Below are 72,089 nucleotides of genomic sequence, written 5' to 3' on the forward strand. Positions count from 1 at the left end.
TTACCCTTAAATAAACTATTAATTAATTTTTAAATATTATAGTTTTTTTTTTAACCCTTAAATTACTCTAATATCTATATGTTTAAAAAAAATTTAACTATTAATTTAAAATTAATTTATTTTATAATTAATTTTAATATATATTTATAATATATGTGTATGACAAGGTTCGTTTAACTTATATTTTAATTAAAATATAACTAACTATTTATATATTACTCTATTTTTTATAGCTTTTATAACTAACTAATATTTATATATAATAACTTTGATAACTAACTATTTTAAATTAATTTATTTTATAATTTACTTGTATATATTTATAATTATAAAATGGTCCTTTATTTAATTCGATAAAGTTTATACCCTTTATCAAGATTCAAACTAGCCATTTCCCGGTCAAATCCAGCCGTTCTCAATATAGTCGTTACCTGGTCCAGAAATATAGCCGTTGGATATTCTGCCTTATCTATTTAATATGCAAAGCGAGATCTGTTCATTCAACTTGTCTTGACGATGAACCACACTGGTTGGTTTGAAACGGGTCAACAAAAGCATCTCAATGTGATTTTTGCCGAAGAATCTTCTCAAAGTTGTAGATTGTAGAACAAATTGAAGTAGGAGCCTCCTGCGGGTAGAAACCTGTAGAAAATAGATGTAAGTGGAAGTGTGAGCTTCCATCAAGTTGTAGCTTGCAAAATAAGAAAAAGGTTGGAGTCTCCAAAAGCTAATGAAATAGAGGAAGTATAAGTTTGTCTTTGCATAACAACAACAACAAACTCTTGGTTTTCTCCATTATGGGTTTTCACTTATATCTGGTATCCATAAGCGTTGATTTTGTGTGAACATATTAAATCTACATTTCACATAACAAAAACCTATTCTAAAATATACATGCCTATTCACATAAGTCCATACGTGTTGGTTTTGTGTGAACATATTAAATCTACATTTCACATAACAAAAACCTATTATAAAATAGACATGCCTATTCACATAATTATATAGTAATTTTTTTTTAAATGTTACATGTCAAAGAAACATAGAATGAATTACCCATCATGTAATATCGATAGTATTATTTTTACATGCCATGTGTGAAAGCCATATAAGTAGTGAAAACATTACATATCTTCTTCCTCTAAAAAGTAAATATTTTAGTTTTAAATGTTACATGTTAAGAGGAAGATAGAATGAATTACAAATCATGTAGTATCCATAATTTTGTTTTTATATACCATGTGTCATATATTAAATAGTGAAATTTAGTTTTTTTTTTATTAGTACTTTTTAATTTGTTAATATAAATATTATTTTATTAACATTTCATACTATATTGTAAAATACTTTTATAAGAAGAGTTCCGGCGTAAATCACACGTAGAAAACCTTTGTCGACGCGTTTCAAACCAGCTAGTGTGGTTCATCATTAGGACAAGTTGAGGAGTCAGATCATAGCTGCAAAATAAATAGGGAGAGCAGATCTTCCAATGGCTAGGTTGACCATCAACGGTTATATAACGACTAGATTTAATAAATCAAAGGTAATAACTTCTAATAATAGAATAATATTCTAATTTTAGTGAATAATAACTCATTATAATATATTATATATTAGAATGTTATATTTTAAATATTTTCCTTGGCCTATTAAATAAAATTAGTTTAATTCATTTTTTAATTTATTTAATCAAATAGATACGTAAAGGGATTTTATTCTTATTTTTATTATATAATAGAATGTTATAACATTAATTTATTTAAATATTGAATTACTTAATCCTATTTTAATTTAATCCATTGAAACAAAACAAAAACAAGGGGGATGTTGTAAAATACTTCTTAAATACCACAATAAATAAAATTAATAAAAATAAAAAATAATTAATAATTATTTAAAATATTATAATTTGTTAAGAAAGAAAGTACACCGTAATCCCAGTGTAGGAAGAGATAGGTAGGCCTAAATATTTGTAAAATTGAACATTTATCATTAAAAAATAAATAATATAATAGGGCACTAATTAAAAATGTAATAATTAACGTATGTGTCCATTTTTAATTAAGGAAAAATAATTGTAGGGAAGGTGAACCCACTAACGAACCGGCCGTTCCGGCTGGATAGTTTGTGAAAACGACTTTAGACAGTAATCGCTAACAAAATCTGACCTCATATATTCGAAGGAGCTGTTTTTTAAAGCGAACTTTCCTCTTATTATGAGAGTGGGGTACAGAAGCTGTCAGAATTCTAATAGATTTGGATCTTTGTTCATGAGCTAAGTCGAATTAAAATGGGGTTAAATCTCCGTTCCTCGAAAACTTGAATCACGATGAAACTACGTTTAAATCATTTCTGCGAATTTGTTATCAAGTAAAAGAGGAGAGAGTTAGTTTTTCTAGTATACATATTTTTTTTTTTCATGGTTTTTAATTAGGATTTTTTTGTCTTGATTGTTGAATATTTAGAAATCAGATCTATATAAATATTGTCAATTATTTAATAGTGTCCATGTTTATTTGATTATCAAATATTTGAGGAATCAACAATCAAGATAAACTCAAAAATTTAATCACATAATTTTGATACTTTCTTGTGGTCTATACCTTTTTCTTTCTTATTTTTATGTTCATTTTCATTTTCATTTTCATTTTGGGTATTTGTGGATGAGAGTTTTAACATATTTTGAAATTTCTTTGTAAATAAAAAGAAATGTTATTGCAAATTTTTTACCCACTATTTTAAATCTAAATACTTGTTTAAATTATGGTGGGCAGCTATCACATTGCATTCTTGCGTAAAAAATGGTTAGCAACTATCCATATGACATTATGTTGTGCAAAGTTATTACACTTGCAGAATATTATTATTATTATTATTATTTTAAATAACGATCATGAATATATATATATATATATATATATATATATATACATATATATACATATATATATACATATATATATACATATATATACATATATATACATATATGACCATATATATGACCGAAATTAAAAAAAAAACAACAACAACATAATATTTCTTGGACAACATAGTGTTGTACTTTATTTGATTGTTGAATAATATAAAAATAATTATAAATCAAAATTGTTAAATGGTACTCCAAGTTTTTTAATATTGAGATAACAAGGAAGCATTTCACTTTTCACTTAAAAAATTTATAATGCAATTAAACTAGTCTAGATCCATCTTAACTCTAGATCTACCAAGAAAATTTAATTTTGATAAGAAGAATCAATTTTCTCAAGATGCAACCTCCTTTTTTACTAAAACGAGATTTCGATAAGAAGAATCAATTTTCTCAATATGCAACCTCCTTTTTTACTAAAACGAGATTTGATCTCTCCACATTTGGTAGATACAGAGTTAAGAATCATAAGTTTATTGTTATTTAATTATTTGTAGAGATATGCAATTTAATAACATAAAAAAAGAATATTAACAAAACAAAATAATAAATAAAAAAATTGCAATATCCATTGTAAATTGATATTTAATTAGTTAGAATAGTAAAGTGTTTTATAGTTAACTGAGGGGAAATCTTGTTTCATAATAATAATAATAATAATAGCTATGTGTATAACATTTAAAATAATTAAACCAATCTAGATTCATTTTCAACTCGAGGAGACAAATTTTGTTAATGTGTAAATTTCTCAATACTTAATTGCTCTTAGAGGTGCATTGTAGAGGGTAGTATGACATTGTCATTCCTTCAGTGCATTTTAAAATGAAAATAAAATATTCTCTAAATAAAAAGAAATAGACAATATAAAAAAGCAATATGGATATTTCTTAAGTTTTATTTAAAAGTTGTGCTCAATAATTGTTGATATTTCAATCCAATATAAAAGAAATGTGGCAAAAACGTTTTACTCTCAATCATATATAAAATAACATAATTTTATATAAGATTTAAAGAGAGATAAAGTAATTAAATGTAAAAATATTCACTTTGGAATGGGGGTATAGGTATAATTCTTATAATTTTAAAAATATTTAATTACATGATTTAAGTAAATTATTTGAATATCCATATTACTTAATATCATTTTCATGTGAAAATTAAAAAAATAATATTTTGATATTAACCATAATAAAATATTTCAATGTTCAAAAACAAGTAAGTGAGAAAAAAAAATCAAGTACTTTATAAAAAAGAGAAATGTAATTCATTCAATTAAGTGGCATTTATTTCCAATGTGTGTCATAAATAAAATATTCCAATGAAAATCTATCTTAAATTATTTCCATATCAAATATATATACTATATATGGTTTATATATAGCAATTGAAATAAAAAATTATGGTTAAAACAATTCTAGTATCAATATTATACATTTTGGTCTTCTTCATGTATAGTTAATTTTGTTTAAAATTTAACAAAGATTTAAACTATATAGTCTACAATCTAAATACCTAATATAATTTTTAAGGCATTGATTCCATTTATGCATTCAGAAATGTAATATATATATATATATATATATATATATATATATATATATATATATATATATATCTTAACCACAAATTTAGAAGCACTCCTGGAGATAGTTGCCAACATTTTCAAACTTTGCATTCTAAAAAAAGCTTGCACTTCAAAATACTTGATTCCTCTTAGCACTTACTAAATTCATGGTTAACATGGTTATGTGATTATATAGAATTAAATAATTAAAATATTTACACATTAAAAAAATTCATTCCTCTCCAAACATAAAACCCCATTTAAAATGAATCTATACTTATTAGTTTATAAAGTAATTTGAGGCAATTTTATCTTAATTTTTTTTTATTGAAATTAAAAAATTATCGCCTAGAGGCTCTCTCTCCCCACTCACACATACAACCTAGGCAGATCTATAACTCCTTCCATTGTTAATATGGAATCGATATATAGTTATATATGGAATCGATATAGATCTATAACTCCTTCCATTGTTAATATGGAATCGAGATTTAGTTATATATGGAATCGATATATAGTTATATGTAGAGAAAGTGATTGAAAGAAAATAAAATAAAATTAATAAATAAGTTTTAAAAATATATTTAAAATAAACTAATATAATTAGAAATTAAATATTTGAATTAACTAAACATAAATCAAAAGATTAAATTTTTTAATATTTAGTTTTTTATTATTATTATTATATCATTTAATTTCATTTCACATGTTTATATCAATCGGCATGTTTAAAGGAATCGCATCATATTAGCCTATTAGCAGAGTCTAACCTCTTGAACGTCGATGAGAAGTGACCTCGTGACCTCCCATTAGCAAGGCATTTTAGTGACGGGAACTCGACCAATTGAGTTAACCCTAGAGGAGATAAAAATGTTAGATATCTATTGCATTTTAAACATGGAAGGAATTACATATATCTATCATACCTTGAATTACAAAGAACTTATTAATCGAATAGGACTTTAGATAAAAAGACAGAAAAATATAGCTACTTTGGAGATAAATCTCATACTTTGGTTTGTGTATAGTATTAATAATATTCTAGAATATTTTATGGAGATTAAATCCATACCATCTGTTATGAATGAATTACACATAATGTAGTATCAATAATATTATATTTTTACATGCCATGTCATGTGTCAAATCCATGTAAAGAAGTGAAGGACGTACAAATCTTTCTCATACTATTTTTTTTAGTTCAATTACTTTTTATCTCTATATAAATTTTGACATGAAATTAAGATGGAAATTGGTGTTTTATTTATAGGTGACATTTATTTTTTATTAGCATTTTTTAATTTGTTAATGTAACTATTATTTTATTATTTTTAAATGTAACTTTACATGACAACATCTTCTTCATAGGCTTGTAGACACAACAATAAATAAGACACAACAATAAATATATGCTTAGCTAATATTTTAAATATTTTAATAATAATAATAATAATAATAATTCTTATTTAACTTAAACTTATAATTTATTTATATTTTATGATTTTGTTTTTAATTTTGATAATATCAGATATATCAAGAAAAAAGTCTCTTCATGCTTATTATGAATGGATGGGAATTGAAAAATCTTATGCTTATTATGAATTGATGAGAAATTATCAACCATTTAATTATAACAATAATAAACTCTGATTTAAGATATATCTATATATATTTATTTTTTTAATTTTTAATTATGCTCATAGATGTGTATGATTTCCCACCCCCATGGATAAAACCTTAGATTCAACTACTGTCAAGTAAAAGCCTCCATCCCTTCACATGTTTTTTCGAAAACACCTGCATCTTTCACATGTTTTTCCATAGTCATATTGATGGAAGGCTGGATAAAATCTTATATTGAACTCCCGTCAAATAAAAGCCTCCATCCCTTCACATGTTTTTCCGGAGTCATACTGCTGGAGGGCTGGATAAAATCTTAGATTGAACTCCAGCCAGTATTAATGCAATTTGAGGGTTATCTAAAGATGGAAGACCGAGGGAAAATTAAGGCTGCGAAAGACTCATGCAGATGTGAGGAATTTTGTAAATAAATCAAGACAAATTTGAGCTACCTGAGGTTTAAAGCTATCTGTCTCGTTTTAGGCCAAAATTGTGAATAAAATAAACACTCAGAATTATAAAATTTAGGTGCTTCTTTGTTTTATCACCTCATTAAATGCATGGTATAATTTTTTTTGGTTTAGAGCAGGCTCAAGGTGGAGTGTAATGCTTGCAATGGTGTCTAGGAATTATCTAAGGTACTTGGGCTCGTGTATGGTTATATATGAAATTAGGGCTTGTAGTAACAATGCTTAAAATGTGGCGTTTCTTAATACGAAGGGCTCATAATTAATATTTGCAATTAATATAATCTTTCCTTGTCATACTCTAGTGTTATTGTATATTCTATAATTTTTTTTTAGTGTGTAGAGATATGGAAATGAGTTGTCATTGGTTTGCAAGTAAATATTAGTAAGTTTTTGAAAGTGGGTTTATTGGTGTTTGTGTAATTTTCTTTATGCTTACTATGAACTTCACAAGTTATTTATATAGAGAGAGAAATCAATGTAGATCTATCATTCACCAAGAGAAATTAAAATTAAATATTTGAAGGAGAAAATCATTTTAGATTGTAAAACATGAGGGAATTGTTGTATATTGAAGGTATTGATCCTTCTTAGTATGTGATAAATATATAGCTAACATGGATATGTCATCGGTTTTTATAGTACACTAAGATACATACCACATGTCAACTCCATGATATGAAAAACATTGAGATGTTTCCCTCAATATCCACAATATCAATCAACTTTGGATCTATTAGGCACCAATAAGGATCAAATCCATCTATGTATAATATTATCGTCAAGGTTTTCACTCTATTTTTTTTCCTAAAGGATTTGATTCCTCACTATGCATGAAATATCCAAAGGGTTTGTGCTAGTTCTTCATATATATATATATATATTATATAAAAAAACTAATGATGGTCTCTAATAACATGTTAGTGGAAATACATACATGTGAAAACAACAATGTGATAACTTCGAGAGATGATTCAAGGTACGTATACAATGAATTTAAATAGGATGTAAAAATATGAAATGAAAAACTTGAATTAGCTTTATGAATATATAGTTTGTATAAATAAAAAATGTGCATGAATATGTGAAATTTAAGTTTCCTTAATAGTGACATGTTATTTTTATGGAAAATATATGCAGATGTTATGGATAGTGTTATCTCTAAGTACCTAAATGAGGGAAGTATTTAAGCAATTTTAGGGTTATCTAAAGATTGGAGATTGGGGAAAATGAACGCTGCACAAGACGCTCATGTAATTGTGAGGAATTCTATAAAGAAATCAAGACAAACTTGAGCTACATGATATTTAAATCTCTCTCATTTAGGTAAAAATTGAGAAAATTGAGAATAAAACACTAACATTAAAAACTATAAAATTTAGGTGCTTTTGTGTTTTATCACCTCATTAAATTCATGTCATAATTTTTTAGTTTAGAGTAGGCCTAAGGTGGTTTGTAATGGTTGCAATGGTGTATAGGAATTCTCTGTGGTACTTGGACTCATGTATAGTTTTATAGGAATTTAAGGCTTGTCCTGACCATGCTTAAAATGCAGTGTTTCTTAATGTTTATAGGGTCATAATCAATATTTGCAATTACTAAAATTTCTCTGTCATGCTCTAGTATTATTGTATCTCCAAAAAATTATCTTTTGTATTGTATAGAGAGATAAGAAGATGTGTTTTCAAAGATATAATTTCTTTATAAGTAAATATTGGTAAGTTTTTGAAAATGGGCCTATCATTTGTTATCAACCATTAAAATTATATGGTAATGAGGGATCTATGTAATTTTTCTCTATGCTTAACATGGCCTTGATAAGTGATGTATAATTCCCTCCATGATACACACACACACACACACACACACACACACACACACACACACACACGTTGGTTCTTATAGTACACACTCACATAGATGACACATGTCAACTCCATGTTGATCATACAGGGAATTAAACATCTCCCACATTGGCAAACCATTGAAATATATTACTCAATATCCATCATCACTCTAGATCTATCATGCACCAACAAGGATCAAATCCCTCTATGTGTAATCTTTTCCTCAAGATTTTCACTCTCACAATTGGTTTTGGCCTTGAAGGATTTGATCCATCTGTACACATGAAACAACTAGAGTTAAGATGGATTTGAGCTAGTTTTTCATTCATTCATATATATATATATATATATATATATAGAGAGAGAGAGAGAGAGAGAGAGAGAGAGGGTTTCTTTGTAGCAGGATTTCAATAGAATGTGTAGAAAGTAAGGAAAAGGCATGGCATATTCACCTTATCAAAATGAAGCAGTTTCAAGATGGAGATCTAGTGCTAATGTATGACAACATATTTTTGGCACACCATGGCAAATTCTGGATGAACTAATTGGGTCCCAATATTGTTCGTTATGTCATTGAGGAAAGGGTAGTTCAATTTGAAGTTGAAAGGAGATCCCCTCGATGGACTCGTAAATGGGAGTAATTTGAAGGTGTACAAAGAGAGCTGCTCCTCGACCCAATGATGAAATGTATATAGAGTAAAAAGAAAAGCTTTATGTTATAATGTTTTTTTTTGTTGTAGGTAGAAGTCACATAGTAAAAACCACAAGGAAGTAGTGTGATAGACTAGGCAAAGACAACCTTTCCTATCACATTAAAGAGTTGGTACACCATGAGCCTAGACATTGCACAGTAAGGAGAGCCCACAGTTGAATAAGTGCATGACATTTAATAGGACTAGTAGAATGGAATACTACTGGAAAATGGTAACAATAATGGAGAATGGAAAATTTTAGAAGATGGCATCCTCAAAAGCATGTGCCACCCATGCAGATTGGACATTATGGCGCTCGATAACAAAAAGGGTAATAAAAGTTAATTAAAGAAAATCTGCTCCAAATTCATGGCTTTATCAAAAAGGATACTCACATGACATCCAACCTGGGAAAAAGCATAAATGGCATTCCCACTCAATGCTCCATAGAATTTTAAGTTCAACTAAGTTATTGCAGGGCATGGCTATGATCACCCATTAGTTAATGTAGCTAGAGATGAACGATAAGCATGAATGTTGTTAGTAAATTTTTTTTTTTTTTTCATTTCAGTTTCATGTTTCACATTTTTCAAGTGTTAAGAGTAGAGAGCCAAGGAAGCACAAAGAGCCAAGTGTATTCCAAAGTACAGTTCATGAATTACAAAGCCCATTTCATGATTTCAAACCTTTTTTACAATGGCATATTCGTTAGTTACCAAGAAATTGAGAAATAAGGCTACTAGTAGCACACCTTTTCCGCTAATTGTGACTAAGTGAAAGGTTTCCATTTTGAAGGAGCTAAAGTATAAATTCGTGATAGCTTTGATTCCATGGGGGGTCATTAAGGAAGGGGAAATGTTGGGCTTGGTGGATAAGTTGAAATATAATGACAATGATGTGAGGGAACTTAAGAAATTCTTGGAATTTTCACATTAATTCTATGTGTCGAGGGTTGAAAACTTGAGGAAACTAGTGGTGGTCGAGGTACAATAAAGGGTAGTCATGTTGGAGAAATATGGAGTTTTGAACTTTCTCAACATCTTGCACTTTGTCCAGAGAATCTAGGTGAATACTTAGGTAAAAATATTATTAAATGGTGTGCATGGAGGATTTATATGGGTCAATGAGCCCATATAAATTAATAAAATGTTGCTTTATAGGATTATAAGGCTCCCAACAAATGACCATGATCCTCTGCCACTTTTTAACAAGAAGAATGAAAAAATCGTGGCTAAAGAAAAGGAGGAGAAATTTAAGGTAGGGCATGGGAAGCTTGGGCTTGATATTACTAGTATTGAGCAAGGTGGTGTGTGGTTTTCCACCAAACTGATGACCTACAAACTACTATGAAAATGCCTAAAAGACCAGTGTGAAACAAGTGTGCCCGCCACTACTACAAAGTGTGTGGAATACTTGAAGATGAAATGGGAAACCTTCCTACTAAACCAATTCATGAAAAAATACCTTGATGCATAAGATAAGATCATGGAATTCCATTATCCCAGGAAATTAATTCTCATCACACTCACTGCGTGGAAACTCATAAAATATGTCGTTCTACTTGATGTAGACAAGATTGACTTCATCATAGCCATGTTTGGTAGTTTATGGTTTACAACTGATCAAAAGAGGAAACAATATAATAATGTGATCTTTTATATATGGAAAGAAGCTATCACTCATGTCATTATGAATGTATCATGAATACCAAAACAGATAGTCATAGCTTATAACCTAGTGCCGTGCTTCCAGACCAACCCACACTCTATGTATATCTAGGTCAAGGTTGATCCTCATGGAACATGTTTACAATGTAGATACATAATCTAGAAAGATATTGTGTAACAACTCATCAATGAATGGTCAGCAGAATGGATAATCTTAGTATTGGATGTCTCTGTGTTGAGCAAAATTATTCCAGACACACAGGTATATATCAAGGATGTTGATTATGAGATGAAGATAGATCCAGACATACCAATGGCCATCCAAGTGGGAAGAATGTGCCCAAATAGAAACTTAGTTAGAACCCCTACTGAAAAAACTAGAGAAATAATGTCCTATCACACCATCGTTAGATCCAGAGCAGGAAGAGATAGTGTCGAAGAAAGAAAATTGGCCCATGCTAGGCCAACTGACAAGAACACAAAATAAAATGAAAGAAACCAATACGGTTGGACCCAATCTATTAGAGCATGATTTGGAGAGGTTGGCCACTCAATTGAATGAGGTGATCGAACAATGGATTGTGGCCATTTTCACCATTATTGGAAAGGAATCCTAAGAGTAGATGGAATAGTAGGACCACATGTAGTAGTAGTTAGAGAAACAACAAATGATGATAGAAGCCTCATTGACGGTCACAACTCTTGTGCCAATCATTCTTAATCTAGTGACAGTCTCAAAGGTGACTAGTATGCTTCCCACACTAGAGAATCAATCAGAACCATCGCAACCCTCTATGCCATCCTTAGAGCCTTACACATTATCCTTTCCATTTGTCATAGTTCACTTTCAAGATACTAAAGTTCAACAATGGGTACAAGTTTTACCAAATGTAGATTTGGTTATCTCACAACTACCCATGTTTATTCTTAATTCTTCATAGTATTCTATTGCATAAGAAATATAGGTTAGAGCACAATCAACAGTAGCAGACCTAGTCCAATCGAATATGGAACTCCAAGCATTGTAGGAGGCACAAAGATAGATAGAGGAGGCCAAACATCAAGCAGAAGCCAGATAAGAGACACTTCAATGAGCTATCAAAGTTGTATACAATAAAATGCTTAGGGTACCCATGGAGGTGGATGTTCCACTAGAAGAAAAATTATTAGAAATAGAGCAATTTATTGATGGCCTGGAGGAAAAGGTGGAATAATTACTATTGTAGATCAATATTTCTAGCCTTCCAAAATAGATTGAAAGAAGATACAAAGAGTGTACTATGGCCAAGTCTCTAAAAAATTCCTGAAAAATTGAAAAGGAATGCATGCAACTTTATGAGGAAAGAATTGGGCTATGACATAGACTATTGGACAATGTCGAGCTTTAGCATCTTAGTGCTAAGATTCGATTTCTTGAACAGTGTAATGAAATCATTCACAATAGTATACTCTCCTTGCCTATATCACATCACCACACCACAATGATGGAAATTACAACATTGGGTTGGAAAAGCAATCAGTGGAGGGTGTAGCACTAGTAGTTGGCACAAAATGTTGAACAATTATAGGATGAGGCCATGTAGGTCACTAGTGATATGGTTTTTGCGCAAAGTAAAACACATAAACTTATAGCTAAAAATGAGCCATTCTTCCATGTTTCCCAAGTGCAAAAATAAATAATTGCAGGCATGCTCACAATAGTAATCAAGGTAGACACCACTGCACACTAGGCCAAGGAAACATTTGAGAAATTTGTGGCCAATATTTCTTAAGTCCTCCCTTCCCTTGTTACACAATAGAAACAAAGTGGCTTAGGGAAGAGCCACTAATAGTGTTAGGGGAATTTAGGGCAAAAGAAGAGATAAGGGCCAAATTTTTGGCATTTTGACTAAGTGTGGGAGTATTGTGTAGGAAGGGATGGACTGATGCTTAACATAGTTCACAAAGGCTCCAAAGGCCGATGCCTGACATACTTCACAAAGGTTAGACCAATGCTTGACATACTTCACAAAGGTTCCAAAGACTAATGCTTGACCGATATGTGCCACAAAGACTACACAAGAACTATTTTATTATTTTGCTGACAGTATTTTCCAGTTACACGAGGTGGTTAAACATGGACTAAGGTGTAAGTCTCGGCAAGGGACGGAGTGGAATAAAGTTGAGATTAGAATAAGTTAGCTAGATGAGCTAGCAGAAGATTCCTTGAGTTGGATCTGGATGGCCTCTTCTATAAAAAGGAAACTTATTGTTGATCAAGGGTTCCGAAGTCCCTGCCTAATTTCTATTCTTGGTTTTGTTGTGCTTTATTTACTTTGTTATGCTTTATTTTGTATTGTCAATGATATTTGATCTTCTTGTTAGTGCTTTATTGATGAATACCATGGAGATGAATGTAAAGGGTTTCTATTACAATGTAAGTCTGTACATATTGTGTGCATTGTATCTTATGGAATTGGCTAGTTTCATATTATGATGATATGAGTTTTGAGTTTAGTTGTCACACTCCTGAATTTATGTACAAATTTCTTTTAGTAGTCAGGTGTTTTGGCCTTAGATATTTGTTTTTATGTGTAATTCTATGTTACGGTGGTGAATATCATTGATGCAATTTGAGTCTATATAAAATTTTCTATTATTGTAGCTACATTAGTTGATGTATATAACTATGTCTATGTAGAAAGAATGAACCTAGTTTTTGTTGTTTCCTATCGAAGTTATATTGTGCATATGTGCTAAAGGGATATTGAAGAATGATTTTCTCATATAAAACATGTAATATAAGCAACCAATATTATAGTTATAGTCCATGGAAATTGTTATGTGTGTGGTAAATGTGGGGTTATATGTCTGAATAACGGGGTTTTCTGTGAGAATTAGTAGTTGTGATAGCTTTGGTTGGGTTTTTGTGAACTAGAAAAACCTCCTATGCCCCTGTCTCCCTACATAACCTACACAAGGTTCTACAATCCCATTACATACCTCGAGTGAGACCACATTTTCGTATAGACATTAACAATATGCATATTCATGGGGGTTTGTCAGAAAAATATTGAACCTTAGGTCATTCCCTCTATGAAGAACCAAAAGGATCAAACCATCCACATATAGAACTAGAGTTAATAAATTAGAGCCCTATCTCTGAGTGTAAACTGTAGGATCATAATGATAATGGTTGATCCCAAAAACAAGCCTAAAAGTATCTATCTTCTCATAAGATGCTATAGGCGCTTGTTTAAGACAAGACAAGGAATACTGAGGCTTATAAAAAAGTGAAGGATCTTGCAAAAAACTATGGGGCTACTCCATGTAAATCTCCTCATGTAGATCTACATGCAGAAAGGAACTCTCTACATCCATTGGTAAACTGATCATGGTCAGGAGGTAGATAGAGAAACCACAATAATTATAGAATCTATGTTATCAATGAGGTAAAATTCTTGGCATAATCAATCCTTTCAACCTGTGAATTTACCTTGTCCATAGTACATGTCTCATCTTTTTCAACAAAGTCATTCACATCTTATTTGAGTTGGTATACCAAGTTGCAATGGACCAATTTATGTCACTTTCGAAGAGGAACAAGGTCCCAAGTATGATCCTCCATCAAATAATATTACTCATTCGTCATGGAAAATTCCCGCTCAGGTATTCCAATAGCATTAGAAAACTATTTTGTATGTTCTAAGATGTCATTTCCCAAAATGGAGATTCCTTTTGACTGTGGTGGATTTCAGGCTAGATAACTGAATTCAGTTGATTCATACTCAAGGGTTCATCTAGAACATGAGGCTCCTAATTTGATTTCTCATGTTATGATGGTGCTATTGGAAGATTTTCTTCTAGTTAAGGATATTCAACAAAATTTTATTCTTCTTTGAGATCTACAAAAGCATCACAATGATTAGAACGATTATCAATAGTTAAAGGTGAGGAAGAAGAGGAATAAGGATCCTGTATAGTTGTTCTCATCAAAATTAACATCTATTTGGAACAAAATTTCCTTAGAGGTAGGATAAAAAAGTTGATATGCCTTCATGTCCTCACCATAACCAAAAAATATTAGTTGTTGACTCTTCTTTTCCATGGATTTTTTCTTTTCATTTGAAATTAATGCCTAAGCAGGACTTTCAAATACCCTGAAAGAAGAGCCATCAGGCTTCTCATGTGTCTAAGCTTCCACTATATTCATATGTTGAATTTTCTTATGAGGCATCCTACTTTGAATGTAATCAACACAATTAAATGCTTTGGCTTAGAAGATAGGTGACATTAGAGAAATTTTGAGGTAAAAATTAGGCCTCAAAACAAAAATTTACAAAAAAAATCAACTTTATAAGAACTAATAGGATTCAATATGATGATTTCAACCATGTGGGATGATTCACCATTTTTCGAGTAAAAAGGTAAAAACAAAAAAAAAAAAAAAACAAAAAAACAAAAAACAAAATTTTCAACTTGCATTTTCAACTTATCTCTCTATGATTTTACTTAAATTTTGATTGGGAGCACTCGTTGGATGTGGAATTTAATTTTTCATCCAAGGAGTACCCATATTGTATACTTTTGATGGACCCTATTACATGAAAAAATGTGATTACAATCATATTTTTTTCATGTAGTGGGGTCCATCGAAATTATGCATTATGGGTACACGTTGGATGAAAAATTAAATTATGCATCCAACAAGTGATTCCACTCAAAATTTTAGTAAACTCATAGGGAGATAAGTTTAAAAAGTAGTTTTTTATTTTGTCCCTCCAAAACTTGATCAGGTAATCTAATCTTATTTTCTTATTTCCATTATTATTTCATAATATTCCTTTTGATGTCCTTTTTAAAACTCAAAATTTCTCTAATGCAACTTCTTGGACTTAAGCATTCAATTTCTCATCTCTTTGACTGTTTGGTTCTTCCTTTCAACAAAACCATTTTGTTGAGGATTGTATGGAATAGAGTGTTGATGAATAATCCCATGTTCTCTATAGAAATATTGGAATCCCCTATTTACATATTCCACCCCATTATTAGTGTGTATCTTCTTTATGGATCATGATGATTGTTTCTCAAAAAATTATGTAAAGGTCTTGAAGGCTACAAAGACTTCACTCTTGTACTTTAGGAAGTACACCTAAGAGTGTTCTAGGAAATTATCAATAAACGTTAGTACATACTTGGCCCCTCCAAAAGGAGTTGAAAGAGTCATTAAACCACTATGTACCAACTCAAGAGGAATTGTTTCCCTTAAATATTTCCCTTTAGGAAAGGGATCTTTGTGTTGTTTTCCAAGAGTGTAACCTACACACATCCCATTAGTAAAAGAAACTTTTGGAAGACCTGAAACCAAATTTTGAGTGAACATATGTTGAAAATATTTATAATTTATATGGCCAAATCTTTCATGTCATTGCCTACACGAGGAATCACCATGAGCTATAAAAGAAGAAGTTAAGTATGTTTGAAATCTGACAACCTTATATAATCTCGATGCATGACCAACATGTCCAATAGAAAAACAACTATTGGATCATGTAGTTCTCTAACAACTACCTAATTTGGAGAAAAATCCATCATTTTCCAATCACTATAATTACAAATATAATAAATGGATAATACATTTACAGAGATCTTAGGTGCTAGGAGCACATTTTTAATTCACACATTGGTTAAATGCATAGTACCTGGCCCTAAAATTTCATGTTGAGTAGGGTCACTTGACGCAATTTGCGAAATGCTACTGTGGGATGTAAAAGGAAGAAAATATTGACAAGGATTCATATCATGTGATGCCCCTGACTCAAGTATCAAGTGATCTATAGATATACCCAGGGCAGATCCATAAATCATATCCTTTTTCTATTGAGATATTTTTCTTCTTCGTCACATCATTTAAGACTTGAAACTTTTCCCAATATTTTTCTTCAACATGCCCAGATTTGCCACAAAAGGTACATGTTTCATCTATTTTTGTCTTCTTCTTTTTATGTTTCTTCTTTGTCGTGGAGAAGGATTCATCGTTCTTAGAAGTTGGAGGTGGAGAATTAGTATTTTGTTGAGGCTTAAAGGGAGGCTCATAGGTTCGAGAAAAATTATTCTTTTTCTGAGACCAAAATTTATGCTAACCTTTGGAGTTATGAGCCACAAATTCTTGATAAATTTCACTTGTACTAATAAATTATGTCCTCTTCAATATAAAACTATTGAGCAGGGTTTCGATGTAGATTCGTTGAAAAAACACCATTATCTATATATTTGGAAGTGAATAACCACTATGTCTGAATATTTTTGTTGAATAATTGAAATGATTTTATGTTGAGGAGAGTAGTTATTAAGTTGAAATTCACAATTTCTTATTGAGTGTTGATCAATTTTATTAATAAGACTTCAAAAATTGAATCTTACTATCTAATATTCCCCCTTATAAGGTGCAAGGTAAGATTTTTTTCAGTAGTTCATGTTTGGAAAGGATCCAAGTTGGGGCTATGGATTCTTTAGGTGGTGGTTTTTTTTGGACCATTAACCATCTTCCATGGAAATTAGTGGTTTAAGGTTTACCAATAACTAGACTTCTTTAAATAATGCATTAGTGTAAATTTCATCCTAAAAGTTCCCATAAAATTTTCATGAAATCTTCATGTCATGATATGTAAACCAATCAAAATCCTTTAAATTTAAAAAAATGTACATGTAAATATTTTTGAAACAAAAGAAGAGAAACTACTTTTTAAAATGTATTTTTTGCTTATCTCATTATACGTTTACTCAAATTTCAAGTGTAGACATTCCTTGGATGCATAATTAAATTCGACATCCAACGAGTACCCATTATGCATACTTTTGAGAAGAGTCACGTTGATAAAAATTGAAGATAAATTAAAGAAGCATGTTGAACACGTTTTTTTAATTTATCTTAAATTTTTATCGTTGTGGGTCGTCTCATAAGTATGCATAATGGGTACTCGTTGGATCTCGAAATTAATTTCACATCCAACAAGTGTCTACACTTAAAATTTGAGTTTACCTATAAGGAGATAAGTGAAAAATACAATTAAAAAATATACTATTTTTCTTTTTTTCCAAAATTAAAAGCTCTTATTTTATTATTTAACTATTATTTTATTATTTTGCCTTAGGAGGCCACTTTTAGGCTGAAATTTCCTCTAAAGTGGTGGTTTTTGAATGAGCATTAACCAATCTTCTTTGAATAAGGTGGTGGTTTTGGATGGCCACTAAACATATTGATTTCAACAATTTACTTCCCCCATTAAAGGTGTAGGAGAGTTTATTTTATCATTGTGCTCCCCCCTTAAAGGTGTATGAGATTTTCTTCTATCATTGTGTTCCCACCCTTTAGGTGTGGAGAATACCATCTCTGAATTTTGTGCCTTTACCTCTATTTTGACTAGGTAGTATGACTCGTGTAGTTTCTTCACTTCTTGATTCCAACTCCAAGAATTTATCCATCCATGTTGAATTAATTTCTTAGATTTCTTCTTCTTTTGACATCTTTCTGAAAGGTAAGTTTTCTTTCCACAATGAAGACAAGGATGGAGTTCAAAACATTAACTCTCCATGTGACCATTTCTCTAACAATGTTGGCATTTTTATCAATACTATTACCCTCATCAAAAAAGCCCACAAACACAAAGCGAATTAATTTGAAGAATTCTAGAATAACAAAGTTGTATTCCTTTGTGTATCTCAATCCATGCCAATTTCTATTGAATGAGATTTGTTCCCAGGCTCTAACAACCATCTTGCAAATAGAATTTTCTTATTCTATCTTCTTCATAATTTCTTCTGCTACTATTGTTACTCTTATTTTGTGTTGCATTCATTGACTCCATCAAGTCATTTATACTACATTAAGCATCAATCATATGTATTATAGCAAAAGTTGCATCAACTTTTGTTATTAGGTCATTTATATCTCATTTTGCATCAAACTTTTGAATAAAGTCCTTTGTATCACATGTTACATCGTTCTGCTTTATTAACTCTTTTGTGCTACAATTTGCATCAATTGTCTCGATGAATTCATTTGTATCACAAGATGTCGCTAGCCTTTTGTATGATATATTCTATATAAAAATTTACATTTATCTTCACTATAGATGTTGCATCAATCCAAACTTTCTTCTCTATTTATTTGGTTTGAAGTGCATCAAACAATTCCTCCTTCATAATGATTTCTCTTTGAATATTTTGTAGATGCTAGTGTCTTAGCCATTTAATCAATTATGGTTTGGCTTCACTATAATTTCCACTCAAGTAATTTTATTTTATTGTTCAATTCATGGTTTCACTCTTACAAATATTTAATCTCCTTAAAGAAATTTAGTAGGTGCTTTCATCCTTTAACAATTCTCCTGATGTTGCCTTGTACTCGCTCATTTGATTTTAATGTCACCTTAGGGTGTCGGGTACTACCAAGAATACACCCTAAAGTTCAATTATAATGATGAACTTTTAATGACTCGTTTGATTTCCTTAGCCCATTTTATTCAATTTTAGGGTGGTATCAATGATTACTTTCACAACTTTGAAAGTGTTTGATACTTTACTCTCTCTACATTTGAATGATTTATCCTTCAATTTTTACAATCATGTGAGCACTTTAATGCTTCAAAATACTAGAGGAACAAACAATTTTCTCTCTGATGCTTTTAATTACAAGTTGTAATCTACCATTTTCCTTCTTTCTGGTAACCCTTTAGATATTTGAACTTGGAATATTAAACAATGGCTTAAAGAAGAAAAATAAGCATCATAAATATGATGGCACTGAAGCATATGGAATCCCTTTGACCCCCCTATTCAACTTTCTATCTAGACCAAGATATTAAACATTACAAAAATAGCTCATTGCGTTATTTTAATTTATCTTGATACAACTTCCTATTAAGTATACTTAAGAACAATTTTCTTTTGAATAGCAAGCATAGGACAAAGGAGAATATAATCCCATTTTATTTCGATAATATCCCATGAAAATACTTAAACTAGGGTTATTATGATTTGTTGTGAATAATGTGTAAAATTGAATGTGATTGAAGAGGTAAAGGACCTTTTAAATTGATTTAAAAAATCACCTTAGACCTCTATTCCAATGGTATGGAGAGTGGGTGAATTGGATGAGGACTTGGGATTTTAAAATGTCCTCAAAGCCAACGACCTATATGTTGCATGGAATACACATGGACTACCAAAAAAAATATTATAACTTCAATCCCAATCCATTGAAGCCACATATACTCCAAATAAATCATATGGTTGGGCTTGTGATAGAACAAGCAAGAGTTTTTTTTAAAAGAGAATTTCCCATCTTGCATTTCTCTTATCTTTGCTAACAAAACATTATCCTTTCAAGTGCCTTTCTGATGTGTTCTTCGGTAATGTTTTAGTCCCTACCAATGACATTCAACATTTTAGTTGGACAAGAAAGCCTTCAAGTAAACACTCAGGGTAGAGAGAGAATTAATGACATAGACAAAATTTTAAAAGGGAAGAGGAGACTTGAATCATGGTTGTAGCCACCATCATCTCAATTTTGTGGAAATATCTTTTGAGCTACATGACTAGATCTGGATGTTGTTGACCAGTAAAAAAAACCTTGATCGATAGTTTTTCTTTCTAGATTTGCTACAAGGATTAGACTAAGTCTCATTTCTATAATTTGTGCTTCAAAATTTTCAAAGATCAAGCAGAGATCATGCCTTCCATTCCATTTGCATCCTCTCAGAAATAATGATCAGAGTGTTGCAAATATCTATTGGTATGTGGACCCTTAGGTGTAGTGAAAATCCTTGTGACCATGTCATTCATTATTGCATATCCGATGTGATTTCACTCCTCCTAATGGTACGAGATTGATCACTCGCAGGAGCCAATTTGATTAGAATAGATATTTTTCTCAGTTCTAATTTTCATCTCTAGCTTATTGAATGTCACATATGCTAAGTGCTTACTATTTCATTGAGGCCACTCAAAAACCCTCTAGGAAATAAATGATGCTCTAGGTTATAACCAATGAGTGAAATAACTAGTGATGTAGATCGGTGACGGTTAGGTTTTTTCTGATGATATTTGGATGTAGATTATATGAACATCAAGGAAGATGAACAACTAGATATAAAGTACAATAGGAGCTCAATCTAGGAGGAAAATATTCACTCAAATAAAAGGGTCCATAAATTCAGTGAAGAAGCGGGTCTTATCTAAGAACAATAGCACTAAATTGCTCAATAAGTTGGCAATGGCACATTCAACATCAGCGTTGATTCTTGAGAAATCGCTAAAAACGTGGGTTTGAAGTAGTATATTGAATAGATTCTTGTCGGAGGATCTAATGAATTACATCAAATTAAAGGATCCAAATGGATCTTGCATGGGGAATAAACCAAAGAACTTGAACATTGAGGAAAATCAATGCTACAAATTCTAGAAAAAATGATATTCATCTAAATTTTAATATTTTACCTAGTTTGTGCCCAACACTAAACCATTTCCATTAAAACCCATGATTTTGAATCATTATCACAACATTCTTCAACAGTGCAAGTACGCAAATCTAGTTGATTATTGGTGTAGTTCTATGGGCACATGGCATTGTTGCATACAATGGTGTGCACATGTTTTGGCTAACAAAGCCTTTTGGTTCTCCTATGAATTGATCTTACAATTTAGGAGTTTATTGCATTTAATGCGAGTGCAAGCAAGACAAATCAAAATTTATGAAGATTGATGGGAAAGACAACCAATATTGGAAGATTTTATGGATCATTATCTTTGTGTAGATATTTAGTGGACTTATTTCTATTAGCTTTCCAAATATTGGTGTATCATATATCAATCCACCTACTCATTGTCTTGAATCCACGTACTCATTGTCTTCCACTCCTTGGTGATCTTGTTGTAACACGTCCTCCCACACTTACTCACTTTCATAAGCCTTCCAGGGTAAACATGAGCTGAGGGATACTATGACATGACTCAACCTCCTAAGTATAGTTAAAGAAGTGGAATCAACAAACTGGAACCTTATTGACCTTCCTTAGGAGCTACATGACACCCACGAGTTGAATAACCACTATTAGTGCCCGAACCATGAGCAGAAATGACGTTTTAGTGACCTAGGCTCCCAACCTCATGTATGACAAGGCATCCATGTGGTTGAGGGCCTCCAATCACATGAATAAGCATACTAGGTAGTGGTTGTGACCTAAAATGTCTAGTTCAGAGGGTGCATTCCTTGATTCTGAGCCTAAATTCCAAGTTAGCCTCTAGACCACTACCCAAAATTAATTGAGACTTTCCATAATGATAAATAACATCAAGAAAAATCCATTCATACAAAACTTGATCAAAACTTTACCTAACTAGGCCTAACCATGACAATCATTTCGTCAAACATATTAAGAACATGTAATTTACAGGTCATGAATGCATATCTGAAAATAGGGTTTTGATACTTATTTCATAATCATAAAGAAGGTCTAATGACCTCTAATAATAGTTTCAATAACCTTTTTTATCTCATGCATTCAATAACCATTCATCAACTTGTCAAAACGTGTCAAGATCCATAACTAGAACCTGCTATGAAACCATGCTTACAACCAACATATAACTAGAATAATAACCATGATAGAACAACAATCAAAGCCACATAATAAAAAGTACAAGTACTCATTAAATACAAGAGGAAAATAGTTGTTATTAACATATGCAAAATGCAACCAAATTAGGGACTTCCACATACCAACCGACCATAGATTGAGGTGAATCAAATATTTCTTTCAACTAATCACCCCCATGCCATATTATAAGCATGAATGTGGGACTTAAGACAAAAAAACCAAGGCCTCCTGGAGATTATTAAACCACCTCCACCCTCATGCTCCCATGATCCCATCAAAATCGATCAAGAGATCACTTAAGAAAACTAGTACATAAACAACCAAAGCTTCCTCGTAGATTAAACTACCTCCACCCTCAGGATTTACCGTAATCCTGCCAAAATTAGTGAAGGGATTAATAGTCCCAAAACAAGCTTGGATGCCTCAGAATTTTTTCACCAATTCCTTGAGGAATTTTCCTTTCTCCATCCTAAGGTTTTATCGCAATCCAACCAAAACTAGTAAAGAGATTACTAGGCCAAAACAATATTGGATCCCTCATAATTTCTTCACCAATACCTTGAAGAATTTGCATGTCTACACCCTTAGGCTTTACCATAATCCCACCAAAACTAGTAAAGGGATTCCAAGGCCCTATGGGAATTTTCCTAAGACTGCCTCACCCAGTTCCAAAACCATTTGGAAATCCAAATATCAACCAAATAAAGAACCCCATCACACCATGGCTATTTAGAAATGGAAAGGTAGGGCTGTAGCCACTCTCACATCTAGAAAAAATAATGCCAATGACAATGAGAGAACCAAATACACACATTCATGTACCATCCATTCACAAACCAGCTGGGAAATCACACATGCAACATGTCACCTACAAGTATTCCTACTGAAGCTCCTTGATCCAAATTTTCCTTGCTTTTCCCATTCTTTCCTTTTTCCAATGCTATAGTGCTCCAAGAATTCTCTAAATGTGTAATAGTATGAGAGAATAGGGAGATATCCAAGCTAAAACTAAATAAAGTTGAACTAGAAGAAGTTGTGAACTGATCGTCAAAGGCCTTTTTATCATTGAGTCCTTTATTTTCTTAATTTCCCTTTAATTTTCCTTCAATTTATTTCTCATGCAATCCTTGACCTTTCATCTCCCTTTTCTCCTATTTTTCTTTATTTTCATAAATAAAACGCTAATTAATGTCTCTTTTCCTTTGCAATGACTTTTGCAATTTCCCTTAGCCATAATAAACCAAAATGAACACCCAGTAGGATGTTTTTCCCAACACTAATCTTGGAATACATGTCCCATGACCATAGCCTTATTTTTCCTTTATTAACTTTATTACATGAAATTTTAGCCTGAGGATGTTATAGGCCCCTCCCCCTTAGGGGAACACCATCCTCGGTGTTCTATGACACCTTTGACCAACAAGACTGCTGAAAACTAAACGATACTGCCCATGGAGCTTTATAACTTAGCTTGATGTAGTATCTACAATTATCAAATTGCTAAAAAGAAAAACCAACATGACAACCAAACTGCTTATTTGAGCTTTATAACATAGCTCATTGTGGTATTTACAACAACAACCAAAATATATACATATACCAAAACTCCTTTTCCTTAACTGGTAAACAATGAAGGATACATAGCCCTCATCTCAGCATGCATCTCCCATGTAGCTTCATCGGGCCCAAAGTGCTTCCACTGCACTTTAACTTGCTCGATTTCTTAAACATAGAATAACATCACACTAAATATTGCTAAATTCTAGTTGTTTTCAACCATAACATTAAAGATACAAAAAAATTGGAAATCTTCAACCATAAAATTAAAATGCCATGACATTATGAACAAATTACATGACTAAATTAGTCAAAATGTCATTATTTGTAGATTGAATGAAACATACATTATATATCTAATTTATTGTTGCATTGTAGATATTCTAAACATAAAAATCATCATAATTAAAGCATATAATCCAACAACATAAAAATGACTCATAACTTCTTATTTAACACCATATGGAAATCAAAATTTTTATTTCAAGATATGATGCAAACATTAGTTATATAAACTGTCTTAGACAATTATTCAAAATCACTCATATTTTCTTGCACACCATCAAATTCACATCTTCAGATGAATGCCTGGATGCAGACGAAGATGTTCCATATTCTTCTCTTTCATCAACTAGTGCCCCATCTAAGTCCACATGCATGCCCACCATTTCAGGTTTCAAAATTCTTCTGGATCTATGACTGGTTTCAATAGACTCCCATCTCAACATTGTTCCTTCTAGTAACAACCTTTTTAGAATCTCTGTCATCTTGAAGTGAAGAGTTCCTCTCTTTGTTAAATTGAATTCATAAATAAGTATGTCAACATCCTCCAATTTTAAGAGGTCTTTACAGCAACAATTTATATTTGTACCCTTTCTTTTTCTCTGTCCACCAATTTTTTTATCAACTACCATCTCTGTCTTCCACACACCATTGAATGGGTGTGTATTTGTGGCATACCAAGGTACTTCAACACTTGTAACATCTTCATTTTTTGTAAAGACCTTTATAACCTTAGCAACCCAGAATGGATAGCCATTGGGATCTCCATCTGCTAGCAATGTTATCATGCAAACCTCCTTAATATCCTGTACTAAACCCCTGTAAAGGTCTTCCATGGCTTCACGTTGTGCACGAGATCTTCTAGAACCAATATACATCTCTAGTTCCTCTGCATGAAGAATTAATAATACCTTGAGATTATTGTTGTTCAACAATGTTTCTTTCCTCATGTTCATTTGACACATTTTGTGGCCAAATAAATGGATTTTTCAAAGGTATATCTTCATTTTTTGTTCTTGAAATGATATCACTTTGATTATTGAAAAATGACTCCCACCAAATTGAATCAGCAATGTCAAAGTACTCATATGTATATCTAATACATTTTTTAATTTCTTCTAGGCAATCAGAATAATTTATATCTCTATTCTGTCTGCGTGCATTATGAACTTCACCAACTAATTGTAATAACAATATTTTGGATGCAAATATTGGATGATCTAGAATGAACTTCGAAAATTCCACACCTGATGATGGTGCCCATTCTCCAGTAGTTGAATACTTCTTGCCCCATATTAGTTTTTTCCCATCAATTTTTTTTATGCGAAATTGTTGTTGGAAGCTAATGTCATTAAGTTGTTCAATTCATTTCTCCTCACCATGCGATCCCAGAATAAACCTTCGCATGTCAACAGTTTATTCCAACACATCAAAAGTAGGCTATGTCATGTATTATTTCTTAATACATTCAATTAATGATGGCAAGCTCCCAACTTCCTTCCTCCTCAATGTGACTAAAAAAATACTGAACATCTGATCAATATGGTCATGAGTGTGCCCAACAAGAAGGAAACCAACCTTTACCTTCTGAAAAATTCTCAATTCAACAAGCATGTTTAGATATCCAAAAACAACCTATTTTTTGTTTTCACAGCAAGTGTTGTCCAATTGTAGATACAAAACTTCAGGAGGATTACCAAACCAATGAGAAAGCACATCATGAATTATGACTATTGTTAGATTTGCATCATTATGAATATTTCGAGCTATGAAGTACACCCTTGTCAACATTTTCCCATTGAAGACCATACAACCAACCAAGTGATACTGAATAAAATTTTCCTCTTGTAAATTTTTGGGTGTGCGAACAAAATGTGGTAAACGTGTTTTCTTTTGGTCCATACCATCAATTATCAAGCCCAAATATTTGTTCAGATTATCATAACACTTATTTTGATGCTTGTACAACTTTTTCCTTTCACTTGGTTGTTGTTCATGATGCTCCTCAAGTTCTTTGACAATGGAATCTACACAATATAAAAGAAAGTCATTAAGAAATACACTTTCATAGTTGATGACTATACAATTTTAAAAGTTAAAGTTATGAATGATTACCTTTTTCTGACCCTTCACATTTATCCCTTTTAAATTTAAGAGAAGCACATGTATTGCAAATCCCTATCCTTGTCTTCTTACGAATACGAACATTGTTAAATTCTTTCTTCCATACCTTCACAAAAAATTGATATGTAATAAACCGACCATGTCCCTAAGAACCTTCTGCATATTCTTTGTACAAGTTGTAGATTTCTCATCTTGAAAAATTATCTGGAATATGTATTGTCTCTTTATTTGGCATACACTCTCCATGCTTTGAAAAGAAATATTTCATCCATGACATTGCAGTATTTGATAATAGCCCAAATTGTCGTTTATGACGTACTTCTAAATAAAATGTGGGATCCTTTTCCAAATTTTCTTGGATTCTTGAGAGATGAAAATTACCCATTCAATGAAACATTTTGAAAGCCTTTCTATAGATAAATAAAGACCCAATATGATAATCATAACCTGACAATGTAGATTGCATGCACCCAACTAAATATGAATGTTGCATGATTTTATTCATTGACAAATATATGTTCCTTTTCTCTAATGCAAATTTGAAATCCATATGTTTTAAGCAATCTTTTTGACAACATTCACTTGAAATCAGAGCACTGATAGAACTTCTTCTCGTCAGATATTCTGCTCTACCCCTTGTATAACTAGAACATCTCGGATTGATATGAAAAGGTCTGCTCCTACTCCTCGTGACAATATTTCCTGGAAACATCTCCATCATTTGATCATCATTTGTATAAGAATTTTCATCATCATTCTGAGGAATGTTATACTCACTATGACTAGTTGTGATTTTGAAATAATGACTTGGAGGATATTCTTCATCTTCCCCTTCTTCAATGCTACTCTCATAGTCCTTAGAATTAGGACTAAATGGAAAATTTGACTCGATGTTTATTGGATATTCTTCCGCATGTGCATTGTCGGTGCTGCTCTCATAATCAATAGAATTAGGACTACGTCGAAAATGTGATTGTTTACTTACTGAAAATTATACATCCTATCCTTTGTCACTACTACTTTGATAGTCCTTAGGATTAGGACTAAGTGCTTCATCTTGGCCTTCGTCACTACTGCTCTCATAGTCCTTAGGATTAGGACTAAGTGGAAACTGTGACTCTTTATTTATTTGAAAATCTTCATCATGTTCTTCATCACTGCTGCTCTCATAGTCCATAGGACTAGGGCTAAGTGGACACCATGGCACTCTATTCATTTGAAATTCTTCATCATGTTCTTCATCACTGCTGCTTTCATAGTCCATAGGATTAGGACTAAGTGGACATTGTGACACTCTATTCATTTTAAATTCTTCATCACCGCTGCTCTCATAATCCATAGGATTAGGACTAAGTGGACACTGTGATACCTCATTATTTTCAAATTCTTCATCATGTTCTTCATCACTGCTACTTTCATAGTCCATAGGATTAGGATTAAGTGGACACTGTGACGCTCTATTCCGTTGAAATTCTTCATCATGCTCTTCATCACTGCTGCTCTAATAGTCCATAGGATTAGGACTAAGTGGACACTGTGACACTCCATTCTTTTGAAATTCTTCATTATGCTCTTCATCATTGCTGCTCTCATATTCCATAGGATTAGGGCTAAGTGGACACTGTGACACTCCATTCTTTTGAAATTCATCATCATGCTCTTCATCATTGTTGCTGTCATAGTCCATAGGATTAGAACTAAGTGGACACTATGACACTCTATTCATTTGAAATTCTTCATCATGGTCTTCATCTCTGCTGCTCTCATAGTCCATAGGATTAGGACTAAGTGAACCCCGTGACACTTCATTCTTTTCAAATTCTTCATCATGTTCTTTATCATTGCTTCTTTCATAGTCCATACGATTAGGACTAAGTGGACACTATGACACTATATTCCATTGAAATTCTTCATCATGCTCTACATCATTGTTGCTCTCATAGTCCCTAGGATTAGGACTAAGTGTACACCGTGACACTCCATTCTTTTGAAATTCTTCATCACTGCTGCTCTCATATTCCATAGGATTAGGACTAGGTGGACACTGTGACACTCCATTCTTTCGAAATTCATCATCATGCTCTTCATCAATTTTTCTCTCATAGTTCATAGGATTAAGATTAAGTAGAAACTGTGACATTCCATTCTTTTGAAATTCATCTTCATGCTCTTCATCACTGTTTCTCTCATAGTCCATAGGATTAGGACTAAGTGGACACCATGACACTCCATTCTTTTGAAATTCTTCATCATGCTCTTCATCACTATTGCTCTCATAATCCATAGGATTAGGACTAAGTGGAAACATTGACTCTTTATTTATTTGAAAGTCTTCATCCCGTCTTTCATCAGTGCTACTCTCATAGTCCTTAGGATTAGGACTAAGTGGAATAACTGACTCTCTATTCATAGTGGAAGAATTTCCGTTATATTCATCAATATGAATAGATTTGTTACGCGACGAAGATGTTGATGCTTCACAAAGCAAAACTTCACTATCAGAAGAATCCATGCCTTTCAAATAGAAGAGGTTGAATGATACAAATGCAAACTCTCCTAATGATAATATATAGCTTAAAGAATGAAAATTTCCCTCCAAAAAATTCATTTCATGTATTTCCCTCTTATTTGCTTCTACAATTTATTGAAAATTTTTAACTAAATTTTTTTTATGAAATAAATATTTAAAATTAAAATTGTAAATTAAATATTTTACCTAAATTAATTTATTACTTAAACTATATAATATTTACTAAACAATTGAATGTTTTTTTAAATTTTTATTATACCTTCTAAAACAAATTAATCCCACATTAATCGTACGGTAAAGCAATTTCGTAATTTCCCCTATATAATAAATTTTAGTATCACTATTCCTCACATCACATCAAGTTTTTCAGAGGTTTGTTCAAAGACTTGGAGAGAATTTGTGGAGCAACTACATTGTTATCAACAACATATTCAACGGAGGATTATCGCATTTGAAAGGTTAGTTAATTTTTCTGTTGTGCAAATTTTAAAATTAAATAAGTTTAATGAAATTTAATTTTTTTTAGAAGTTAAAATTTTTTGTGGGATAGATTTACCCACTACGTCCGCAGTGGGCGTGGTGGGCCCGATCATGCTCCTGGTAGCCCAACGGGCTCGTGAGTGAGTAGTAGGGGGGATGGATGCCTAGCACCCTACCCCACCTCGGCAGCGCTGAGGCATTGGGGTGGGGTGGGGGGTTGGCCACCAACCCCCCTGCCCCACCCTAGCAGCCCAATAGCCTGTCGACCTGGGTGATGGGTTGTTGGACCGTCGGGGCTGGGCGCCAGCCCCACCGCCCCACCCCGACAAGCTATTGGGCCACAAGGGTGGTGCGGAGGCTAGCGGTCAGCCCTCCGCCCTACCCCGGTGGCCCAACGGCCCTCCGTCGGGGTGGGGTGGAGGGTTGGCGGCTAGCCTGCGCCCCACCCTAGTGGCCCAACACCCGCTGGGGTGGGGGGGGGGACTAGAGCCGCCGAGGTGGGGTGGGGTGGGGTGCGGAGCCGGGTGGTGCTAGGATGGGGAGGGGAGGTGGTTGTTGGGCCACCAAAGTGGGGTAGGGGGTTGGGACCAACTACTGGCCCAGGTGGCCGACCGATTTCACGGGTAGGGTGGTAGGGCGCTGTATTTTTTTAATTTATTATTATTTTTTTTTATTTTTTTAAATTATTATGTTTTACAAAATTAATTATCATTTATCGTTTTGTCTGTTAATTTAAGCTATTATTTTTTTGTAATTTACTAATATATATGTGTCTTTTTTAAAGAAAATGACATCAAACAAGATTTCTATGAGTCTTTCTGGACTAAAGACTGTTAAAGGTGGATCTTCAAAAACACTATTGAACGAACCAAACCTGAGCTGATAGCTACAAATCTTTCAAGTGCCTCAAACAATAAGAAGATGATTTCATACTGGAAGAAATCAAAAGAAGTGAAACTTCCAACAAATGTCTAGTATGTGAAAGAAAGAGAAAGCCAAGATGTGCAGATATATCTATATGTTTATAAACCTAATGATAATGGAATTTATGAGGTGTTGGGAAAGGTTGTAGACATGTGTTCGGTACCGAACAGTGAAGTTGTTTACATACTTACAAAACTGCCCAAGTCACATGAAAGGATTAAATACTAGTTATCATTTTCATTGTATGACACGAGAGAGGTATCTACAAAGTTGGATAAACAAATCGTAAATGAGAGAAAACAAAATATCGTAAGTATTGTTATTTATATTTGTGTTTTGTGTTCTTGTAACTATCTCAATATATTTTTATAACTTTGTTTTTATTAACATATGATATTTTGTTTCGTAGAATTTTGTTGAAAGTTGTTCAATTATGTTGGGAGGAATTCATTTCATAGAGCATGATATTATGAAAGTTGTCAGTAGTTTCTACTCAAAGTCAGAAGAAGATATGGCAAACAAGAAAAAGGTAGTAATTCATGATGCTACAAACCTACATCTAAGGGATCAGAAAAAAAATTCCTCTAGTGGATAAATCTAGCAAAGGTAGACATGTTACTTTTGAAGATGAGGAAGTTGAAATTGACGTTGAAGAATATGTTGTCTTTATTGAGGATGACATTGGAACTCATGTTAGAAAGGAGAAGAGTCATAGAAAACCAAAAGTAACAATGCCCAAGAATAAATCTATTCTAGTTAATGATGAGAATGTTATGAGGAAGAAAAATAAGTTGAACATTCTGTAGTAGTCATTACCAACAGCCAAGATCCTAGTGAAACTTCAAAAGAAAGAAGAGAAATCATTACACCAGGAGCTGATTTAGAGAATCGCATTATTAAAACAAAAAAAATGCCATTCGACAGAACTTGACAAAGAGAAACTTAATAGAGGGTGGTCGTACATTTTAGCTTAATGTGAGACAAATCTATAAGGCAAGTGAAGCACAATGTAAATATCAAGTCAGAAAGACACACCACCCGCATGTTCACAACTTGAAGACATTGATGACATACAATCCATATGCTCATGTGGTTAATTATGTGCTTCTTGTTGATCCAGTTCAAGTTCCCAACAAAGAAGCATTTGATAAGTCAAAATTGTGAATACAATTATTATGTGCTTGGGGGGAACCATTCTATAGAAGCTCAAAGACAATTGATGGAGGAATATCCCAATAACCCACGTTTTGAAACAATGAAATGTATCATTTATGTTGGTTTATCAGATACAGAAGCAAATTTAGTGGCATGGGGTCATAATTCAGATAATGAATATAGGATGTCTATGACTTTCATCCAAAGGGTTAGATTTATTCGTAGTGAATTTGAAGAAAAATGTGGTGGGGATAAGATAAATGTTACTGTAAATTTCCGAAAGGAATGTTGTATGGAAATAGCCTATCAAATTGAGGAGAAAATCAATTCAAAAGGTGACAGAGTAAATACTGATTTATTCAGAGGTATTGATAACATTTTCGAGTTGGCATTTAGAACTAGAGAGATATGGGAAATGATTAATGAGATTTTTAGCATGTGGGAGAACATTGGCATCAAAAAGAAGAAGGTCAAAAGGTCTAAAACATTGATATGTATCAACAGTAAATCAGGTCCTGAAATGAAGCAGCTTCTAGAAGATATGACTATCACACCTTGGAGAGCATTGCAAGGAGTGAAGGATGAAAAACCTGTCAAAGCAATATTATCTCGTGTGAGGTTAGGGGAATTATCATTGGAGGAAATTTCTGAGGAATTTAAAAAGTAAGTTTGTTGAATTATTTTTACTTATTTCTAGATTATAATTTTCTTTTAAATACAACATATTGTTCTTGGTAGTATTCGTTATACATATCATTATATTAACTTTTTTTAATTTATCTATGCAACCACAAACTTTACATGAAAATACAAGAACAAATGGTTAAATTGTTGAATGAAGATAGTTGGGATGATGTTGTACGCAACTATCCAGATTCAAGTTCTACATCAACATTAAATAAAATTATCTTGCATTTAAAAAGGCATGTTGATTTATAAATTCATTTTTATTCATCTCTATACTATTTTTATTTTATAACTTACACATATATTTGTTTATTTTATTAAATATGAGGAAGGATTCAAATGGAGCACCAGATAGATTCAAAACCTTTGTTGAAAAAATTAAGATCGAAATACTAAAGAAGCAACGCTTTAAGATTGTTGAACTTGATCCAAATCTTACTCATTTCATTTGGAATGGGCTTGACACTATTCAATATCAAGTAATACAAGGCGATAATGAAGTCATTGCTAAACTCATACCTAAAAGGGATTATTCCCTAGTTATTGCAGATATTCCCCATGGTTTCAATATTCCAAACATTGACTATGACAGTGACCCTTATACTTATCAAGCTCTTAGTAAAGTGGTTGCGGGATTTTTAGAAGTCACATCATCACCATTATGGATATTTGTGACATTTCATTTAGACACACAATTGGAAATGTTATTGTCAAGCTTCAAGAGGGAAACAAACTCAAGGATGCATCTTACATTGTAAAACGTTGAAAATGTATATTTTTTTTTTCTAAATAAGATTAATCTATTAACATAAAGGGAGTAAAATTACAACGTGACCGAAGTCAAAACACTGCCCTGAAGAGAGGCAAAGTTGTCAAGATAAGCATGGAATGAGACTACTCCATTTCAGGGAGCTCAGTCTTGAACCGTTTACTGAGTTTACAAAAATGCAAAAAGAACTAAAATTCCATATAATAGTCTGAACAAAAACTTGCCCAATAGTATGGGCTGCATGGCACGCTATCAAGGCAACAGTGAGCAAACTAATCATCTGGAGGTTCTTCAACAATCCAGCACCAACCTATATCAGGCATGTCCCCTACAAGAGCTGCTGTAGAGTTGGATGGACCAGGATCAGCCGGCGCCATCACCACCTCCTGAGCGCTTCGAGCTTGGGCATCTGGAATCTGCATGGATGCACTGCCAATCCCCATCTGGAAGTTCAAAGACGGAACAGTGACAGAGCCCGGGCCCTCCTGATGAGAGCTAGACTCTCCCTCCTGGGCTTCCTCATGGAAGACCACCGAAATGTGAGCGGTGATCCTTGGGCGGTTCAGAGAGCTGCTGAAGGTGAAGAGCACAGAGCCAGACGAGGGATGCCCTCTCCCACTTCAAGTGTGAGGGTAGTGGCCGACTAAAAAATCGCTTGAAAGGGAAAGCAACTCGGAGGAAGGGCTGGAAGGCATGCGCCGAGGCTGACCTCTACGAGACCTCATTCTATGGTGACAGCGAGGCATTGGGGAGATAGAAGCGGCGGGAGGAGAGCGAGGTGGGGCAACAACAATGACAAGGCCAGAGGACATCAGAAAAACTACAACGCGAAGGCCTGATGCCCAGGAGAAAAACCAGGGGATAGACGGAGGCGGCTCCACCGAAAGACTAGAGCAAGGCTTCAGAGCAACCTCCCCTTTCAATCTACAAGAGGCAGTAGAGATGACGGAACCCACATGATATACCCAGAAGCCAAAGCTGCGACCAGAAGTGGGATAATACTACGAATGAATCGATGGACACTGCTCCACCGCAAGCTTATAGCTGAGCCATAAAGTGTCAACCTCCTTCAGGCCTCGAAAAACATCTGCCATAACTGCAGCAATGAATAGAGCCGAGGTCTGAGACGAGCCGGAGCGTGCGAGAGCATAAACCAAAGTGCCGGACAGGATGGGAAATTCAAAGCCACTTAACATGAAACAAATGAACATTGTATATTCCAAATTCCGAGAGCCTCCATTCATAAACCGAGTTATCATACTATACTGGGTGGGCAGGTGTCATCCCACTTCGTGCCACCCCTGTCCCATCAGGATTGAAACCTGTTTAAACACCCGCATCCGGGGTTGAAAATGTATATTTGATTAATGTTAAAAATTCCATTTATGTACAAGTTAATTGAGCTTTTACTATTTCATGTTATAGGCAAAAGTTGAATATTCTTAACCGTGAATATCAACCATTTATAAATGATTGTGAGTTCATTGATATTGATAGTTGGGCAAAAGATGATAGCTATATGTCTATGATTTTTAATCGGGTAGATGGAAAGAGTCATAGCCAAGTACTGGCTTATGATGATGTTGTTACAAAACTAACATATGGAGATGAAGAAGCAAAAGGAGAGATAGTTAACATTTATCAAAAACCATAGTTATTGATTAACTATCTTATAGACATATGTTCAAATGAAGGAGATTGGGTTCTGGATTTATTTTCTGGATCAGGTAAGTTTTATTATATGGAATTGAATTTCAATATCTTATTTCTTAATTTATATGTCATTGTACTAATTTACTTCATTATTTCTTTTGTGCTTGTTAATTAGGTACAACACTAGCATGTTGCCTTCAAAAAGGGAGAAATTGCATTTCCACTGAAAAGGATCCAATACAGTGCAATTGTGTTCAGCAAAGAATTAATGCTCTTCAATTTCTTCCGGATGCAATGTAAGAAATTGGGTTGAAGAAAGGGGACTTTAGTGAATCACATGTGGCAAAAAAGGAAAAGGAACCTATTGTGGCCAGCAACAACCCCCCTTTTTATTTAGTATTAGTAATAACACTAAATAAATGGGGACCCTTCTAAAAAATAAAAACTAGCACTTAGAATTCCCTTTTAATAAAACACACTATCATAAACTTAGGAAAAACATCTGCAAACGCAAAATCTTAAGTATTATAAAAAATCTCAAATAAAATTGTTCTCTTAATGATGAACATCGCATCGCAAAAGGGTAATGGAGGACATCATATATAAAGAAACTGTCCGAATTGTGAAAATGCGATGATGCGAGATCGCAATCCATATAGAGATTCCTTATATCGCAACACCACCTAAGATAAAACATCTCGATATTGCGAAATGCAATAAAGCATCTCACAAATCGCATCTCGCAGTCGCATAATGAAACAAATGATTGTTAACCAAAAAGGATTAGCGATATTGCGATCTGTGATATTGCGAAGCAAATCGCAAAATCGCTTTATCGTAGATCAAAAGGGCTCATAGTTCGATGAAATATTTCTCGTCATCTGATACTGAGTTATGGGCATTAATGTCAACTTAGTGGTTTATTGATGGTTATTTATAAGAAATGATTTAGATATGAGAAAAATGGTTATTTCACGTAGGGTGATATATTTGATGTGATTTTGAAATTAAGAACTTTCTCGTCTTCTTATTACTTACCATCATTCATTATCTTTCTCATTGTGTCTTAGTTCTCTACTTGTGAATTTACAGGAGCAGTGCGCAAAACGTGATGGGAAAGAAAGGAAAAGCTCCGGTATCTGAAAAAACGGAGATGACTCCATTATTCACGGACACCACTTGTACTAGAGAAGTAGGGATATCTACTTGGTAAGGTATGTATAGTCTGCTGGAGGAATAAAACCCGAGAGTCATGGAGGTTACAGCTACGGTAGATGCATGTGGGTCATCCGAAGCATCACTTATAGAGCTTGCATGCTCATTCCTTCATCGTATCACAGCAAGGCCAAAAATACCTCCCTATACAGATATGGTCAAATGGGTGATAAACGACGCTGATACAATGAACAGGAAATTCAGGACACGAAGCCAGGAAGTTATAGCATCATTTACCCCACAGAATTTAAGAAGCATGTATCATTTACCAGAGCCGCAGGCTAGCTATAACAAGCAGTTCATGGAGAAGTTCACTAAGGAGAACGAAGATTTATCAGAATGAACCAAAAGCTAGTCAGTGAAGGACAAATATGGTATGTACAGCACTGGTTCCCTCACCTCTCCGTATTGTTTCGCTGCTGCAACGTTATGTAGGCTATTCAGAAAACCTGATATCAATAAGTTTTCATCTAAGTGGCTACCCCTACTGGATGCAGCCACCAATGCCACTATAATGGACTGGGCCCAAATATTGTCTGATAACTTAGCCTCTGCTATTTGGAATTATCGGTCTAAAAGGACTCCTTCTCAGAGGATTTATCCTCCTTTCTTTCTAGTTGCCTATGTCATGGATGCTATCTGTTTTGTTTCTAAATTTCCTCTCATGGGTTGGAAATGGATGGTACAAAATCCCTTACCCATTCAAGTCTACCATAAGGAACTGTGGGATTCTAAGTTCACCCCATATTTTTATAAAATCTGCCATGGAGTTATGCTACCCATTCACAAAATGCTGTATAATACAAATGCCCCGAGATTTTCTCCTGAAGCCGAAATTGATATTCTCCGTGTGGGAAGATGGTTTGGAGAAGAATTTTTCACTTATATCAGAGTATTTAGAAGCATTGCCTCTCCTTATGTACTTCCCTTGTATGTTCCTAACAAGTTGATGGCCCAAGAAATAGCCTACCAAACCTGCGGGGTTGGAGGAATGAGCAGAGAACTCAAAGATAAGAAAAAGGCAATCTGGCCGCAATTCCCTATGGTCTGTGGGGCTTTTGCATTGTTTGATCTAGGTCACGCTTTCAAGGAAGTAGACAACATGTTGAGTCTACGATTTTTTAAGTTCCCAAGGAGACAATTTTATCCCTTTGATGTGATAAAGAATTTTACCACGGTTATTTAAATAAATATGTTCACTAAGGGAGATGATCTCTTTGACGATGTTTTCCAATAGAAGAGCACACTCAGAGACATTTTACACCTGGCCCAAATCTAGTTTGGCCCAGTAGAGTTTCAAGAGTTTAAACTCTACAGAGAACAGAGATTGGCAAATCTCCTCTTGGACAAATTGCGCATAGAACCAATAAGGGAACCCACTCCCAGCATTAGTATGAGTGGAAGCTCACGGCCAAAGAAGTCTAAGTCTAAGTCTGAAAGAGAATCGCCAGAAAGGCCTAGATGGTTAGAGAGCGATCACAATAAGAGTGAAGGATCAGTCAGGGATACTGCCCAATCCAAGGAGAATCTTGAGCAGCAAGGGTTGTCGCCAACACAGGTGGAAATTCCCTCTCCTCTTATCTGGACAACAAAACCATTAAGAACATAGCTGAAGAAATAATGGGAAAGCTTTAATGAATTGATCAACACAGGGGAGAAAAACGTGGAGACACCAAGGAGTCCAGCACAGAGAATCACAAAAATGGTGATTGAAACAGTTGTCAATGCTCCAGAAACTGAGCACATTCTCATAGCTCTGTTATCTGAAATCATGCTAAAGATAAAGGAAATCCCTCCTCTAGCTGTGTTTTATAGTCCGCACCACAAAGTTGTGGTCAGGAGACAGAAAAAGAAGCGAAAACTAGATAGAATCCTCTCACCTGAAGCAAAGCTGCTAGATGTCCTTTGGCAAGACCCTACCACTGATCCGACAAAGAACCTGACTAGATTATCCCAAATCGAAAGAGCTTATGCTTCTTCTACTATTAACAAAGCATCTAAATTTCAACTATTGCTTAAAGATAAAGAGGATAAAATCCTATTTTTTCAGCAAGAGTTACAGCAGGCCACCGTTAGTTGCGAAGCAGAATAAAAACTGGTAAAATTACAACAGGATTTCCAGCAAATGCAGCTAGGTTATCAAAGCAGTTTGGCCAAAAAAGAACAGCAATTACAGGCCACGTTATAAATGCACAAAGATGACCCCAAAGTCGCAGAATTTGTCACAGAAGCCCTTGCCTTAAATGATCAACTCTTGCAACAGCAAGAAACACTTTGCCAAAGAATATCGCAATGGAACTCTCACTGTGAGATAAGTGACAAAATCACAAGTCAAGTTGTAGATTTGTGACTTGATTATGATTTAATTGATAAGAAAGTTTTTGACTATTTGAATCGGCAGGAATCAGAGGAAGGCAAGAAAGCAGGATTTCCCAAGATCAATGAATCACACAAAGAAATGTTGTTTAATAAGTGGGATGCATAGATAAAAAAGGCAGAGCAGGCAGCAGAAGAAGAAGCAATAGCAAAAAGCAATGTCATTGACTATGTCAATGAAAATCTGCACAGAGCCAACCTAATATTGGAAACCGCTCCAGGATTTCTCCCAAAAAAGCAGCAACTGCAAACAAGTTGGAGACAAAAAGCTGAAGAAAAGGCAGAGTCAATCAAAAAGTTAACTAAGTTAAATTGGGACACTTACTAGCAATATTTGGTGAAACTACAGAATCAGTGTATGACTCTGAAGTGCCTTACAAATTCCGCCAAGAATATAGCGCCAGCGCTTGCTGATTCTATTTTCGCAGGACAATTAAAATCGGAGGTTGGCCAACCGACACTCCTAAAGCCAATGCTAGATGCTTGTGACTTAAGAGAACATATGCATAGTTGATTTTTAGATACAATTTCAGTTTTATTTCATTTTATTTTTTCTTTAGATGAGGATGGTAATTTAAACCTCCTCCTATATTTTTGTAATAACTATTTTTAGTCTTTAGTTAGTAGTATTTAAACCCCTCTCATGCATTTAGAGAGGTCCAGAAATTTGTCAAAAAAAAGTTCTTCAGAACATGCATTTCTGTACCCTCTGAGGAGGTTTTGATAAATGAATGGAATGAGATTTATTTATATCTATGTTTAATGTCTGCTACTGAAATGCACTTTTGTACTCTTAGTAGATATTGAATTATGAGAAGATAAATCTATATTGTGGAAGCTCATGAGTAGGACTCATTATCAATGGTACTTTTATCTCTTAATGATTTCTGCTTATGCGTCAAGTGATATGTTATTTTCAGTTGTTTATATATGAAAGCCTGAATGTTCAGTTATCATTTGGCACTTTTGTACGGTGGTAACTATTCTTTTTATGTTGAGTATATGAATAACTTATTATGCGATATGCTTATCATAACTATTTCGGCTAATTTCTTATACGAAACAATTACTTTTAATGGATTCTTTTCTTGTAGCAATTGAATAATCTTTATTACCGATTGTTGTTGGAAACTATTTTAGATCGCATAAGTGAAGAGTTAATCTCGGGATAGTTTTTAGAATTAGATGTTTCCATTCATTAGAATGAAATTGCATGTGTTAAATTAGATTTAGATTAAAAGCATTTTATTTAGAAACTTTTAGAAAGGAAAGCATCATCCCTTAGCATCATTAGAAACAAATTGGGAAACTGGTCCCATTATCCCCAGTCGGAGCCACTATCCCAAATGGAAAAGGAGTTGCTTTCAAGGTCCGGACTGGGTGGTTATCCCCCTTGTTGTAGACCCGATTTTCAGGGCTTCAACATATTTGGCACTAGAAGGAGGGCCCGAACTGTGAATGGCTAGTAAATCTAAATCCAAAACCCATTTTGAGAGTAAATCACCCTCAAAATATCCCCTGACTTCTCCATCGCATTCTAAGTCTTTAAATCTTAAGCAAGAAGTTGAGAAAACAACAACCACTACCGCAAACCCGAACATTTTAGATAAATCTACTATCGAACCCCCTAAAGTTGAGTCTTTGATCCATAAACTTCAAGGATTTTCCATATCACCATAGAAATCTGAATTATCTCAAGGTAGTGTGACTTTGCAATATAATCCTTCTCATCCTCTTACTAGATTACAGAGTGAAAATCTTGGTATTGAACCAACTGAATTACCTCTGCCTAAAAGGAAAAGAGAAAGGAAGACACCTCAAGGGTCTGATAGTGAGACTCTTTCATCATCATCATCCATTCCATCTTCTGCATTTCAAAGTCAACCATCCACTCCTCCACTCCATATCGTTGTTCAACGGAGTACTGGAACTTCGACATCTTCGTCCCCACCACAAGGAACTTCATCTACACTTTCCTCTGTTATTAGTTCAACGATGGCTCAAAACCCATGGAATAATCTAGGGGCAGTCTCAATGCCTACCCCCTTGAGTCAATTACCAGCCCATCATGAGAAATGGCTGCCCAAGTTTAATCCTGAAGCAGGCATGATAGCAGAAGAACACATAAATAACTTTATGTTATCAATAAAATTAAATGGAGTTACAAATGAAGATGTTGTTGTTAGACTTTTTCCATATACTTTACAAGGAGCAACTTGGTCCTGGTATTTTTCATTACCATCAAGATCCATTACTAGTTGGGATATTTTCCAAGAGCAATTCTTGACAAAGTTCGGTGATGATAGGTCTATGGCAACATTGATCAATGATCTATCAAATCTTAAGACTGAATCAAGAGAACCTATCAAAGATTTCAACTCGCGTTTCAACAAACTCTTGAATAAAATCCCTACCGCTTCCAAGCCTAGCGAAGAAGTTCGAAGTGAATGGTACATATCTGCTTTACCATCGAATATAGCAATCTTTGTTGATAGGGCTGCCAAGCCAACATTGGCCGAAAACATGAAGGAAGCGATAGCAGTAGAAAAGCGTATCTTAGCTTTAGAAAAGAAAAATGCTATTGATGAAAGAAAATCTAAGAAGGTTTCTTTTAGAGATGATCCTAAGAAAAAGCAATTAAAGGACCCATTTGATTTGGAAGGATTACAGAAAGTTTTAAAAACCATGTCTAACGAAATGGTTGACATTAAAAGACAAGTAGCAGAGACTTCTTCTAAGAAACCCTACAAGCCTTATAGGAAAAACCCTTCAACTGATCCAAAGCCTCCCAATGCTATAACAAATGCAGAATCTGAAGGAGAAGAAGAAGTGTCCAATGAAGAACCTATTGATGAAGATGAGGTTGTAGAACTACAAGGAATGTGGGACTTCATTCTTCTAGACAAACAGGATCAAGAGGCATCATTAGTCAGTACCAGAAGTAGAAATCAACTTGATCCTCCACAACCCAGTTCTAAACAGAAGAATGCAAGTTCGGTTTCCAAAGATAAAGTTGCAGGTAAGAAATCATCACCAAAAGAAACTCAAACAAGCCCAGTCCAATCCGATTCATCAACTCCATCTAAAACACTGATTGTTTCTGATGAGATGGAGTATAATATTGTTGAAGACATGAAGAAGACTAGGGCCAACATTACTTTTCATGAACTGAGTAAATTAAAGCATCAACAGAAACTACTTTTGAAAGAGCTGCATGCAATACCCATTGCACCTCTTCTTGCCGCTGTAATCTCGCAAGCTTCTCATGAAATGGGAAGACCTCCAACTAGTATGGCAAATAAAGTTGACCCAAATGATATTGCTTTAATTGGAGGTAGGTCAAAATCCCATACTCCTCCATTCCTCCTTACTTACGAAATTTTCAATAAAAATTTGCATAATTGTTTGGTAGATTCAGGTGCTTCATCTAATATTTTGCCTAAAACAATTTGTGCAAAGCTAAACGTCCAACCTCAAAAATCTGCAGTACGCATAGTTCAGCTGGACCAATCACAAGTTGAAGTAATTGGTGAACTAAATCAAGTGACCATAAGGCTCTCAGTGAATCCAAAGTTATGTCAAGTCATTGATATCTTAGTTGCAGACATTCCTAAATTTTGTGGTTTAATTCTTAGCAGGGATTGGTCTGAAAAGCTTCATGGATACTTTGCGACCGACTGGTCACATATGTGGCTCCCTTACAATGGTAAACCAAATCAGATAAAGGTTGAGTGAGAAAGACATCAAAAATACATAGTGACGGAATTGGAAGGAGAAAATGAACCTATAGTGTACAGCAACAATATAATTGGGAACTATTCTGTTGACTCTTTCTTAAGAAATTTTAATGCTCACACTTTGCCTTATTTAGAACATTATGTGTTATCTCAAGTAGAAAACTTTTCTCAAACAGACAGTTCTAAATGTGTTAATTTTGTAGATAGTCCTGTAAATAACTCTTTATTTTGGAAATTATTTTTTGACGGTTCTAAGTCTAATGATGGAGCAGGAGCAGGATGTGTATTAGTTAGTCCAGAAGGGAATAAAACCATGCTAACCTGTAGACTCGAGTTCGATTGCACAAACAACACTGCAGAATACGAAGCTTTAGTGCAAGGGCTATACAAAGAAATCAGACTGGACATCAAGTATCTACAAGTCTTTGGAGATTCTGAGATTGTTATTAAACAGGTACGAAATACTATACATTGTCTATCAGGTCATTTAAAGCATTATCAATCTTTAGTACAAGATCTGACTGAACATTTTATAGCATTCAATATTTCATCCATTCCCAGACTCCAAAATGCTAGTGCTGACCTCCTGGCTAATGTAGCTTCCAAGCTCATTCCCTCAGAAGACTATAGCCCAGACAGATTCTCAATCGAATTGATCTTTAGGCCCTCCATCCCTGATAATGTTACCAACTAGAGAATTTTTAACGATGACCCTGATATTGTAAGTTTCCTGACTTCAGAAGGATCTTACAGTAATCAGATAATTGACGAGGACCAACATGACAAGCAGTTACAACAAGAGAGCACCAATAATGCCATACCAAAATCTGTAGTCAAGTTAGAAGACCTATATGATTTAAAAGACAGATTCAAAAGGTCTACCAATTCAAAACTTCAGAGTTCAACTCTGAACTATGAATTAGTAAATCTAGGAATGGATACTAAGCCGCAGAATATCAACTTAGGTCTTGGTCTAGCCCCAAAAGAAAAATTAGCCTTTGTTCGACTCCTGAAATAGTATAAAAGTGTCTTTGCCTAGAATTACGATGACCTTAAGACTTACGACACTTCAATCATTCAGCATACTATCCCGATGATAGCTGATGAAAGACCAGACCAGCAAAAGCTAAGGAAGATCCATCCTAATCTAGAAAATCAGATTAAGTCTGAGCTCAATAAATTTTTGAAAGAAAAAATTATTTTTCTCGTTCGACATTCTAGATGGGTTTCTAATCTGGTTCCAGTTAGAAAGAAAAATAGAGACATTCGAATTTGTATTGACTTTCGAAATCTAAACAAAGCCTACCAAAAGGATAATTTTCCCCTGCCTCCTATGGAACAAATATTACAAGCAGCTGCGAGATCAGAATTGATGTCCATCTTAGATGGTTTCCCCGGCTACAACCAAGTCTTAGTCCATCCGGATGATCAACTAAAAACCACATTCAGAACCAAATGGGGTATATATGCATATCAAAAGATGCCTTTTGGGCTGATTAATGCTAGCACCACATTTCAAAGGGCCATGGATATTGCATTTAAGGAATTAGTAAACAAATCAGTGGTGATTTACTTGGATGCCATAATAGTATATTCTAAAAAATGTAGTAATCATCTCAGAGATTTAAAGCAGATCTTTCAACGTTGTCAAAGGCATGGGATTTCACTTAATCCAAACAATTCCTTTGTTTGCATTACGTGAAGGAAAACTTCTTGGATTTATAGTGTCTAAGTCTGGAATCCATATTGGTCTAGATAGGATTAAAGAAATTTCTGAAATATCCTTACCACATAATAAGAAAGCAATGCAATCCTTCCTTGGTCAAATTAATTTTGTGAAAAGATTTGTCCTAGAGTTCTCAAGAATTGTGTCACCATTACAAGCAATGATCAAGAAAACTTCACTAAATGGGGTCAGGCAGAATATGAAGCGTTCAATCTAATTAAGCAAGCGATTGTTAAGCAATCCCTTAATCCATCCCTAATCCTTTCATTTTTTATACATCCGAAGTCAATCTTGCATTTTGTTACATTTGCGAATTCTGAAAAGCATATGCTGCAATACTCACGCAAGCGAATCAAGATGCCCCCAATTCTTTAGTTCAAATTTGCACGTTGAAAAACAAGCCTATGTTGTTTTCAAAGCAATCAAACACTTTAGACCCTTTCTTCTTAAAACCCATACAAAGATAATAGTGTCGTTTCCAGCAATAAGAAATATCTTGGTACAGAAAGATGTGGGTGAAAAGAGAGCAAATTGGGTCACTACCCTACAAGAATACGATGTTGAGATCAAGCCAGAAAATATTGTAAAAGGCCAAGGCTTTTGCAGAATGTTGGCTGGAGCATCGCTTATATCAAAAATACCATCTCCCAGTCAAGAGGTACAAATGTATGAGGTAAACCTAAATGATATTGAATCGAGATATGTTGATATCATGTTTTATTTAAAAAATGGATATGCTCCTTCAAATCTGAATCATACAAAGAAAAGAGCCCTAAGATTGAAAGCTAAGCAATATCAACTTGTAAACAATGTACTTTTTAGGATGAATTATGATTCAGTTCTTCTTCGATGTCTTGAGAAATCTAAAGCTGAAAAAGTGTTGCAGGAACTCCATGATGGACCAGTAGGTGGACATTATGCCGAAGATGCAATAGCACACAAAATTTTGCGCCCAAGATGCTATTCACCTACTTTATTTAAAGATGCACATAACTATGTAAGGAAATGTCAAGTTTTTCAAACTGCTGCTAGAAGATAGAAGAAACCATCATTGCCATTGCAACCGGTTAATATCGACCAACCATTTGAGCAATGGGGATTGGATATAACAGGTGAGATCGTTCCTCACTCTTCTAAACAGCATAGGTACATCCTTACAGCTATAGAATATTTTACTAAATGGGTAGAAGCAGTTCCTCTCAATACAGCTAATGCTGAAAATATCATCGATTTCATAGATCAGTTCATAATTACCAAGCTTGGCTTACCTTTTGCTTTAATGTTTGACAATGCATCATATTTTTCTGGAAATGCTATGACTGAATTTGCACTTAAAAAAAGTTTTAAACATAAGTATTCTTCCAATTATTACCCACAAGGGAACGAGTTTGTTGAATCAACAAATAAAAACCTAATCAAAATCATTAAGCGAAAAATTGATCAGAATCATAGAAATTGGCACAAATCTTTGATGTATGCTCTTTGGGCAAATCGAATAACTCAAAAGGATTCAATTGGCACCTCTCCCTTTAATTTAGTTTATGGGAAAGAAGTAGTTCTCCCAACTCATCTAGCAATTCCTTCTTTAGCCTTAATTCAATTTATTGAAGAAACACGTTCTTCATCTTTGCAACTAAGACAATTGCAGATCCTTAAGCTAGAAGAGCAACGAGAACGGGCCAAAATTACCCATGCACATCATCAAGCATTAGTAAAGGCTTATTTTGATTCAAACATGTATCTAGGAAGGATTTTCAAATTGGAGATTTAGTATTGAAATGGGATGAGGCTCACGAAGAAAAAGGCAAACATTCTAAATTCCAATGGATGTGGCTTAGACCATTCCAAATTGTTGAAATAATAGGTCCATCAACTTTCAGGTTGTAAGATTTAGCAGGGAAAAGAGAATCTTTACCTGTTAATGGGCAGATCCTTAAAAAATACTTTCCATAGAAAATGACCTACTCTATTTTTGTAAATTATTATTTATAGCTTTATTTTGATAATAAAACAGGTTGTAAATGGTTACTTTTGGATTTCACGAAAAAGATTAGTGTCTCTTGTAAATTTTGTTTTTCTCTTGTATAAATAGAACTGATTCGGAAAATTAATCATTATTATTGAAAGATATAGTCAAGTGCTACAAGCCTGAAAATTTTACTAATTTCAACCTTACAAATTTTGATTAAAAGCAACCTTTACTGGGAATTTGTTTTATATCGGTCATGAAAAGCATCAATAACAAAACAAAGGTTCTCTGTAGAAAATTTGTCTTCAAAAACTCTATAATTGTTGTCCAGAGCTATTCTTAAGGAACCAATGACTTCCTCCCCACTTAGGGAATTACAAGTTTCAAAGAGTAATCCACCTATGCACTATAAACTTAAAGAATAAGAGGTCTCATCAAGAGTCAGCTTATCATGATCATAAAGATTATAACTAACTAACATTGCCAAGCTGCATAACAAAATAGGGCAATGACTCAATATTGTTGCAATCGAAAACAAGGGGTCTCATCACGAGCCATCTTGTTCAGTGAAGTTATAAATCAAGTGAATGGCACTGTCAAAATTTGGCCACCAAACCAAGACATTGTTCTTTAAGAATTAAAAGAAAACGAAAGAAATAAGTGTGAATGTGGATTTATCTTTGAAAATTGTATACTTCTTGAAGTAGGACACTCGATCATTGTTGGATAATAGGTAACCCTGTCGAGGCTATAAACGCCTGTGGCAACAGAGGCTCTACCTACAACAAATGAGCATACTTAAAACTAATCTACATAGATGTCTTTGTTTTTATCCTTATAAACCAAGTAGTGACTAATGTAAATTCAATGACTAGCTTTAGGAAGAAAATAATCAGAATTAGCTCGGAAGGAACAAACTATTGTTAATGGCAAACAACATTATGCACTTTATATTTTTTTAATAAAGTTTGATTTTTCATAAAACTTTTCTGTTTTGGAAGTTTTAGAAAATTCAAAAGATAATCAGAGATAACTCGTTCTTTCTAGTGAATCGCCAATTGTTGTGGCCAGCAACAACCCCCCTTTTTATTTAGTATTAGTAACAACACTAAATAAATGGGGACCCTTCTAAAAAATAAAAACTAGCACTTAAAATTCCCTTTTAATAAAACACACTATCATAAACTTAAGAAAAACATCCACAAACGCAAAATCTTAAGTATTATGAAAAATCTAAAATAAAAATCATTCTCTTAATGATGAACATCACATCACAAAAGGGTAACGGAGGACATCACATATAAAGAAACTGTCCAAATTGTGAAAATGCGCTGATGCGAGATTGCAAGCCATACAGATTCATCGCATATCACAGATTCCTTATATCGGAGCACCACCTAAGATAAAACGTCTCGATATTGTGAAATGCGATAAAGCATCCCACAAATCGCATCTCGCAGTCGCATAATGAAACAAATTATTATTAACCAAAAAGGATTAGCGATATTGCGATATGCGATATTGCGAAGAAAATCGCAAAATCACTTTATCATAGACCAAAATGGCTCACAATTCGATGAAATATTTCTCGTCATATGATACCGAGTTATGGGCATTAATGTTAACTTAGTGGTTTATTGATGGTTATTTATGAGAAATGATTTAGATCTGAGGGAAAGGGTTATTTCACGTAGGGTGATATATTTGATGTGATTTTGGAATTTTGAGCTTTCCCATCACCTTATTACTTACCATCATTCGTTATCTTTCTCATTGTGTCTTAGTTCTCTACTTGTGAACTCACAGGAGCAGTGCGCAGAACGCGATGGGAAAAAAAGAAAAAGCTCTGGTATCTGAAAAAACAGAGATGACTCCATTATTCATGGACACCACCTGTACCAGAGAAGCAGGGATATCTTCTTGGGAAGGCATGTATATTCTGCTGGAGGAAGAAAACCTGAGAGTCATGGAGGTTACAGCTACATTAGATGCATGCGGGTCATCCGAAGCATCACTTACAGAGCTTGCATGCTCATTCCTGCACAGTTTTGTAGCAAGGCCAAAAATACTTCCCTATACAGATATGGTCGAATGGATGATAGACGACACTGATAGAACGGACAAGCAATTCAGGACACGAAGCCAGGAAGTTATAGCATCATTTACCCCACAGAATTTAAGATCATTTACCAGAGCTGCAGGCTAGCTATAACAAGCAGTTCGTGGAGAAATTCGCCAAGGAGAACGAAGATTTGTCGGAATGCACCAAAATTTGGTCAGCGAAGGAAGAGTCATTAAAAAAGGACAAATATGGTATGTACAACAATAGTTCCCTCTCTTCTCTGTATTTTTTCGCTGCTGCAATGTTATGTAGGCTATTCAGAAAACCCGATATCAATAAGTTTTCATCCGAGTGGCTACCTCTACTGGATGTAACCACAAACGCAATTATAATGGACTGGGACCAAATATTGTTTGATAATTTAGCCTCTACTATTTGGAATTATTAGTCTAAAAGGACTCCTTCTCATAGGATTTATCCTCCTTTCTTTCTAGCTGCCTATGTCATGGATGCTATCTGTTTTGTTTCTAAATTTCATCTCATGGGTTGGAAATGGACGGTACAGAATCCCTTACCCATTCAAGTCTACCATAAGGAACTGTGGGATTCTAAGTTCACCCCATATTTTTATAAAATCTTCCATGGAGTTATGCTACCCATTCACAATATGTTGTATAATACAAATGCCCTGAGATTTTCTCCTGAAGCCGAAATCGATATTCTCCCTATGGGAAGATGGTTTATAGAAGCATTTTTCACTTATATCAAAGTATTTGGAAGCATTGTCTCTCCTCATGTACTTCCCTTGTATGTTCCTGACAAGTTGATGGCCCGGGAAATAGCCTACCAAACCTGCGAGGTTGGAGGAATGAGCAGAGAACCTAAAGATAAGAAAAAGGCAATCTGGCTGTAATTCCCTGTGGTCTATGGGGCTTTTGCATTGTTTGATCTAGGTCATGCTTTCAAGGAAGTAGACAACATGTTGAGTCTATGATTGTTTAAGTTCCCAGGGAGACAATTTGATCCCTTTGATGTGATAAAGAATTTTACCATGACTGTTAAAATAAAGGTGTTCACTAAGGAAGATGATCTCTTCGACGACGTTTTCCAGCAGAAAAGCATACTCAGAGACATTTTACACTTGGCCCAAATCAATTTTGGCCCAGCAGAGTTTCAAGAGTTTAAACTCTATAGAGAATGGAGATTGACAAATCTCCCTTTGGACAAATTGCTCATAGAACCAATAATGGAACCCACTCCTAGCATTAGTATGAGTGGAAGCTCGGGGCCAGACAAGTCTAAGTCTAAGTCTAAAAGAGAATCGCTAGAAAGGTCTAGACGGTTAGAGAGCGATCATAATAAGAGTGAAGGATAAATTAGGGATACTACCTAATCCAAGGAGAATCCTGAGCAGCAAGGGTTGTTGCCAACACAGGTGGAAATTACTGCTCTTCTCATCCAGCCAACAAAACCATTAAGAACAGAGCTAGAGAAAGAATGGGAAAACTTTAATGAATTGATCAACATAGGGGAGAAAAACGTGGAGACACCAAGGAGTCCAGCACAGAAAATCACATAAATGGTGATTGAAATAGTTGTCAATTCTCCAAAAACTAAGCACATTCCCATAGCTCCGTCATCTGAAATCATGCTAAAGATAGAGGAAATCCCTCCTCTAGATGTGTTTTATAGTCCACAACACAAATCTATGGTCAGGAGACAAAGAAAGAAGTGAAAACTAGAAAACATCCTCTCACCTGAAGCAGAGCCGATGGATGTCCTTTGGCAAGACCCTACCATTGATCCGACAGAGAACCTGACTAGATTATCCCAATTCGCAGGAGCTTATGGTTCTTCTACTATTGACAAAGCATCCAAAGTTCAACTTTTGCTTAAAGATAAAGAGGATAAAATCATATTTTTGTAGCAACAGTTACAACAGGTAGCGTTAGCCGGGAATCAGAAGAAAAACTAGTAAAATTACAACAGGATTTCCAGCAAATGTAGCTGGGTTATCAAATCAGTCTGGCCGAAAAATAACAGCAATTACAGGCCACGTTAGAAATGCACAAATATGACCCCAAAGTCGCAGAATTTGTCACAGAAGCCCTTGCCTTAAACGATCAACTCTTGCAACAGCAGGAAACACTTTGCCAAAGAATATTGCAATGGAACTCTCACTGTGAGATAAGTGACAAAATCACAAGTCAAGTCGTAGATTTGCGACTTGATTACGATTTAATTGATAAGAAAGTTTCTGACTATTTGAATTGGCAGGAATCAGAGGAAGGCAAGAAAGCAGGATTTCCCAAGATCAATGAATCACACAAAGAAATGTTGTATAATAATTGGGATGCACAGATAAAAAAAAGCAGAACAGGCAGCGGAAGAAGCAGCAACAGCTGCAAGCAATATCATTGATTGTGTCAACAAAAATCTGCACAGAGCCAACCTGATATCGGAAATCGCTCCAGGATTTCTCCCAAAAACACAGCAACTACAAACAAGTTGGAGACAGAAAGCTGAAGAAAAGGCAGAGTCAATCAAAAAGTTAACTAAGTTAAATTGGGACACTTACTGGCAATATTTGGTGAAACCACACAGTCAGTGTATGACTCTAAAGTGCCTTACAAATTCCGCCGAGAAGATAGCGCCAGTGCTTGCTGATTCCATTTTCGCAGGACAATTAAAATCGGAGGTTGGCCAACCGACACTCCTGAAGCCGATGTTGGATGCTTGCGACTTAAGAGAACAGATGCATAGTTGATTTTTAGATACAGTTTCAGTTTTATTTCATTTTATTTTTGCTTTAGATGAGGATGGTCATTTAAACCTCCTCCTATATTTTTGTAATAACTATTTTTAGTCTTTAGTTAGTAGTATTTAAACCCCTCTCATGCATTTAGAGAGGGGTCCAGAAATTTGTCAAAAAATAGTTCTTCAGAACATGCACTTCTGCACCCTCTGAGGAGGTTTTGATAAATGAATGGAATGAGATTTATTTATATCTGTGTTTAATGTCTGCTACTGAAATGCACTTCTGTACTCTTAGTAGATATTGAATTATGAGAAGATAAATCTATATTGTTGAAGCTCATGAGTAGGACTTATTATCAATGGTACTTTTATCTCTTAATGATTTCTGCTTATGCGTCAAGTGATATGTTATTTTCAGTTGTTTATATATGAAAGCCTGAATGTTCAGTTATCATTTGGCACTTTTGTACGGTGGTAACTATTCTTTTTATGCTAAGTATATGAATAACTTATTATGTGATATGCTTATCATAATTGTTTCGGCTAATTTCTTTTCGAAACAATTTACTTTTAATGGATTTTTTTCTAGTAGCAATTGAATAATCTTTATTATCGATTGCTGTTGGAAACTATTTTAGATCACATAAGTGAAGAGTTAATACTGGGATAGTTCATTAGAATAAAATTGCATGTGTTAGATTAGATTTAGATTAAAATCATTTTATTTAGAAACTTTTAGGAAGGAAAACATCATCCCTTATCATCATCACAAACAAATTGGGAAACTGGTCCCATTATCTCCAGTCGGAGCCACTATCCCAAACGGAAAAGGAGCTACTTTCAAGGTCCAGAACAGGTGGTTATCCCCCTTGTTGTAGACACGATTTTCAGGGCTTCAACAGAACCCCAACCACCATTACATGGAATGATTGGAAAGGCATACATTGGGAGATTCGCAGACATCAAAGATCCATTAGAAGAGGAAAATGAGCAAAATGAAGCAAAAAATAATGTGGAAGAAGACAATGATGAAACTCTAGAGGATGAAGAGTTTGGATTACATGATATTGTTGATTAAATTTAAGTTATTCTTGGAAATCAAACTCATTTTTTGTAACTATTAATTAGTTATACTTGTAATGTTTTTGACTTCGACATTTTATGAGAAGAATAAACATTCAATTGATGTTGTTATTTGTTCAATATTTGTATTATGTGATTTTCGCATTAATTTTTATGTTAATCATTATTTTTTTTAAAAACTAGTGATTATTATTATTTTTTGACATGAAATTCATTAAAAAAACTATTATTTAACCATTTTTAATTAAAATTTTCCTATAAAAATTGTGATTTTGACATGTCATTGCTAGCCAAAAAAAATTACAAAAAATTATCAAAATGCGTAATTTTTTAGTTATATTTATGTTGAAAATGGTTATTTTTATGTCAATTGTTAAAAATTATTGTTTTTTAGAGACAATTATTTCATGTGCATTGAAAAATTAATTAACGATGTATAAATATGTAGAATATCGAAACTTCAAAATATCAACCTTCTTCTTTAAATATGCAAAACAATAAAAACCTCACTCCAAAATATATATATATATATATATATATGAAGAAGAAGACCACTTTTATAATTGTTAAATTTAGAAAATAATTATTTACATTTCATACATTAGAAAATTTAAAGTCAAAAAATAGGTCTGTTAAAAAAAGGGCCTGATGCAAAATCACCACTTTCTTAAATCAACATGCAAATCACTAACATTCTAAAATGCAATGTACATAAAAAAAAATAAAGTTCCAAAAACTATGCTCTAAAACAAATATGTGTGTTTTCCATCGCCCCTTTTCAAAATTGGGTCATTTTTTTGCTATCTCTACTAAACGGGTAACAATATCAGTTCCTATTTCAAAGTTTACATTGTTATTAAAACTCCACCCATAAAGAGCCCCAAACAAACTCATCCTCAATGACTCCTGATACCCTTTATTATAAGCAAATTCAACAAGTGGGAGATACTCATTCCACCTCCTCTGCTGGTGCATAACATACATCCTCAGCGTATCCTCCAGAATCCTGTTGACCCTTTGTCTATCCATATATCTGTGGATGATAACTTGTGCTAAAGGCCAACAATATACCCAAACTTGTAAATAAATCTCTCCAAAACCTCGAAGTGAACTTGGCATCTCTATCTAACACAATCTTTCTAGGAATAACATGTAATCTCACAATATCCCTGATAAAGACCTGAGCTACCTCACTAGTTGAATAAGTAGACTTAACCACTATGAAGTGAGCTACCTTAGTCAAACTATCAACCACGACCATGATGGAATCATGTTTTCTAGATGTTCTCAGCAAAAACTGTGATGAAATCCATAGAAATTAATTCCCATTTCCACCCTAGAATCAAAATCAGTTGCAATATACCACCTAGATTCTTGCACTCTTCTTTTACCTGTTGACAATCTAGACACCGGGTGAAAAAATCAACTACCTCTTTCTTTAGATTTTGCCAATAGTATAACTTCTTAACTGCTGTCAATGTCTTAAGATATACTGGATGACTTGAATATGACTTAACATGAAATTCCCTTAAGATAAGGTTCTTGAGCTCACTATTGTTGGGCACATGTATCCAGTCTCTAAATATCATCAAACCATCTACCGTGAGATGATAATCCACATCCTGATCACCTGTACAGGTTATTGTTGTAACCTATGCCTAAGCTCCCTATACCTGTCATCCTGTTGTCCTACCTGTAAGATCTGATCCTGTAAATTTGTTCCATATGAGCTCATAGTTGTTATCTTATTTACTTGCACTCTCCCACTAAGAGTATCTACAACCCTTTTCTCTTTTCCATTATTATACTTGATCTCGAATTCAAACTCACTGAGTGTGTCCAACCATCTAGCTTGCCTAGCATTCATATTAGGTTAGTCAAACAAATACATCAGCCACTATGATCACTCATCAACAAAAACCTCCTTCCAAGAAGATAGTGCCTTCACATCTTCAATGCGTGAATGATCACTGCCAACTCAAGATCATGTGCCACATAATTCAGCTTGTGCTCATTTAGTTTCCTTGACTCATAACATACCACTTGTCCCTCCTGCATGTGGACTCCACCAAGTCCTCTCTTGCAAGCATCTATACACACCACAAACTCTTTATCTAGATCTGCAATCTTTAGAACTGGAGCATTTGTAAGAAACTACTTCAACTACTCAAAACTCGTTGCACATTCCTCTGTCCATTCAGATTTCTTTCCTTTCCTCTCCAATGATGTAATAGGATAGGAAATCTATGAGAAATTCTTGATGAACCTCATGTAATAACCCGCTAACCCTATGAATAATCTAGCCTAATCCACATTCCCAAGAGATTCCCATTCCATGATAACTCTGATCTTTTCCAAATCCATTATTATGCCTTCCTTGGAAAAAACATGTCCCAAGTAATGTACCTATATCTAAAAGAAACTATACTTACTAAGCTTGTAATACAATTGATTCTCTCTTAGTAATCTCAATATTGTTGCTAATTGTTTGACATGCTCTTCCTCGTTCTCAGAATATATCAATATATCATCAATGAATACAATCACAAATGTATCCAGATAAGGATGCAACACACTATTCATCAAACACATGAAAGTAGTTGGAGCATTAGTCAACCAAAAGGAACCACAACAAACTCATAATGCCCAAACCTGGTTCGGGAAGCAGTCTTGTAGATGTCCTCTTCTTTGATGTGTACCTACTAATATACTGATCTCAAACCAATATTCGAGAACACCATTGCTCCCTTCAACTGATTAAACAATTCATCAATCCTCAACAATGGATACTAGTTCTTGATCCTAACCTTTTTCAACTGTCTATAGTCAATGCACAACCTGAGAGAAACATCCTTCTTCTTCACAAACAATACTGGTGCACCCCAAGGCGACACCCATGGCCTAATGTATCCGTTGCCAAGCATTTCCTTTAACTACAACTTCAATTCCACTAGCTTTGGAGTGGGCATCCTATAAGGTGACTTTGATGCTGGTGTTTCCCCTGGTAACAACTTAATAGAAAAGTCCACTTTTGTGAGACATGATAACTCTGAAATATCTGCTGGGAACAAATCGTGAAAATATTGCAAAACTGGGTACCTCTTCAAGAGTTTTGTATCCTCGACATCCTTACCTTTTATGAGAGATTGTTTGGCGTAAATCACATGATATTTCATTTGTCAACGCGTTTCGAACCAACCACTTTGGTTCATCGTCAGGACAAGTTGAAGAATCAGATCTAGATTGCATGTTAAATAGTCAGAGCAGGACATCCAACGGCTATAATTTTTTACCAGGCAACGACTATATTGACTAACTAATGGCTATATTAGACTAGGAAATGGCTAGTTGGACCGGACCTAGGGAAAAAGGGGGCAAAACTATATTCTAAATTAAGTTAAAGTTATGGATTTCAATAATTATTAAATTAATAGTTAGTTATAATAATATTAAATTAAAAATAAATGGGAACTATGAATATACATAAAAGGTATTAAATATTCTATATTTATTTTAATTTTTAATTATAAATATAAATATAAATATTAAAATAAATTAATTTAAGTATTATATAGTACGAAAAAATCTTTAATAATCTAAATTTTAAATATATTTAATTGTTAAATTGTTTATTTAATTGTTAAAATGTTTAATTATTTTAATAATAAACCAATAAAAACATATTCTCATAGAGCGATTTCAATATTAAAGAAATCATTTTCCTTATATTAATTAAGTTGAATTATTAGTATATAGCATAAACTAAATGCTATTAAAATATTTATATAAACAACCCATCAAAAAACAAAGGCAAAAGAGAGAGGGGATAACAAGGGGAAACTAACTTATAAGAAAAATAGAACAAGCTATAAAAAGAGGGAGGGGAGGAAGTGAAGAATGATTAGGAAGTGAGGGCTGGGACCTAGCAACCACTGATCTTCCAACCGTCTTTTTGATTAAGATTCCTCGGCCTTTTTTCAACCTCAAGGGCTTCCCTAAATTTACGGTGATGGAACTACGAAACTCTAGCAATAACACTAGCCTACTCGATACAAACATGATGTTTGGTTTTCTCCACATGCTCTACTAAAGTGGAAGACTTGGTTCTCCAATGTTTAAGGTCCGATGCGTGCTCACTAATCCTCTGATTAATGGAGCATCCAATCTCACCAATATAGGGGGTTCCACAGGAACAAGGAATAATATAAACCCCCTTCATGTCCTTAGGGTCGATAGGATCCTTCACTGATCTGAGGGACTTACGAATGGTGTTAAGGGGTCTAAATGTCGAGGGGACATTATGTTTCTTAAGAATCCTTGCAATTTTATCAGTGGTCCCTTGCACAAACGGAAGGTGGACACCTGGGACCCGCTCTTTCGGTTCTCTTTTATTTAACATATTTTTGGCAGCTTTGAGGAAGGCTTTCTGACCCAGGTATCTACTATAACCATTTTCAATAAAGGCATTAAGGAGATGGTATTTCTCTTTCTCAAAGCTTTTTTCATCATAGATCCTTAGGGCACGAGTAGCAAGGGTGTTGAGAACCCCCAACTTCTAAGTCGAGAAATGGTGGGAACTGGCATGAATATACTGCTCCACATGTGTTTTCTTTCGAAACACTTGGTGGGATAGAGAACCATGATTATTCTTAGAAATAAGAATATTAAGGAAAGGGAGGCAACCATCGACTTCCTATTCCATGGTGAACTTAATGGCTGAGGATTGAATGTTGAGAAAATCAAAGAAGAGACCTAACTCCTCTTGGCCATGAGACCAGATGACATTATTGTGATCTACATAACTTTTCCAAAGCTTAGATAAGAGGCGGGCCGAGTTTAGAGCTTTGGATTCAAAATCTTCCATAAAAATATTCGCAATGACAGGGGATAGGGGTGATCCCATGGAAACCCCACAAGTTTTCTCAAAGAACTCCCCTTCGAAACTGAAAAAGGTGGAAGTGAGGCGGATATCAACTAATCGAGCGGTATCAGGATCCGTTAGGCAGTTGATCACCTCCATGGCCTCATTTATAGGGATGCAAGTGTACAGGGAGACTACATCAAAACTAATAAGAATGTCCCCAGGGTCAATTTTAATGTCCTTGAGCTCCTCAATAAAGGAAGCAGAGTCTTTGATGAAGGACTCTGTACGGCCAACTATAGGCTTAAGCTTTAAGGAAAGGAACTTAGCAAGAAGGTAGGTAGGACCTCCAATGGTGTTGAGAATGGGCCTTAGGGGAGATCCTTCCTTGTGAATCTTAGGGAGTCCATAGATTCTAGGAGTGATGGGATTGCTCTCAATGAGTTTATGGTGAAGGGAACTCACTGAGCTACTAGATTTAATGGCAAGAGCCACATTCCCAGAAATCTTCTTTAACGGGTTTTTGGGAAGCTTCTTATAGTTTCCACTGTTATGAAGATGATCCAACATCTTATTGCGGTAATCTATTTTGTTAAGAATGACAACAACCCCCCCCCCCCTTTGTCAGCTTTCAGAACAACAATATCTTTGTTCTGGTTTAAGGATCTGAGGGCTACAAATTCTTCCTTACTAAGGTTGCTCTTCGGGGGCTTTTCCTTCCTCAGGACAATGACACAATCCTGCCTAATAGTTTTCTTAATACTATCAGGTAAACCTCTAATCCCACACTCTATGTCACAAATAATGTCATCAACCGGAATTTTCTTAGGGGCCAAGGCAAAATTTAAACCTTTACCCAAAAGCGTAAAAACCAATGGGGGAAAGGAGAAACTAGATAAATTGATAACCTTATTACTAATATGAGAAGGCGGGGGAAAATTAATATTATTATTGATATTATGGTTCTTCTTAAACATAAAATTATTGTTTATATCAAAGTTGTTTAACTGCATGTTAACCACATTATTACTACTACTTCTTATGTTATTATTCCTAGAACTATAATTTTTTGTATTATTATTAAATAATGCAACATCATAATTATTAATATTATTATTATCGATACTACTACTATTATTATTATTATTATTAACCTCATTACTACTATTATCATTATTATTATTAGTAGTAATATTATTAATGTAACTAGTATTATTACTATTAATACCACCATTATTATTATTATTATTATTATTATTACATACCCACCTTAAATCAATATTATTAAGGACACAATGCTGGGGGAGGTTAGTGCTTTCACTGTTGACGTGGATTGGGTTAGTCATACCTGTGACCAAGCCGCATTCCCACAATGGAGAGATTGAGATCTGGTCAAACATTTGGTTAGATACATCGTCCAGACCAGAAATGTTGAAGGGAGAATCAGAGCTACAGTCTTGCGACGCTGAAATTGAGATCCGTTCACACGTTTGGTTAGATGCACTGTCCAGAACAGACACGCAGAAGGAAGAACATGGGGTTGGACCACGAAAACACACAATGGATTCTGGTAAAACACCTCCGCGTAATGAAACTGAGCCACAAACTGGAGCGGCTTTGTCCTGCAATCCATCGACCTGAACTAGCTAACTTGTATTAAGTCTATTTTCATGCATTGGTGCAGTGGAGTCCAGAGAGGAACAAACCGTTATGCTGGGCTCGAAGGAAGAAAGATCACCCATAGGGCAGAGATTGGACTGTTCACCTGAGAATCGAAAGAGCGGTTCCCAGGTGTCCACCTTCCGTTTGTGCAAGGGACCACTGATAAGATTGCAAGGATTCTTAAGAAACATAATGTCCCCTTGACCTTTAGACCCCTTAACACTATTGGTAAGTCCCTCATATCAATGAAGGATCCTATTGACCCTAAGGACATGAAGGGGGTTTATATTATTCCTTGTTTGTGTGGAACCCCCTATATTGGTGAGACTGGACGCTACATTAATCAGAGGATTAGTGAGCACGTAGCAGACCTTAAACATAGGAGAACCAAGTCTTCTGCTTTATCAGAGCATGCGGAGAAAACCAAACATCATGTTTGTATCGAAGAGGCCAGTGTTATTGCTAGAGTTTCGCAGTTCCATCACTATAAATTTAGGGAAGCCCTCGAGATTGAAAAAAGGTCGAGCAATCTCCATCGAGAAGACGGCTAGAAGATCAGTAGTTGCTAGGTCCCAGCCCTCACTTCCTAGTCATTCTTCACTTCCTCCCCTCCCTCTTTTTATAGCTTGTTCTATTTTTCTTATAAGTTAGTTTTCCTTGTTATCCCCTCTCTCTTTTGCCTTTGTTTTTTGATGGGTTGTTTATATAAATATTTTAATAGCATTTAGTTTATGCTATATACTAATAATTCAACTTAATTAATATAAGGAAAATAATTTCTTTAATATTGAAATCGTTCTATGAGAATATGTTTTTATTGGTTTATTATTAAAATAATTAAACATTTTAACAATTAAATATATTTAAAATTTAGATTATTAAAGATTTATTCATACCATATAATACTTAAATTAAATTATTTTAATATTTATATTTATATTTATAATAAAAATTAAAATAAATATAGAATATTTAATACCTTTTATGTATATTCATAGTTCCCATTTATTTTTAATTTAATATTATTATAACTAACTATTAATTTAATAATTATTGAAATCCATAACTTTAACTTAACTTACAATATAGTTTTGCCCCCTTTTTCCATAGGTCCGGTCCAACTATCCATTTCCAAGTCTAATATAGCCATTAGTTAGTCAATATAGCCATTGCCTGGTCAAAAATTACAGTCGTTGGATGTCCTACTCTGACTATTTAACATGCAATCTAGATCTGATTCTTCAACTTGTCCTGATGATGAACCACACTGGTTGGTTTGAAATGCGTCGACAAATGAAATATCATGTGATTTACACCGAAAAATCTCTCATAAACGATATGGATCACAGAAGCCTCAATTCAACAATCCTTACCTTTATCACTGGAAATATGCATTGTGAACAATACACACCCTTTCCTACAATTTTTCTTTGCTTGCATAGATGTAACCATTATCACTGATGTAGGACTCTTTTACCCTGCAAAATTTTCTTCTCTCCATCATCATCCAAGCACTCAATAGCATTTTCGTAACAATCCACCTTAGTCCTATGAAAATACAACCACTCCATACCTAGAATCATATTGTATGATCCCAATGGAAGCACATTCAGATGTGTTGACGTCGGCATACCATTAAACTCAAATGCACAAGCCCTTACCCAATCATGAACCTTTTTTCTTAGTACCTTTAGCCAACTCCACCAACCAAGACTTTGCATGCACTTCTTTTCTCAAACCACACTTATCCACTAGGTCAGGGTTGATGTAACTATAATTAGAACTAGGGTCAATAAAAATAGAAACAACTTGATCATGAAGCTTACCTTCCATCTCAATAATGGATTTTTGGTGATCCACCTACTTGTTATCAAATGTTGCATAGATCTGAGGTCTGAATACTCTATCCAACATCCCCAATTGTTTGCACCTCTTGAGCACTATATATCTGAGGCCTACAACCCTGATATGATGAACAATCATTCTTGAGATGATCCTTGCCACATATCCAACACTACAATTGTCTCCTACCATCACCTTTATTTTTGTTCTCTCCAGGTTGAGGTCCATGTCCCTTCTCAACTGCATTAAAATTATTGTAAGCAACAACATTCTCTTTCTCACTTGCATCCTGAGGTCTTGTTTGCTTCTTAGCCATTTACCTTTATTCTTGTCATTCGCTTTCCAACCTTACTTAGACTCAGCCTTATGCTTTGATTGCTCATAAAAATTATTCAACTTTCCAATGGCTTCTTCCATTGACTGAGGCTCATCATACTCAATCTGATCATTAAATGCTAATTGTAGTCCACAAGATAGTGACACATACCTCAACAACTCGAAGAACTTAGTCGTGTACTCATCATCTGTCATCGATCCCATCTTCAAATCATAAAACTCGTTGGCCTTAATTTCGTACTACCTCTTTGATAAATAATTCTTCCTAAAGAGTCTCTTAACCTCATGCCAAATCAACTCATCTATCCTGATGTCTCTGAAACACTTCACATCTTCCCACTAGATGTTTGTTTTCCCTTTGCGGTTGAAAATAGCTATCATTTCCTTCATGTTCTCTATGTAATCATGTAAATCAAGGAATTCTTCATCCTAAGCAACCATGCCTCTACATCTTCCTTTCTTCAGCTCTCCATCAAATGTAGGTGGCTTGGCTTTCTTGAACTCATCCAAAAAATATCCCCCGTCAGTCCTCTTATAAGGATGATAGCAATGATGACCATGATACCTGTTAGAACCAGAACTAGAGTAGAACCCATATCCACCTCCTCTCTTATCAGGTGTACCTAATAAATTTTCATTTATATCGTGTCATCCTTGTCTGACCTATCCCTACCATGAGACATGCTACCATATGCCCCATTAGTTATGTCCTCTTGTCCATAACTAATTGTTGGTTTTCCCTATCTTTGCAAGTCTAGCAAACTGTGAAGAATAAATACATTAACCTTTGCTTGTTTCTCTTGTGCCCTCGCAAGTCTTTACTGTTACTGAATGATCCTATCATTATCTACTTTGCAGCTTTTGATTTTGCCTTTAAACTTCTCAAAGTGTCTGTTATGTCAGGAGAGTACCCATCTCTTGGTTTCTCATCTAATCTGTAAGGAGATTCTCATGAACTATAATCCACCATTATGCTAGTCATCTCTAATTTTCTTCGACCTACAAAAATACCAAGTCAGCTAACCAATAATAAACATAATCAATATACCTCAGTGAAGTTCAGGGGAGGCTATCTTGTCTGCAAAATTAGTTCATATTAGCACAATACATGTATATATATAATCATATCAATATATCGACATCATGCATGATAACACCAACTGCACACATTGAATTCATGCAGGACAAACCTAACCATGAAAATTCATGCATAACAACCATATAAAGAACTAACATCCATGCACAACAAACACATTCTACCCATTCATTCCAAGTATTAAACCATGCTTTGATACCACTATGTAACGCCTCCTCCCACATATACCCACTTTCACTTGCCTGTCAGGGTAAACATGACCTGAGGGCTCCTATGCCATGATTCAACCTCCTATGTAAATTTAAGGAAGTGGAATCGAAAAATGGGAACCTTGCTGACCTTCCTTAGGAGCTACAGGACACTTAGGAGCTGAAAAACCACTCTTAATTCCCAAACCTTGAGTTGAAATGATGTTTTAGTGACCTAGGCTCCTAACCGCATGCATGACAAGGCCTCCATGTAGCTAAGGGTCTCCAACTTCATGCATAAGCCTACTAGGTAGAGGTTGTGACCTAAAATGTCCAGTTCAGAGGGTGTGGTCCTAGAGTCTAACCATAAATTCCAAGTCAACCTCCAGACCATTGCCCAAAAATCAATAAGACTTTCCAAAATGATAAATAACATCAAGACAAATCCATTCATATAAAACTATGATCAAAACTTGACCTAAGTAGGCCTAACCATGACATTCATTTCGTCAAACATATTGAGAACATGTAATCTATAAGTCATGAATGCAAATATGAACATAGGGGTTTGATACCTATCTGAGAATCATCAAGAAGTTCTAATTTCCTCTCATAATATCTTAAATAACCTTTGTTAGCTCATGCATTCAATAACCATCCATCAACTTGTCAAACCATGTCAAGATCCATAACTAGAACTTATTATGTAACCATGCTTATAACCAACTTATAATCAGAATAATAGCCATGATAAATCAACCATCAAAACCACATAATAACAAGTATAAGTACTCATGAAATACAAGAGGAAAAGAGCTCTTATTAACATATGCAAAAGCCAACCAAGTCAGGGACTTCCACATACAACCCGACCATAGATTGAGCTGAACCAAATATTTCTTTCAGCCAATCACCCCCGTTCCATATTCAAAGCATGAATGTGGGACTCAAGACAAAACAACTAGGGCTTCCTGGAGATTAAACCACCTCCACTCTCATTCTCTCACGATCCTTCCAAAACTAGTCAAGATATAACATAAGCAAGCCAATACATAGACAACCAGGGCTTCTCAAAGATTAAACCACCTCCACCCTTAGGATTTACCACAATCCTACCAAAACTGGGCAAGGGATTACAAGGTCCAAAACAAGCTTGGATACCTTAGAATTTCTTCACCAATACCCTGAGGAATATTCCTATCTCTATCCTCAATATTTACCACGATCCCACCAAAACTTGTCAAGAGATTAATAGGCCCAAAAAAAGCTTGAATGCCTTATAATTTCTTCACCAATACCTTGAGAAATTTTCTTATCTCCACCTGCAGGCTTTACTACAATCCCACCAAAATCGGTCAAGGGATTCATAGGTCCTATGGGAGTTTTCTTAAGACCCCCTCACCCAGCTCCAAACCCATCTTCTAATCCAAATCTCAACCAAATAAAGAACCCCTTCATACCATGGTTATCCAGAAATGGTAAGACAACGTTGAAACCAATGTCACACCTGGAAAAACACATGTTAATGAAAACAAGAGAACCAAATATACACATGAATGTACCATGCATTGATAAACTAGCTAGGAAATCACACATGCAACCTATTATCTGCAAGTATTCATGTTGAAGCTGCTTGATCCAACTTTTCTTTTCATGTTCCTTGCTTTCTTTTTTCCAATGCTATAGTGCTCCAATAATTCTCTAAGTGTGCAATAGTATGAGAGAATAGAGAGAGCTCCAAGCTAAAACTAACAACATTTGAACTAGCAAAAGTTGTGAACTGATCCTCAGATGCTTTTTTATCTTTGAGGCCTCTATTTTCTTCATTTTCCTCTATTTTTCCTTCAATTTACTTCTCATGCAAATTTGTGACCTTTCATCTCCCTTTTCTCCTATTTTCCTTTATTTTCATAAATAAAATTCCAATTAATGACTCATTGCCTTTGCAAACTCCTTTGTCAATTTCCCCTAGCCATAATATACCAAAATGAATATGCACTAAGACGTTTTTCCCAACATTCAGCTTGGAATACATGTCTCATGACCTTGGTCTTACTTTGCCTTTATTAGCTTTATTACATGAACTTTTAACCTAGGGTTGTTACACTTGTAAAACTGACTACATGTGGGTACAAATTCAACAACCTCACTTTATAATATCAACCTCACCATTTCTCTAATACCGTGCTAGGAATTGGTGAGAGCGTGACAAGACAAGGAAGGTGGCGGAAAATGCTTAAGCCATTGTATTGTCCTGTATTGATATCAATAGGTGAATATATAATACTTCAACATGACCTTCTAGATCTTCTATATCTCACTCACAATGCATTTGTGGATCATGATGAAACCTCATCAAGGTAAGGATTACAACTCATGTTCTCAGATTTTGTGATTGTCTAGGGACTCACATTCTAACACTTCGAAACTGGTACTAAGCCGATTTAGCGTTAAAATTGATCGAGTGATTGTTGCTAAAATAACCCTCCAAAAAAAAAAAGTCTTGTTGCACATGTCAAGTTCGGGAACCACGAGAGGCATTAACATAAAATATCATTGTTATTCTTGATATATATTTGATATGCCACTACAAATATAAGGTAGAGTGACTTGGCTCCCATTTCTAAGAAACCACCAAGCCTCTAAATATTATGTTACCGTTCAATGCAACCAAACAACCAACCTCCTTCTCAATGTCTAGCCTAATGCTCTTTGAATCGATGTCTAAGTTGCCTTAGGTGACAAGTCCTAGATCTTGCACATGAGACAAAAAATTCAATTTGGCATAGCTATTGCATCCCACAAGTAGTTTCCTACAATTAGCTAGTTTGTAACTATACCTAGAAGGACTTGCGGCTTTGCATGTTGGATCCCACTTTTGTGTTAACTCTACCAACCAGTGAACCCCAAAAAAATCCAATAATATCTTTAAGAATGGCCTTTAGTCTAGGTAGTACAAATCAAACTTAGATATAGACTAATAAGTCAGATATTCGAGTGTCAAATCCATATCTCCAATATCCATATTGTCGCTCCCTACCAGATCATAACTGATTCGATCAACTTACAATAAACCTCTAAAAAAATGAGAAGGAGCTTGCAGTCAAGGTTTGTACCATGCAAGAGGGAAAAACACCCACGAATCATAGTACAAGATCTAAAAACCTTCTACTAAATAAACCAAGAAAATTGAAGAATAAAGAAAATACTTCATTGTTTGAATAAAATTTTATACATCAACCTAATTTATAAGAGCAATGGAAGCTTCTAGCAATAGCTAGAACATAATACTTACAATGCAATAGATAAGGATGTTATGTAAGCTTACAAGTTACAAGGCTTCTTTATTGGAACTCTAACAGGTAGAAGAGTTTCCTTCTTTCAATGGAGATGCCTCTTAGAGATCCATGAAATTTATGGATGTAGGATTCCCTTCACCTGTCACCAACATTGGGATTGATGCGAAGTAGAGAGCATTGGGACCAGGAATCAAACAATAGGCAGCATGGTCGATGACCAATGAAAACAATGCATTGAAGAGCTTATTCCATTACTTATACCTAGCCATGCTGGATGACTTGATGGACTGTTGGTAGTTTTTGATTGGCTTAGATGTGCAGGAAATAATAAGGAGATTACATAGGTGGAGGAGATTTTGTTGGATTGTTGGAATTTTAATTTACTGATTGTGATTTATATTTGGTTGGAAGTTTATGTATAAATTTGATAGAGGGTTGGATTGTCTATTTTCTAATTTGCTGTAATTGCAAAAAAGAATAAAATTATATGTAAAACTATATTATATCAAGCTTTTAATATAAGAATATGTTTTTGTATTTTTTTTTTTTTTAAGTTAACTTGAATTTAGCTCCAAGTCAATCTCATATTGGATAGAAGAATAACTTGTCTAACTAGGCAAGACTATCAAATATGTTTAAATAATAGATTAAGATTTATTTTAAAATTTGTTATGCTTTTTCTTCTCAATTTCGTTAAAAAAATATTATATAAATAAAATAAAATAAAAATTATATATAAATATTTTGATTCTAAAATGAATTATATGTATATACATATAGTACTAATAGTTAAAAAAATTATAATTAAAATTTTATTACATTCTTATATATATTCTTTTCCTTTATTATTATAATATATATCATAAAATAAATATTAAAATATTTATTAAACATTAATTTATATAATTTTATCTCAAATACTTCAATAAATAAGTAACTAAAAAAATCAATTTATAAAAACACACCTTGAAATAGATATATAGAACCTATCTGCAACTAGAGATTTCTTCTATAACATCAATAATATCTTTGAAAATCATCCATCCTGGGCACTTGGTTCACCTTTCTTTAATGAAAAGATTGGGTCGATGTAACCCTAGTGGACTTGCTTTTCCTGCTTGAAGACGTGTGGTGCATAAAGAAGCTCACAGACATGACAACATTAACCATGGCGACTGAACTAGTTCTGACTCGAGGGTTATCTATTTTGTTAATTCCATAAATATCGCATTAAAAAGGAACAACTCGAAAATGGTGTTCCTCATCGTACTATTCAACAATGTATATGAAGTTTAATTTTAATGATAATCGACGTTAAATCAATTCATATATATATAAATTCTTTTAATAGAAATTTTTGTTTTGGAAAAAGAAAATTCGAAATGTGTAGTATTTTTACTCATAATATATATATTTTTAAAATCATTTATATTATTTTTAAAATCAATTATAATTAAAATTAATTAACAAAGTAATTATATAAATTAAATAGTTAGAAATATTGATAAACATTAATCCATAATACGCATCAAAATACTTATCATATATTTTCCATTATGAAAATTAAAAAATGACAAAAATTAATTACATTATATTTTTATTTTAAATTGTTATTATTATGGGTTATAAAAAGAATCAATAAGAAATATGTGCGTGAAAGAAAAAAAATTATAATTAAACAATAGTAAGACATAAGAGTTTAATAACACTTTTCCACGTGATATATTCTTAATTAAATTGAAAATGACATAAATCTCTATCACGATTATGATTAAAAATATTTTGTGGATGTTAAATCTCTATGATCTACTTAATAAGCACTGATAATTAAATTAGAACTTTGTAAGTCATGTATCAAAATAAATACATCTAGAGATTCGTGGAGGAAGATTAAGTTGATTCAAAAACAATTTATAACTTACAACCTCAAGATTAAAGGAAATACCCCTTATTCTATCATTTTTATTGAAGCTAGCATTTTCCCCATTGGAAGCATGGTCATGTTCAGGTATAGGTATACGATGTATAAGAAGAAGTTGTACAGCATGGAAGCCAAAAGAGTGGTAACGGATGCTTAGTCTTTGTTCAAACATTGTGCTATAAACAAGGAGATCATCTTGGAGAATAAAGATAATATTAAAAATATTATTACTTCTAAATTTAAGGATAAGTTGTGAGATGACAACGAGCTAGAGGGGAAAAGGAAGCTCAGGTATTATAAGGAGATGATCAACCCCACTCTTGCTAAGCATAATTATCTTTCTGTCTTAACCAGTGCTAAGAAGAAAATGAACATTCTGAAGATCAGAACTAATTCTCATGAGCTCCGAAGTTAAACTAGGGGTTGGTTTATCCCCAAAACACCTTAGGATGAAATAATATATCACCTTTGTTGTACTAAAAGGGTTGAAGATCAAAATCACTTTCTCTTAGATTGCCTGGCCCTTACTCACATCCGATCACATCTCCAAAACATTTGCCACACCACCAACCTCCTCTCCTTTACTTGCTAAGTCAATGAAACTGTAGTGACCTAGGAACATTCATCTCCCATTTCTTTGATAATAGAAATAAAATATTACAGAGTCTCAATTAATTGGTTACTTTCTTGAGCTCTGATAGACCACATTGGTCTTAGTGGACGCTAATCATCATCATTATCATCAATAAAACATTAAATGTAATTTTATTCCCTTAGATAATAATAACTGAATATTAAATCCTCCTCATCTACTTAATAAATATGGATAATTAAATTAAAATTTTAAAAGACTTAATTCAAAATAGATATACCTATAAACATATTAAATCATTCAATGTAACTATATTAATTTAAATTAATTAATTAATTTTTTGTATCTTCGCGAGATTGTAGATTCTGAAATGAATATGCCTTCAAAGTAATAAAACATTCCTTCATAATAATAAAACATTTAATGTAATTATGAGATAGTGATAGCATTCCTAAAGATTTTCTTTCGAGCTTGGATAAATTGACAATTAATTTTATATATCCAATTTGCAAAGGTAAGTGACTTATTTTTTCATTATCATTGATAATAATTATATATTTGTATAAAATGTATAGAATGCAACAAGATCAAATATTTTATTATGTTAATAGGTGTCTTATTGTGAGTTTCGTCTTGTTGACAATGTAGAGATTCGTCGTCTGTTACTATAGAAATTTTTTGAGGTCATGTAAGGTTTTTCTGTGGTCAAGGTCATCATGTCTTAAAGAGTCATGTTCGGGGCTCTTTTATCATAAAGATTGAGCATCATGAATAACAGCAAAAGGATATGATCAAACGACGCTGATGTCTATGAGAGAATTAGCCTACAGTCATCGTTGGATTCTAATTCTTCATCTGTTGGGACCTCTTCAACTGTTGGGACCTGGGAGTTGACCTACAATTACTATTTGATTCTGATTTCTCTTCCTCGTTGGATTCAGATTCTTCATGTACTGGGACCTATACAACAAATTCTTTTCTTTCCTAGAGATATATGGGGAAATTAATGAATTTAGAATATTTCTTTACCAGATTTTTCAATTTACTCTCATTCAAATATTCGTTGGCTTCATCTTTAAGGTGCAATATGATCTGTTGATCTAGGTTGTCATTGATGTCAATATGGCAATATTCTGGATATTAGAGGATGACATGAAGTCTAGGGGATGCAGAGCAGATTCATGATAAGACAGGAGCAAGGCCATCAGGATAGCCAAGCCATAAGCAAGGAGGAGTTACCTAAGGAGGCAGATCAAAGCATATCACAGGATATTAGAGCAAGAGAGACATTCATATATGCAAGGAGGTCTTTGAAAGACATTGCCAAGACAGAGGAGCTAGCTATATATATATATATATATATATATATATATATTATGTATATATACATATATATATATATATATACATATATATATATATATATATATATATACATATATATATATATAATATATATACATATTATTACATATATATATATACATATATATATATATATACATATATATACATATATATATACATAGATATATGTATATATATATATGTATATATATACATATATATATATATAGATATATAGATATACATATAGATATACATATATATATATATATATATGTGAATATATGTATATATATATATATATATATATATATATATATAATATATGTATGTATGTATGTATATATGTATATCTATATATTTATTATATAATATATATATATAATATATGTATATATGTATATATATATATGTATATATATACATATATATATGTATATATATACATATATATATATATATATATAGATATATAGATATACATATAGATATACATACATACATATATATATATATGTGAATATATGTATATATATATATATATATAGATATATATATATATATATATATATATATATATGCGATATAATAACACGGACCCACGGCTCCATTATAAACCACCTTAATGTAATATCGCATCCGTTGTGTCACTAGTTTCAAAGCGCTGTCACCCCCGAAACCTTCGATTGCGATATACAGTTGCGAACCCGATGGTCCTATTATATCGCCCCCTTATGATATATCGCGTCCGTCATATCGGGAGTTATGTATCACAGTGTTTAAGCCTTGTCATGTTAAAACTGCGATAGCAATATGCATGCAGACCCGACTACACCATTGCAATATAGCTTAATATAATATCGCGTCTGCAGGAGAATCGGCCATCGGCCATCGGCGATGCCATGGTCTCGATGTGTAAAGGACCCCCAGAAGCCGCGATTTCCGATTGCGATAAAGCATGTGGACCCGACGGGCATATAAATTATGGTTTAATACCATATCGCATCCGGTCCATCGGAGCAGTGGAGGATCGGCCGTCGACCATCGGCGGAGTCATGGGTGCTGATATATAAAGGACCTCACGAATTGCCGATTGCAATTTAAGCTGCGGACCCGATACAGTATAGTTGCGGGTGAATTAATATTGAAGTCTGCCCTTTAGCCATTTTTCCTGTGTTTCCTGTGTAAATGAATTTTTTGGCTTACGCGGCATTTAGAGGCAGAAATACATTAAGGAACAGTCCCGATAAGTTCAGGAGGCTGAAATAATGTCGATGGCAATTGCGATCAGGACGTGGCAGGTCCGTTAAATAATGCCATCCCTATGTATGCTTGCTATCATGAGAAAACAGGAGTGTTGTTATAGTTTTCTGAATATGTGTCCTCTCCATATGACTTAGTTCTTGCCATTGATTCAACGTGTCCTATGAGCACTAATAGACAGAGGAAACCGAAAGATAGGAAGCTGAAGAAGCAAGCGAGCACAGAGGAAATGACAGTGAGCATTGAGGAAGTTTAAGAGGCGGTGTAAAAGGAAACGAATGGACAGAGGCATGGGAATGCATATAACAGTAAAAACAGAGGATTGTGGAGGTTGTTGGTATGGTGAAGAACTAGAGTGTGAGATAGAAAAATCAGCAGCGGTGAATGCTGTTGAAGGTTGTTGAACGTTGTGGAAATAATCTGGAGGAGACAGAGGTAGCGAGAGGATCCAGCAGAACAGAAAGAGGGCCGAAGGGCCAACAAGATAGCAGACAGTCGAAGGGGAGAAGTAGCCACAGAGAACATAAGCTTGAATAAGAAGTTGTTCTTTATGCAGAGCTTAGTGCAGCTAACAGTAGACTGACTAGAGGTGTGTGAAGACATTATCAGAGAGCAGGAAGGCTATTGGAGACTATGCACGGGCAGTGTGCAGAGTTGTAAAGACTCATTCATGAGAAGACTGGTTGTCATTGATATTGTAGTTTGGAGACTACAGTGAAGCTGTAAATAGAAAAAACTTAGTAGAGAAGAGTTCTGAGAGCATAACAGTACTATTAAATGAATCTTGACAAGTAAGAAGGATTGGAGTCCTTGGGGCTAGTGCCTCAAATGCAAGAACGATAGGAGTCCTCGGGGCTGGTGCCTCAAAAGAAAGAAAGATAGGAGTCCTTGGTGCAGGTGTCTTAGAAGTAAGTAGGATTGGATTCCTTGGGGTTGATGCCTCAGAAGTAGGAAGGATTGAAGTCCTTGGGAGTTGGTGCTCCTAAGACCAAGATTGGTGTCTTGGAAAAATAGAGTTGGTGCTCTGGAGGTTGGAGCCTCACCAAAGTCCAAGTTGGAGCTTGGCAACTGATTGTAACCATCTATATATTGTATCTATTTTACTGCACAGTTTATATTAATAAATCATTTATTCTTGCTATTCATCTTGTGTTCTTAATATATATGTTTTAACTGGTGAAATAATAGTGGGAAAAAGAAATATTGATTCACCCCCCCCTCGGTATTTCCAACAATTGGTATCAGAGCAGGTACCTTCATTCAAAGCTTAACAGCTTGAAGGTCGACATTTAGAACACAAATGGCAAGGTCAAGGAAGAAAGTCTCCAATCCTCCTAAGGATGTGTGTCCCTCTACTACTAAAATAGAAGACAATCAATTTGATGAGGCTCCAAGACTCAATGGGAACTTTAATATATGGGAAGCAAAAATGAGGAATTTCTTACAGACTCAAGGCACTGAAATCTGGAAATCAGTGATTGATGATAGCAGGATGGATAGAGAATCCAAGGAGTACAATGCAAAAGCAGTAAAGGCAATCTTGAATGGGCTACCTGATTTTGTAAAGAACAATCTAGGAAAATATTCATCAGCAAAGGATATATGGGACAAACTTCATGACCTTCACTCAAAAGGACCACTAACCATGACCATCAATCAAGAAGGAGATCCTGAACCCATCATAGAAGCTGAAAATTAGAATGATGACATCAAGGCTAAAGCAGACCTAGAAGATGAAGAGAATTAAAAAGACTTTGTAGAAGAACTCCTTGCTCAACTTATGACTTCCATGGAAGAGATTAACAATTTGAAAAAGGAAAATGAGGCACTTAAGAAGATAGCTCCAGTTGGTGGCCAAGATCAAACAAGAAAGAAAGTTGACCTCATCAAGCTTCAAGTACAAGAAAGGGATGAAGAGCTTGCCAAGCTTAAGAAGGAATTTGATCAAAGTAAAAGAAAGCATCATGAAGAAGTCATATCGATGACAAATCAACTGAATAAAGCAAAGAAGCAGGAAGATACCTTGTCAAGTCAACTTGAACAAAGGCACAAGATCTTGAACAAACTTGAAGAAGAGATTGCTCAGTACAAGGTAGAGGTCTCCTCCCTTAAGTCCCAATTACAAGAAGCCAGGAAACAAGCACAAGGAGCTGAGAAGAGAATGGAGAGCA

The sequence above is a fragment of the Pinus tabuliformis genome, chromosome 5_2 (assembly GCF_031772625.1).
Source record: "Pinus tabuliformis cultivar Carrire ecotype Pingquan chromosome 5_2, CPIR1, whole genome shotgun sequence".
In the NCBI taxonomy this organism is placed as follows: domain Eukaryota; kingdom Viridiplantae; phylum Streptophyta; class Pinopsida; order Pinales; family Pinaceae; genus Pinus; species Pinus tabuliformis.